Here is a 72,089-nt window from a genome sequence, read left to right as displayed (position 1 = left end):
GAACATCATTTTCAGGTTCAGGTGATAAGCTACCTCCAAGGATTTAGCTTGGAAGGACTTGGATTTGAAGACTATTTTTAGTTATTTGTTTTTCATTGTTGGTACATGTAAACACGCAAGCCTAGGGCTTTATTTATATTTGAGTTAGAACTCATACTTTTGTGTCCAAGTGTTGGCTTGGAAAGATGTAAGCCGGTAGGGCATTTAATTTAATGTTACATGTAATGCTTTTGTTTAGTAAGACTCTGATGAATATTATAATGAATTATTAAAGTGTTTTCTTTAAATAATGCATGCCAATGATATATGTACTGGGTTAATTTTGAGGGCGTTACATATACCCAGGCGTGTACACCTGATCATAGCACTGCTGAGATTTTCTTAAGAGAGCCCCTAATTTTCCTTTACTTTTCCAGAATCTACCTTGAGGACCAACATTGATAGCCATCTCCTTCTCTGATCTTGGCCTACTAATTTCCTTCCCTTTGGTCTTAACATTATTGGCCCAAGCAGCTACAACAGGTTAGGCCACTACACCTTCATCTTCACTGCTGCTAATCTCATCATCAGAATTGCTGACTTCCTCAACTGGACAGACATTCTCAGAAAAAGCTGCCTTTCCCAAATCAGTCAGCCCACACAACCCATGGTTTAAAATATTATGGCCCAAGTCCTCTTGGTTTAAATTTTTTTGGCCCAACTCCACTTCGAAGTTCAACCCATGTACATTTAGACTAGAACCACTCAATCTTCTCATACACCCAGGCGAGAAGACATGCCCATCATTACCTTGTTCAGCTAGTTTTCAGGCATTAAATGCACTACTACCTGCCACCATTTCCTTGCATGCTTCAACCTCAAGCTCCTTGCCTACTATGCTACTAGACTCAGCCACTTCCGTATCACTCTTCCATTTTGCCTCTATTATACTGCCATCCCCACGTGTCAACACTCGAGTGGCCTCATTTTTGAATTGCTCAGAACCCTGAGCTGACCCACCTTCTCTGGATTGAGTTGACTCATCTCTGAGGTTCTGTAGTGGCTTACCAACCCGGTTGGAACCATGATCCTCACCTTCCTCCTCTGAACTGAGTTCCTTCATCTTATCTAGATGATTCAAACAGCTGCAGCACTGATTTATGGTTTTTGCTTCAAGGACCTGAACTTCCAAGACTCTCACTGGATAAGAGGAGTGTTTAGTCACCAGGTTGATAACACTGTTAACAGGTTCCATGCACTTGGTAAGGATCCTAAGCTTACCACATACGAAGGACTGAGGCAAGCCTTCGGCACCATCAATAACTTCACCCCATATGCTACCAATCTTAACAAGGCTGGACCTATTCCATAAATGTAAGGGAATGCCATAGTAGGTAAGCCATACAAGTCTCTCCTGTGCCAGAGCAAGCTCTGGCCTCCATTGGATGATGTCATCACACCATTCATGGATAATTTCTTTGATAGACTTCATCTTTGTTACCATTTCCTCCTTGGACTTGAAAGATAACACCACATCACGACCACCTCCTTGTCTGGCTTCAAACCCATCTATTCCTCTAGCATTAAGCTCAAACTTCAAACTAATGTTTACACATCTGACTTTTAGCCGGACTAAGACACTGTCGTAAAGCCACCCATTACCATACTCCTCGGCATGAACTGTAATAAAGTCTCTGTCCTGTATCTGAATACCTCTTACCACGTCTGCGAATGTTTTGTTGTTGGTGAAGTGATATGAGCCTCTCCGGAATTCCTCTCTGAAATGTAACTGCGGTGGTTTTTGAGCATGGTACTTCCTCTATTCTCTGCTTCGTTCGAAAGCTGCAAGTTTCACGAATAACTTCTTATCATCCACCCATAGACCATCCGCCTTCTGCACAGCAGCGTTTGCAGCTACCTCACAGCTATATCTTACAAAACCAAATCTAGTATTGGTATTCCTGCGACGCTTTTGCGGAATGAAAATATCTTTTACAACTCCAAACTTCCCAAACAGGTTAAACAAGCCTTTGGTATTCATTGAGTTAAGTAGATTATCCACAAACACCGTAAAGACTACTGCACTGCCCACTGATTTCCTTGCTTCTTGCTTCCCTCTTTGCTTCACCACCGGAATCCATCCTCCGCTGCTTTTGAGCATGGTGTTCTTGAAAGTTTTTTTTTTTTGGCTAACAAAGTTGAACTCAAAATTTAAATAATAAAAAAATGAAAAAAAATCAATTAGCATGGTTATTAAGAGATGTAACATCATTAGAAATGTTTATGTTTACGTTTATTAAGAAATGTAACATCATTAAAATAAAAAAATAAAAAATAAAAGTGATTCTGTTAAAAAATATTTATGTGAAAAATGTTTTTTTTTTTCAATTGGGTTCTGTTTAAAAAAAAAAAATGGTGATAAAAATAGTTTATGTTTTACTACTATGGAATCTTTTCACAAGGCAAGTGAGAAAGAGAGAAAAGAGAGCTAATAGGGGTGGTTTGATTTGTTTAAGGACTGAAAATAAGAGTTTTTTTTTTTTTTTTTAACAGAAGTTTGTTACCCACCTTAGTGACAAAGCTCACGAGACATAACTCAAGCACTAATATAAATGGAATGCTTAAATTCTTACAATAAATTACCTTTTTTTGTTTTTACTTTAATTTTATTGGGGTGCATTTATGCTCGGGTAATTTTATAAAATTTATTTGAAAGTCGAAACTAACCGGACCTGTGTTTATATTTTGACTTCAAATTTTTAACAACAAATTTAATAAATTACATTTCAACTCAATAATTTTATATTTAATTATATTTTGATCTCATCATTAATTGCACCATGCATTTAGGCAAGGTCATATACTAGTATTAAAATATTGTGTAAAGTTTACCATGCAATTGATATAAATTAAATACTAATATATTATCTGTGCTATGTATAGGTATAAATAAATAATCAAAAATTAGTTTTTAAATTACAATAATAATATAAAATTCATTTAAATTATGTAGTAAAAATGATTTATAATCAATTCAATTTTATTCATTTTTATTCTAATATCATTAATTGCGTGTTCTAAGTTCTTAATAAAAAATTGCATGTCATAATTTAATTGGTAAAAATTAAAGAATAAATTACAAAAATTATATTTATAATAAAATATAAATACATTTCGTTTTATAAGTTTCGTAATATATTAATTTTTTCTTATTTCACAAAGCCTAAAATTTTTTTACTCAAAATTGTAAATTGTCGTATGTTATAACTCTTACGTGAAAATAGATTATGATTGACTTGTGATGTTAGACTGAACATTAGGAGTGACATAGAAGCTACTCAACTCAATATTTATGCTAATGTGACCTTTACCTGATCATTAAAAATTGTTTTTATCGGTTCATGACTGGTATGAGCTAGTTTGGGAGTTCCAATATTGGATTAAATATTAAAAATTAGCCTAAAAAATCTAGTTCGAGTCGATTTTTTTTTTCTTTCAATAATTCTTGGTTTACGCTATAATACATTATATTGTAATAAGTCAATATCGTAAAAAACATCTTAATGTTTGCGGTACTTTTTATCAATCAATAAAAAAAATTATAAATGTTAAGAGAATTAAGTTCGAACAAATTCTAACATAAAGTTTTTACCTTAAAACTTTAAGACCTACACATTTTGTTTGACTCTATAACTAATTTTTGAGATAGCAACTAAAATAAATTTCAATTATTATTATATTGAGATACATGTGTGATAAGAGTTTGTAATATATAATTTTAAAAAGTAATATTAATTCAAAATTTTCAATATGAAAAATATGTACCCAACTTTATGTTATGTTTGATTCATGGATTTGGGTAGAAATTTGAAATGAGAAAGGAAAAAAAAATAGGTGAAATATGAATGAAATATAACTACATTTTACCTAATTTCATAAGCCTTTTCATTTTCCCTTTCAAAATTTCTACCAAAACCCATGAACCAAACATATCATCAATGTTTGAAAGGAGTTTTGGATCCTGTATTATATTGATATACACTATATGAAAAAAACTATATAATATTTATTGGGAGACGCAAGTTCTTGAAATGGATCATCAATCGCATTATAAGGGAATAAAAGGTAGCCAATATTTTTTTTAATATTTAAAAAATTAAACATCAAGAAAGATAAACTATGGAAGATGTAAATTGATTCATATATTTTAGTGATACAAAAATTTAAATTTTGAAACTAATCCTTTTCTAATTTCTAAATTTAAAATTTTAAATGGATTAATTAAATTTCTTTTTGAAATGTGTAAATCAAGACATAATAAGTTTTTTTTTTTTTTTTAAATGATTCAATAAAAGCTATAAGTTTTTTTAAAAAATTTAAAAATTGATTAATTAACTTTCCTTTTTCCAATTTTCTAAATTTAAATTACAAATAAATTAATTAACTTTCCTTTTGAAATGTGTAAAACAAGGTGTAATAAGATTTTTTTTTTAAATGATTCTACAAAAGTTAAAAGATAATTTTAATAATTTTAAAACTGTTTATTTAACTTTCTTTTTCAAATTTCTAAATTTAAATTTATAAATAGATTAATTAACTTTCCTTTTGAAATGTGTAAATCAAGATATAATAAGATTTTAAAAAAAAAATTAAAACTGATTACTTAACTTTCCTTCTCAAATTTCTAAATAGATTAATTAACTTTTCTTTTGAAATGTGTAAATCAAGGCATAATAAGATTTATTTTAATAATTCAATAAAACTTAGCTAATAGAAGATTTTTTAATTATTTAAAAAATAAGAATTCTAGAAAAATAGTATGAGGGTTTTGAATTTCACAAAACTTTTCTCATTAGAAACCTCATTTCCTTAATATATAGTATATATATTGATTGGAATGTTGATGCATATAAAACCAATAAACATCAAGAGAAAAAATCTATGCAAAATGTGAATTGATTCCTATATTTTAGTGGTACACAAATTGAAATTTTAAAATTGATTAGTTAACTTTTCTTTTCAAATTTCAAAATTTAAATTTTTATATAGATTAATTAACTTTCCTTTTGAAAGGTGTAAATGAAGCCATAATAATAAGATATTTCTAAGTGATTCAATAAAATCTAACTAGAACATTTTTTTACTTGTTTAAAAAATAAAAATTTTAGATAATAGAATTTTGAGTTTCACAAGCCTTTTCTTATTAAAAATTCATTTTTGCTTAATATATATAGATTGAGGTGTTAAAAGATAAAATAAGTAGAGCATATTTTAGGCATCATTGTGTAATTTAGGGTTGATTGGGACTTGAAGGTTTTATTGACTACATATTATTAGCTTATAAATTGCGTACCTTCATTGTGAGTCCAACCAAATCGTATCATCAACATAATATACATCTTTTATACTATCCAGAGAGAGCTCTGTCACGTGTCCTGTGGTGTGATCACACGTGACTCTCCCAATCACAGCAATCGCTGTGATGGTCTGCTTTCTCATCAACCCAGGTAGGGAGAAGATGGTCTGCATCAGCACCGTTGGATTTGAGGAAGTTCTTGAATTCCAATGGACCCCTCCTCTCTCCTTCCAAACAACCATCACTATGTCCACTGACAAGAATCAAAACTATTAGTACCCACATGATACCAAACTTGCCCAGAAAAACCCACCCCATTTATGCAAAAATAAAAATAAAAAGAACTATATGAATGTAACCAACATAGTTCTTTGTATATATATATATATATAACAATCTATGCTGTGTATATGCAAAGCTTGATCTAACATACTTGGATTGGGTTGTACAGATGGCAAGCATCCCGTGGATCTATGGCTGATAATTATGGTTGGGTTTAGTGAAAAATGCTATAAACCCTAAATAAATTACCAAATATTTTACTAAATGAATCATGCGTCATGTGAGAGATTTAATAAAATATTTGATAATTCATTTAGAATTTCTAGCATTAACTCTAGGTCTAGTCCCGCAGACTTGGACTATTCTTGCCTCCACAACACTACACAAAGACTAGACTTTGATAGTTAACCTCAAGTCAATATCTACAACAAGTGAACGCATAATGTTTTTACACTGCAAAGACTAGACTTGAAAAAATTATCATCCAGTAGTATTTTTACGAAGTTAATAAAACAATTTAAAATTTAATTATTAATATTTAAAAAAACTTCATCAATTAATAATTATTTTTTTAAATATATATTGAAACTTAAAAAAAGAAAAAGAAAAATCAATGCAAGAAGACTCCATGGAAGCCCACTCCACTCCAGAGTATCCAGACACAAATTTTTGAGGAATGTAGTAGAAAGCACATTTGTTTTATTTGTTCTTTTCAGAATTGATTTTTATTTAGAGTTATTTACATTAAGGAGCAAATTTCCTTACAGTTTGGAACTTGTGTCATTTTGATCCCTAATTTTTCAATTGTAATACATTTGATCCTAAATTTTGAATCTTATTTCAAATAAGAACAATTGAAGATATCATTGCTTAATTTCAAGGGCAAAATCATCAATTTGATAAAATATAAACTAATTTGACAAAAATAAATGTCAAAAAAATATTTTTGAATTTTTAAAAATTATTTCTACTTACTAAAGATAAAATTATTTAAAATTAATAAATCTCTTAGACATTTATTTTTTTTTTTTACTAAATTAATTTTTATTATGTGTTTGGATGATGATCATGTAATGCGTAGTTGTTTTTATTTTCATTAAATTAATTTCTATTTTTTCAAAAATCAAATATGACGACAACTTTAATATCATTATTAAATCAATTCATTAAATTCAAAACTAAAAATAATTCATATATTAAATATATTGATTACACATTAAAATCCTAACAACCACTTATTACACTACAAGAAAAAGCATTTTTGCCGACCACTTTTAGCTACCAAAACTAATTTAGTCGCCAAAAGTCACGGAATTGGCTACCAAAAATTATATTAGTCGGCAAAAGTCAACTTTTTAGCTACTAATTTTTTTTAGTAGGGGAATGTTGATTATTGGCTACTAAAAAAAATTTAGTAGCTAAAGATATTACAATTGGCGACTAAAACAATTTTTAGTAGCTAAACATATGACAATTGGCGACTAAATAAAAATTTAGTAGCCGTAGAGGTACCTTTAGCTACTAAATTGTTTGGTAGCCGAATGAAAACAAAAAAATTTATTTTTAATCTTTCTCGACCAAACTTTTGGTCGCCAAATGTAAAGTTTCGGCGACAAAATTTCTTTTAGTCGCTGTATACCTACTTTCGGCTACTAAATTGTTTGGTAGCCGAATGAAAATAAAAAAATTAATTTTTAATCTTTCCCGACCAAACTTTTGGTCGCCAAATGTCAAGTTTCCGCGACAAAATTTCTTTTAGTCGCTGTATACCTACTTTCGGCTACTAAATTGTTTGGTAGCCGAATGAAAATTAAAAAATTAATTTTTAATCTTTCCCGACCAAACTTTTGGTCGCCAAATGTCAAGTTTTGGCGACAAAATTTTTTTTAGTCGCTGTATACCTACTTTCGGCTACTAAATTGTTTGGTAGCCGAATGAAAATAAAAAAATTAATTTTTAATCTTTCCCGACCAAACTTTTGGTCGCCAAATGTCAAGTTTCCGCGACAAAATTTCTTTTAGTCGCTGTATATCTACTTTCGGCTACTAAATTGTTTGGTAGCCGAATGAAAATAAGAAAATTAATTATTTTTATTTTTATTTTTATTAAGAGGTTGTACACCCACCATCCAAAAATATTAATATCTTCTTTTTCTTTTATTATCTCAAAATATTAATTTTTTAAAAAAAATTAATTATTAAAATAATATGAATTTCTTATTTTGTCCTTTTTTTAAATCCATTAATGATACAAAAAGTACAATTATGACAATTGATATGTCTAAAAAAATATACTATCAAAAGGTAATTTTGAAAAATTAATATTTTTAAAATGTAATAATTGTATTATAAAAAGAAATTAAATTCTGAAAATAGATTATTATTTTTAGATGGAAGAAGTAGTCGGCTTTCATTTTATGGTTGAACACATCTTTTAATAATTGGGCCCTCACGCGAAAGGTATGCTAAAATGGGCAACTTGTTATTGGCTGTTTGTCGATAGTTTTACATTGCAAAAATTTAAAGGCATAGTTACAGGTCAGTCTGATAAATTTAATTTTTAATAATAAATTTATTCTTTTTAAAAAGTACAATTAAACTATTTATACTTTTACATCATCATATTTCAATAACACTAATAAATTAAGAATAAATCAAAATTCACAAATAAAAGACAAAATATCCCAATTATTTATCATTTTAATAAATTTTTCAATATTATTACCAGTACTAAGGAAATAATCATTTTACAGACACAAAACATATATTTAAAAAGTTTTAAAAAAATTTCATTATCAAAACGAGGGCTAAGTGTGTAAAAAAAATTCATTCATGACTTATGAGTAAATAAATCTGATTTGTAAGACTTATTTTAAAATTTATACTTTCTAAATATTTCTAAATTTTGTAATTTTTTTTTCATAAACTGAGTCATAAAACTCCAATAAAGTAAAAAGTATAAACAATAAATAAAATTAAAAAATATTAATTTAACAAGCCTGATCTATTTTTCATTGACTCGAAAAAAATTAGCAGCAAATATTCGCTCTATTTCTCTCTCTTTTTGTCTATCTCTCGCTCATCTTTTGTTTCTATCTCTTTTTCTATCTCTTCATCTCTCTCTCTCTCTCTCTTTCTCTCTCTATCTCTTTTTCTGTCTATCTCTCTCTCCTTGTCTCTCTCTCACTCATCACTCTTCTCTATCTCTCTCTGTCTACTTGTCTATTTGTCTATTTCTCTCTTACTATGTTCGTCTTGCTCACTCTCTTACTCCCATCTTTTTCTATTTCTCTCTTACTATGTTCGTCTGTCTCTCTCTCTATATCTCTTTCTCTCTTTATCTCTCTCTCACTTATCACTCTTCTCTCTTTCTTTCTCTCTCTGTGTCTGTCTGTTTGTCTGTCTCTCACTCTTCTCTCTCTTTCTTTCTTTCTATGTGTCTATCTGTCTGTTTATCTCTCTCTCCCATTGTGTTCACATTACTCACTCTCTCCCTCATCTCTGTGTCTCTCTGTGTCTCTCACTCATCTATCTCTTCTTTCATCTCTTTTCTCATCTCTTTTCTCTCTCTGTCTCTTTCGCTCATCTCTCTTCTCTTTATCTCTCTCGCTCATCTTCTCTCTATCTTTGTGTCTCTCTGTCTATCACTCTCTCCCTCATCTCTGTGTCTCTCTGTCTATCACTCTCTCTCACCACCCATCTCTTCTATCACCTTCACCACTACTGCAAACACCATTCCACCACCACTATTACTTTTACTGTCGCTACTTCACCTCTACGACTACCATTACTACTATTATCGCCACCACTCTACTACCACCACTACTACTACTGCTACTACTACTACCATTACTACTACTACTACTATTACTGCTACTAAACAAAATAGTTGTTTTATTTTATTTTATTTTTATGAAGAGCTTCTTTTTTAAAAATAGAAATAAAAATGAAATATGCTTATTAATTAAATAAAAATGAATTCCATTAGTAGTAGGTATATGAATAAAACTTTGGTTTGAATCTCTACAGAAACTTTGTAACATTTACTTCTCTTTTCTTTTAAGATAATAAATTAATATTTTAAATTTTATTTTTGTATCACATGAACCATTGGGCAACATCTAAATTAATATGATTCACTTTGTTTGATTTCAGTTTTCAGAATTCACTTTTTAGAAATTTGGTTTTGTCAATTTCCAAATTTATATATATATTTTTTGTTTTCACAGATTTTTTTTAAAATATTTTAAGCTATTTTTAAAATTTTAGACACATTTAATATAAATACACTTAAAAAGTATAATATTTGTGTTTTTTTAAAAAAAATACGCTAAATTCTAAAAATACAAAAAAATGAAAATTCAATATATTTTTCATATTTTTGTGTATTTATTAATTTTTAAAATATTTTTTTATTTAAATACATCTGAGTAAGATGCATTTTAAAAAGTAAAAAATTACTTAAAATTTTTAAAAAATTTCACCAAAAATAAAAAAATATGAAAAATAAAATATTCAATTTTCAAAAAAAATAAATTCAAAAAATTAAAACCAAATACACCGATTAATTTTTTGAATTACCAAATTAAAAAAGAGAAACGAAATTTGGTTTTTAAGGAAAATGAAATTTTGATTATTCTAAAAATTCCCGCCCAAATGGCAAGCGGCACACATCACTGCCCTAACCCAACCATTCCACGCACTATAATCTCTCTCTCTCTCTCTCTCTCTCTCTCTCTCTCTCTCTCTCTCAAGAAGAAGAATCAATGGAGGACTCAGTCAATGATCAATCTTCTGCAGCTGGTACCAAAATCTATGCCCTAATCGCCCTCTGTAATGTGTTTGTATCTACTTGTGTGTGTGTGTGTTAATTGTCATGTATAATTTGAATCCCGATTTTGCAGGGAACGCACGGAGATCTTCATCGATACGGTATCCGCTGCGATCCGCCACCAAATCGAAGGAGGAGAAGCCACCAGCGGCTGAATTGTCAACTTCTGCGCCTAAGAGGTAAAAACCTCTCGATTTTCCCTTTTGATCCATGTGTACTTACTTGTAAGAGAATCCTGCTTTTCTAGCCTCTACAGTATTTAATTTAAGGGTAAATTATAACTGTAGTCCTGTACTTTGGTCATTCTATCATGAACTTCATGTAATTTCCTTTAGTTCAATTTTGATTCTGAATTTGTGATTTTATTTCTTAGAGAGATATTCATCATATGCTTTGGGTTTTGTCATGATATTGGGTACTAAAACACAAACAAAATACAAAAGACAAAAATAGAAACAAGAAAAAATATCCAAAATTCAAAGAACTTCATGATTCCCCATCTCCAAATAAAGTTGTTTCCAAGAAACACATGAAACAATTCTAAACCCCAAAGGAAGTGGAAGGGGAAAGAGTGTGGGAGTGAGTCAAATCTATAAGAAAAGAAAAGAAATAGAAAAAAGCTTTTGATTAGTGCTTTACATGGAACCTTTACTAACATTTTATCACAACGGTATTCTGTTTCACATTTCAGTCTTTTAGTAATGTGGCTTGTGATTTGATTGTGGTAATTTGTGGTAATTGATGGGGAAGTATTTAAAGGAGAAAAAAAAAATGATTAGATGGTTAAGAAATTATCATGATTTGAGAAGTATATAAATTACCCGTGATAAATTATGGATGTATTGTTTACCTGCTTGCACGTGGTTGTTATTTTCATTGAGACAAGTTGCATGATATTGGGTATGCACTTGATATGAACTGTAACAAAAATCAATTAAAAGGTTTAGAAGAGAGATTGTACTGATGGTATGGTATTGGTGATTTTTTGTTAGTTTTACAAGTTATTGTTGTCATTTCTGGGTGAAAATACTATGATTTGGCAAAATAAAATGGAGAGTTACTTGTTTGGTTTTGTACATTTGTTTGATTAGTACAGAATATGCGAAGTTAGCATTCAGATACTTATAAGCTAAAAAAGCATTCAGTCTTCTATAAGTTGGCATTAATAAAGGCTTTTTTGAGTTGCCTTTTGCTCAGTCTTACTGCCATTCAAATTTAGAAAAAAAATAAATCTCAATATGACTTCTCTTCCTGAAATGAAAATTTTGCAATTCTTAAAACATGGTCGGTGCAAATTTTGTTGCTTGTGCTGGTGTACAACACCATGCAAGGTTTTGTGGGTGTTTAGGGGGCTGCTAAACACTATTATTTCATAATCCCCTTAGGGGCTAGCCACACGAAGTTTATGGAATGTTAAGTTTTTTTTTCCCCATATGGAAACTTTTCTAACTAAAGTTGCAGTCTATTGATTTGTTCCTGGGATGCATCATTTCAGAGGAAGACCTGCACCAAGTATAAGTAAGAGTGTGGGTGTCCTTGATCTCTCAACTCATTAAATGCGTACTCTATAAGTTGATTTTTGTTTTTTGTTTTTTGATTTCTTCTTCTGATGAATCTGTAAAATTTCCTGGAAGTGGCAACTGATGAATCTGATGAATCTGTTGATTTTTATCTTTTGCTGTCTCAGATATACAATGAACAGATCAGAGATCTTGTATTAATTAAGGTAGCAAATAACAAGGCATTCAAGTTTTGTTCTTTTTTGCATGAGCATGTTTCTTGTTGTTTATTGAATTAGTGCTACAGATTGCTACTTGTTGATACTTCATGGATTTTCTTTTATGCTTGTTAACTTTTATTTCTGGCTCAGGGGCTTTCAAGTAGGAAGGTCGGAGCAACAAGCATACATTCAGAAAGTTCACAATCCCATATTGTGTTTACATGCGTCATTGAGTCCTGGTGCAAGGTATAATTGAAAATTGGAGTTTGCAATTGCTATCAATTACTATTTGAAATTATCTAACATTTAATATTTTTAGGTTGCGTTTGACTCTATGTATAATAATATATACTGCTGGGATATGTAACCTTCAATTTTTTTGTTAAACAAAATCTTCTTAGTTGCATCATTTTACCCACCATCCATCATCTTTTACCCATCATCCACATAATGGCTAGATTTAATTTAGTTGGTACTGAACATGTGTATTTGTTTTCAGTTAACTATGCCAGGAAATTGAAACTAATTTCATCAGCAGGGAGATTTGTTATCATCAATTTAATTATCATTCTATTTAAGTTGTTTAATTATGTATACTTATTTGCTATTTCATAAGTATACCTTTCATTATAATTTCTGGGGGACTACATATCATGGAAACTCCTATTGAATGGCCTAAACTTCTACACTTCACTGAATTTAGGGCAAGGGCCAAGAAACAACTTAATTGAAAATGTTAAGTTTGGATAGTTCATCCACTTGCCCTGTTATGATGTTTTGAAAATGTTAAACTTAGGCACTTTTGGGTTATAAAACCATGTTTTCATTTTTTTTTTCCCTAATGGAAAATGGTATGCAAACAAAATTGAAAATTTTAAAATGTAGGCACTTTTGGATTTTGAAAGCATGTTATTGACGTATCCAGTTCACTTTGGAAGATAGAATATGGATTTTGGTGAACTAAATAAGGAAACTATTTGTAGGGTAGAAACATAATTAGTGTTGTTCCAAAAGTGTTGGAGGACATGGGCATTTTGGTCTTTCCAAAGCAAAACCTGGATACCATGATAACGGTTTTAATCCACACCTGAGTGTCCTATTTTTTTTTTTTTTTGCGTAGACCACCGTGTATGTGTCCTCTTTATGTCAAGTAGTAAACATAAGGTGTTGAAACATGTCCTTGAAATTTCATCATGTAATAAAACTGTGCAATATATATGTTCTTTGTGGTACAAGAATCGATAGCCTTCTTAAGTTGATAAATTTCACTTTGCTAAGTCCATTTTGCTGTTGCAGCAAGGTAACTGTCAGTCTCAGATATGCAGATCTCATCTCTGTGTTTCCAACTCGAATTAGTGTCCTAGTATGGTCCATGCACCAATCTCATCTATGTGCGTCAGGAAGCCACTCCATTCTAGGACGTCTATCTTATGTTTTATGTTTTAATTATGGCCAGTCTGTGTAATGCCTGGTGCTTGGTATTGATAATGGTGGATATTCTTCATAGGTGCTTCTCCTTCTTACCAACTGAAGCAAGAATAGCAAGATCATGAGATGAAGTACATAATGGTCCTATATGTGTATTGCCTTTCTGTGTCTCCCAGTACATATCATTTTTCCTATGTTAGTACAAAGAGCCAAAAAGGTGTGAGCATACATTTTTATGAAAATCATTGCGGCCCACAGGTTTTGCTGGCCTAATCAACTTCTATTGTTGAATGGTTGCCTCGTGCCTGACTTTTTCAAACTATTTTTGGAAGTATTACAGTTTAAAGGCATTTGAAAATCTTACTGGCGGAGTTATTTGGTCTGATACATACTGAACTCTCAAATGGAGTGATCATTTCTTAGACCATGATTCTTTAAACAAATTTAACATTTAGCATGGCTGTATGTGATGGTCTGTTACGTATACTTGCTGGCAGTAAGGATAAGATACTCATTATTAACGTAGTTTTTAGTGCATTCCCTAACGTAAGAATTTTTCCTGTGGTCTTCTAGTTTTATTAGACGTTGTTTGGTTACTTGGAGGCATATTGGTGATTAAGATGGAGGCTTGGTTGCAAGTAACACTCAACCAAAGACATGCTATAGAGCCTTGTTCTTCCCCATTATGTGGAATTTTTTAACCAGCATGAGGTGCCTCAAATTCCATAGCTTGTGTGTTTTGTTCTTTTTCTTTAGGAAAATGTGTAACTGAAATGTAATAGCGGTCAGATACAGCCCTTTTTATCGCACACAAGATTTTGAGTATGAGATGATAATGGCTGACCAACCATTTTGCCAATGCAATTTCGGCTTGTCTCTTGAGCATGCCAGTGCCCTAGAACAATACCTGAATGTTTAGAAACATCAATTTTTATCATTCACTTTTTTGTTTCCCATACCATTTTCTTGACTTAATCTTGAATTCACATGTAAATATGCTAATCTTTTTCACTCATCAATGTTCCTTTCAGGGCATCCATGGATCTTGCTCTGCACTGACCGCACATTAAGGATGCTATCTATAAAGTCGAAATGAAAGAGCCGGTCACCACCACCACCTTCCCAGCTACCAGCCATAACTAGACTAGATGAGCAGAATGACCGTAGGACAGCCTATGATTCTTTTGGTGAGACTACCGATCCAGCATCATTGCCTGGAAGTTTGAGTCTCAAGACTGAAGAGCAAGACGACTCTGGTGCCAGGACGACATCTTGTACTTATGGAAGGACTGAAGAGCAACCTTCCCTCCATATTGTCCTCACTAAAAGTAAGAGAACAATATCGAAGGGTTTTATGGAAGGACTTGAGCAATGGCAGCTTATAGTGATGCCAGGACGACATCTTGTACTTATTAGTACTTATTTTTTGATGGTTGGAACTAAAATGTGTAATGGGAGTAGTTGGTTTTTCCTGTATCATGTATGAAATTAAATTATTGACGTTGGATTAGACTTGGTTCTTATGGAATTTGTAATATATATATAATTGGAATTTGTAACATGTGCACGTTGTTGAATGCTTGATAATATATTTAGCGTTGATGGTTATATTGAATCTTGGGTTATGTACGTACAGGTTGTATTAAACATGGATGTAGGTTGTTTAGAATTTTTTTGGAAAATAAAATTAAAAAAAAAACAGAAAATTTTTGGCCACCAAATATTTTGGTAGCCAAATACATAGTTGGAATTTTTTGGCTACTAATAATTTAGTAGCAAAAACATTTGGCGACTAAAACATTTTGTAGCAAAAAGTAAGGAATAGTTGGTTAAAATTTTCATGTAGAACTTTTAGTGACTAAAAAATTAGTAGCCGAAATGTCACTATTGCCGACTAAGTATGGATTTGTAGCCAAATGTTAACTTTCAGTGGCTAATTCTTTCGTAGCAAAAAGTAACACATTCGCCGACCAAACGAATGTTAGTAGCCAAAAGTCACATTCGGCGACTAATACTTTAGTGGCGGAAACATACCTTTTGCCGACTAAACTAAGATTAGTAGCCAAATGTGTACACTTTCGGCGACCAAACCAATTTTAGTCGCCAATACTATTGCCGACAGGGTAAAGGCGACGAGCTTAGCGACAAAAAATTTTGGTCGCTAAATGGTTTCGGCGACCAAATTTTAGACTTTTGGCGACCAATATTTTGGTAGCCAAAAGCGACATTTCTTGTAGTGTTACATGATCATCATCTAAATACCAAATAAAAATTAATTTAATAAACAAATAAATATCTAAAAGATTTATCAATTTTACATAATTTTATCTTTGGCTAGTAGAAATAATTTTTTAAAATTTGAAAATATTTTTTTGACATTTATTTTTGTCAAATTAGTTTATATTTTATCAAATTGACAATTTTACCCTTGAAATTAAGCAATGATATCATCAATTGTCCTTATTTGAAACAATATTCAAAATTCAGGATCAAATGTGTCACAATTGAAAAGTCAAGGACCAAAGTGACACGAGCTCCAAACTATAGGGACTGCTATTGTAATTTGCCCTACATTAAGATATATCACTTTAGCTTCTTAAATTTTAACAGTCCTACAAGTATACAATCTACTATTTATTCCAAAATTTACTCTTTATTTCAAAATTTTAAGGTATTTGTATTATATACAGTGACAACTCCAGAAATTTATAAGGATGTGATCACTCCAAAAACTCAAGTTTCACAAATTTTATGAGAAAAAAAATAAATTAAACTAATTAAAATTTAAACTTCTCAAACTTTAAGTAAAATAAACTTTTAATAAAATATTATTGTCTTTTTTTTGGGGGGTGAATAATATTATTTTCTTAACAAAATAAAAAAATACATAAACTTCTACAATTATATTCAACGAGGTGCCATTTTTTGGATAACCTCATTTTCAATAGTGTCAAACATACCATTTTCTATATATATATATATATATGTGTGTGTGTGTGTGTGTGTGTGTGTAAATAGGTACATTGTATACATAAAGAGTGTTCAATGGAACATTAAAGTTGATGAAAGCTACATGGAAACCAGTGGTGGAGAAAGTCAAAAGCAAGCTGGCTGGCTGGAAGAGAAAGATGTTGTCATTTGCAGGGCGGTTAACACTTGTCAAATCGGTTACTTCAGCGTTGCCAGTGTACTACTTATCCTTGTTCAAGTTGCCTGAAGGGGTAGCTAGAGAGTTGGAGAAGATTCAAGCTGCATTCTTATGGGGTGGGTATGCCTCGGATAGAAAAATCCATATGGTAAAGTGGGAAGACTTGTCAAAAACAGTGGAGAAAGGTGGTTTGGGTATTAGGAAACTTAGGGATGTGAATAACTGTCTATTAATTAAATGGTGGTGGAGGTTTGGCTGCGAAAAGGACACGTTGTGGAAAAGAGTTATTTGTAGCAGGTATAGGTTGGAGCTTGATGGATGGATCCCAACTTTCTTCCCATCTAACAGGCACTCAGAAGTTTGGAAAGGGATTATTGTAGTAGCTGAGCAGTGTAGTAGCCTCAAGGAATTCTACTTGAATAATATTAAGTTGAAGGTGGGGGATGGGAGGAGAATCAGACTCTGGTCTGATATGTGGTGGCAGACTATGTGTTTGAAGGATGAATTTCCAATCTTGTTTCGGTTGGCTGTGGATAAAAATGAATCCTTAAGAAGTGTGGTTGATAAGAGAAGTGAAGTGGGTGGATGGTTCTTTGAGTTTAGAAGGGGGCTATATGAGTGGGAAGAACAAGAGTTGATAAGGCTTTTTGAATATCTGAGGGGGGCCCCTGTTCAGTGTGCAGAGGGTGTTGATAGGCCTACATGGTTAGCTTCATCTATTGGGTTATTCACAGTGGCAGATTTGTACAAGAGGGGCGTGGATAATATGGGTGCCACGATGAGCATTACCAAATTGATTTGGCTTAATTATATACCTCCTAAGGTACAGGTTTTTGGTTGGTTTGCATGGAAGACAAGACTTAAGTCTAAGGAATTTTTTCAAAAACTGGGGGTGATTAACTCTAGTGATTCTATTGCTTGTGTGTTTTGTGGCAGTGCCACTGAATCTGTGGCTCATGTTTTAATCTGGTGCCCCTTTGTGTGGAGGGTTTGGTCTGAAATGTTGGTTTGGTGGGGTATCCAAGCGGCCATTCCAGGCTCGGTTGAGTGTTTATTGCGCTGGTGGGCAAGGGAGAAATTAAAGAAGAAGGTAAGGAAAATCTGGAGGGTGATTCCATTGTCAGTGATGTGGTCTGTGTGGAAGTGTAGGAATGAGTGTGTATTCAGAAAATCTACCCCAAATCTGGAGGACCTCTGTGATTTAATAAAATATAGGGTTGCATTTTGGTTGAAACATGTCTTCTGTGAGTTCAATTTTTCAGTCCAGGATTTCGTGTTTAATCTGAGGCAAGTGAGGGAGTGCTTAGGGGGGTGTGGAGGTACACGGTACTGAGCTGTGGTGTTCTGATCTGTTAGGCTCTGCTGCTTGGTGGCTGGATTGGTGTTTTGTTATGTTGTTGAGTTGCTAATAGGTCTTGGATTGGGGTATTGTTTTGGTTTGTGGGAAAATTTCTATTGTCTGTCTTGCAGGAGTGCTGCTGATCTGATAGGTTCCACTGTGTTGCTGTTTTGCTGTGTAATGTTTCGCTGGATTGGTGTGTTGCTGAACTATGAGTCAATAAAATGATGTTTTGAAGTGTTGCTGATCTGTTCTATTTTTGCTGTGTTGCTGGTTGGATGCAATATTCAGATTTTGTGCCTTTACGGCATGCTGAATCCCTGAACCAGTGGGCATGTGTACAGTGGGAGCTCATTGGCCTGATGTGGGAAGTCTGTAGTTTGTGGGAAGTCTGTACTGATGTGGGAAGTCCGTATTTGTTTCTTTCTCTTGTTATTGTTCTTGTTCTGTGTTGGTTGGTTTCTTACCAGCTGGCGCTTGGAGCTTTGCTTTAGCTCTAAGCTCCTCTTTATTGATGTACTCTTCCATACCTTGTATGTTATTGATGTACTATTCCATACCTTGTATGTTGTCATCAATAAGGATTTTTTTCGCCGATCAAAAAAAAAAAAAAATGGAACATTAAAGTTAATTAAAAATACATGTTCTTGTTATTCAACAAATTTTTCATAGTGAAACTCGCACAAATATTATCGGGCAATTATCAAGTTTTTGCAATAATATCAATGTTCCAATTAACAACCATGACAAAATTTTCATAAAGAGCATAAAAAGTATTTATAATCACAAAAATAATCTCAAATTATATTTTGCCCAAATTAAATATCATAAACCCTAAATTTACAAAAACAAAGCTAATCTTAAATAGAAATAATACCTATTGAAACCCACCCCATTTATGCAAAAACTATATGAATGTAACCAACATAGTTCTCTTGTGTATATATAGGCCCATTTTGGCAACTTGGACTTTTTTGGTTTTGTTTTTAATTTTTAATTTTTTTAAGTTATATCATTTTTTATATTTATATATATATATATATATATTTTTTAAATCAAAAAAATCAAAAAATCATTTTTTTAAATTACTTCTCAAACAACCTTAAATAACAATCTATGCAGTGTATATGCAAAAGCTTGATCCTAACGGATTTGAGGTGGCTGATGTGCGTGGTACACAGTAGCCACTATTATGCAATTAAATAAGTCAATTTTGGGGCTCATTTTAATAATCTGAACTATTCATATTTTAGAATACATCAAGTAGAATATGTCTGTAAAAAATCAAATTAATCGGATATCATTTACCCATGCATCCACTCACATTTGTATTTACAAAAATAAATAACAATTGTGATTTAAAGTATTAAAATGAATATAAATGTGAGTGGATGAAAGAGTAAATAATATCTCATTAACTTAATTTTTTACAGATATGTTCTACTTGATATATTCTAAAATGTGAACGATTTGAATTATCAAAATGGACCATGAAATGAGTCTATTTAACTATATAACAGTGATTGTTGTGCACCCCACATAACAACCCACCCAAATCCTAATCTAACATACTTGGTTGAATTGGATTGGATTGGATTGTACAGATGGCAAGCATTCCGTGGATCTATGGCTGATAATTATGGTTGGCTCTCGTCCCCAGGACTTGGACTACTCTTGCCTCCACAACACAGCAAAGACTAGACTTTTGCTATGTATCCTGATCTAACATACTTGGTTGGATTGGATTGGATTATACAGATGGCAAGCATCCTGTGGATGTATGGCTGATAATTATGGTTGGGTCTCATCCCAGGATTTGGACTATTCTTGCCTCCACAACACTGCGAAGACTAGACTTTTGCTATGTATCCTGATATAACGTACTTGGATTGGATTGGATTGGATTGGATTGTACAGATGGCAAGCATCCCGTGGATCTATGGCTGATAGTTATGGTTGGGTCTCGTCCCAGTATTTGGACTATTCTTGCCTCCACAACACTGCAAAGACTAGACTTTTGCTATGTATCCTAACCTAACGCACTTGGATTGGATTGGATTGGGTTGTACAGATGGCAAGCATCCGATGGATCTATGGTTGATAATTATGGTTGGGTCTCGTCCCAGGATTTGGACTATTCTTGCCTCCATAACATTGCAAAGACTAAACTTTTGCTATGTATCCTAATATAACGTACATGGATTGGATTGGATTGAATTGGATTGGATTGTACATATGGCAAGCACCCTATGGATCTATGGCTGATAAGTATGGTTGGGTCCTGTCCCAGGATTTGGACTATTCTTGCCTCCACAACACTGCAAAGACTAGACTTTTGCTATGTTTGGGATACTAGTTTGGATTAAAATAGGTATATAAAATAAATTTGATTATTTTAGTTTAATAAAATAAAATGTTACATTTAATTTATAATCATTTTATTTTTTCTTTTACCAAAAGTTAAAAAAATAAAAAAAAATCTATACCAAGCTTTTTAACCTCAAATTAAAATAGTAAAAAAGTCAACTCACATCCAAACCAACACTTTGGTAGTTGACCTCAAGTAAACATCTACACCAATGTTGAACGCTAATAAAAAAATGAGAAATTTACACATAAGTTCTAATTTATGAACTTATATTCCATTAAATTCTAATTAAGATTTTTTAGATTTTCAAATCCCATTAAATTTTTAATAGTTGGAATTATTCTTCAAACAATGATTGTTTATCATTTATGATTATCTACAAAAGAACATGATGATTTGACATTTATTTTGATCTTCAAAACTTTAAAATATCAACTTTCAAATTGAAAAAAAAAGAAAAAATTTATGTGCAAAAAAAAAAAAAAAAACTAATTGTTTTTTGTAAAATTAAAAATTTTGTGTCTATAAAGGAACATGATGAAATATTGATGTGCAAAACTTTAAAAAATAAAAATAAAAATGAAAAAATTGATAATTTTCTCAGTTTTAAAATTGAAAAAAACTGTTAATGTTCTCGATTTTATTAGATAGTTGAATCAAACCAATAAGTAGAACGGCAAAAACCTTTAATCTCATGTTCTGTTTTTTTATCAGTTAGTGAAACAATTATTTGGAACATTAGTATGCAAAATTGATAATGTTCATAGTTTTAAAAATTGGAAACAACCGATAATATTCTCAGTTTTACTAAATAGGACTCATTGGTTTAAAAAATCTTAAATAGAACCTAAGCTACCATAACATTTGTAAATAGGACTTTAGGAAATTAACTTTAAATTAATTTTGAAATTTGACATAAACTAACTCTACAAGAATTAACACTTTTGCCGACCAAAAAATTGGTCGCTAAAAGCCCATTTTTAGTCGGCAAAAGTCATCCGCGACCAATTTTTTTGGTCGCTACTTTGGTCGCCAATTGAGGGTTGGGAAAAGTAATTCGCGACCAAAATTTTGGTTGGTCGGGAAAAGTTGGAATTGCCGACTAAATTGTTTGTCGCTAAATATATCATTACTGTGACTAATCCATTTTGTCGCTAAAACATTTTGGTTGCGAAAAGTGATATTTTGCCGACCATATATCTTAGTCGCCAATTGTCACATTCCACGACCAAACAGATTAGTCTCCAAAAGTCAAGGAATCGCCAACTAACAATTTAGTCGCCAAAAAATAAGAAATTACCGACCAATGATTTTAGTCGCAAAAGTGTAGAATTTGCCAACTAATTTTTTAGTCGCCAAATCTCTTTTTTTTTCGTTTTTTTTTTTTTTTGGAGAACAATCAGTTTTTGTTTATAAAACTTTAATCCAATATTAAGCAGAAAAGGAAGCAAGGGTATTCCATGGTATTCCATTCTATCCAATAAACATGTCATGAAATATAAACATGGTATTCCATGGTATTCCAATAAACATATCCAGTCGACTAATTTTTCAATAAACATATATTCCAATAAACATATAAAACGTATTCCAATAAAAATATTCCAATAAAAATGGTATTCCATGGTATTCCAGTCGACTAATTTTTTGTATGCCTCAATAGAAAATGTCATGAAATATATATATATATATATATATTTGAGGTACTTTTGAGCATGAGAACCCAAATTAGTACCAAACTCAAGACCTGACCTACAATATTTAAACACAATATGTATGCAGAAAGTCAGACTTACAAGCAAATTAGAAGAAACGTAGATCTAACAGTCAGATTACTATTACTACATTCCATATTCCTACTACATATGTATAACTTGAAATCACCATTAAACATCATCGTCATCAAGCCCTAACCTTGACCGACTTGGATGAGTTCCTCTTCGCAGGGGTCGAAACTTTCTTCTTCTTCTTCTTCAAAGCCTTTGGAGTTTTGACTTGGCTCAGCCTCTTCGTCTTCTCTCCGTTTTTCACAACAGCTTTGTCTGTTTTCTCGGATTCTTTGATAGAAGCAGCAGCAGCAGCAACCAATTTCACGTTCTCAGATGTAGACACCTCGTACGAGTTTTTGATTTTGACAAGTTTCTCCGATTTCACAAACTTCTTCAATTGAATCAACAACATTTTCTTGAAATTTGGAGGAAGCAGAGAGCTGTACTTTTCTTCCATGAATTTCGCGATCGCTGGTTGGCTCGAACCTGTGCGATCCTTCAATGACGATATTGCTTCGCTTATCATCTGCATCAAACAACAACAACAAAAATTTTAAAAATGTTTTCACTATAGATCCACAAGAACTAAAAGTAGAGAGAGAGAGAGAGAGAGAGAATGAGAGGACCTGTAAGTAAGGAGGATGGAGAGTTGAAGATGGATTGGTGGTGGTGGTGGTTTTGCCTGAGACAGCCATAGATTAGTAGCTTAGTTTTGCCATTTCTTTGGAAGAAGTCTTTTGTTTTGGGATTGATAGAGGAAGTGGAGCCCCGCGCTCTGTTTATGAAGACTTTTAAGTTTGAAATTTCAATTTCAAAATTTATGTTTTGGCGGAAATTGTTTTCATGTTTCCAATAATCCAACTGCCTAAATGATTTCAAGCCTAAATCATTTGATTGGATTAGTCTTTGTCTAGTTGAAAAGCACAAATACAGATTTTATTTTATTTTTAAACAATAAAAATATTTTTTATTTGGTTGCTGAAAATAAGTTTTTGGCGACCAAAATTTTGGTCGCCAAAGATAAAAAATAATTTTTTATTTTTCATTCGGCGACTAAATAGTTTTAGTAGCCGAAACTCAATATACGGCGACTAAAATATTTTTTGTCGCTAAAAATAAATTTTTGACAACCAAACTTTTGGTCGCCAATTTCACAGCCAACTTATTTTTGATCTTCCGCGACCAACTTATTTTTTGGTCTCCAAAATGTGACCTTCCGCGACCAAATTTGCAGTTGGTCGCCAAAACCATAACACTTTCTGCGACCAACTCATTTTTTAGTCGCCAAAATATGACCTTCTGTGACCAACTCATATTTGGTCGCCAAAAATAATAATCATTCGCGACTAATTAATATTTGGTCGCCAAAAGGTAACTTTTACCTACCAACTTTATATTAGTCGCGGAAAGTGGTCACTAAAAGTACAGATTTGTGTAGTGTAAATAAGTACACTTATTTAGATAAATATAACAATGTAGGTCACATCACCTTTTTATATTTTTAATACATACTTTTATAAAAATTTAAAAAAATATATTTATTTAAATAATCCCAAATAATTATTATATTTATAAAATTTCTCATTGATTAATAATTATTTATTTAAATATATATTGAATTTTTTTAACAAAAAAATGAATGCGAGAAGACTCTCCATGGTAGCCCACTCCACTCAAGGCCGGCCCTGGCCTAAGGCCAGTAAGGCCTGTGCCTTTGGCTCCAAAATTTTGGCCTAAAAATAGGGCCCCAAATTTAATAAAATGTTAAAGATTCAATATGTGTTTTTTTTTTTAAGGATCAATTTAAAGGGCCCCAAAATATTTTATTGGGTCCATGTATGGTTTAGGCCATATTTATTTATAAGTGTAGTTTGGCCCATATTTATTGAAATGAAAATATATATTAAAAAAAAAAAAGTGTTTGGACCCAAGAAGAACAATTCATACAATATATGGGCCATAATTATTTTTTTTTTAACCTTCTTTATCTATTAGATTTTAGTGGAATAAATAATTTTGCCCCAATTTTTTTACCTAAATCTTTATCAATTTTAATTGAATAATTTTTTCCTAATTTTTTTGCCCTAATTTTGTTTCATTAATTTGTTTTGTTTATAATTTTAATGATTATATGTGCAAGTAAATTTTTTTGTGGCTATAAACAAATAAAAAAGTTGCAACTTATCGTTTTATCCATGAACTTTTTTTTTTTTTTTAATGTAAGAGGGCCCCCATTTCCGAAATTCCCCTTAGGCCTCCTAAATCTCAAGCCGGCCCTGACTCCACTCCAGAGGATCCAAACACGAGAAATTTTGAGGAATGTAGTAGAAAACACAATTGTTGTGTCTTTTTTTCTTTTACCTTTTTTTTCAGAATTGATTTTTATTTAGGGTTATTTATACAGAGATTTCTTAAATTATTAAGATATATCACTTTAACTTTCTAAATTTTAAAAGCGTACAAATGATCCTTCTAAATTATTGAGAAGTATTGCTTTATTTCCGTAAACTATAAAAACATACACATAAACCCTCTAGACTATTGATGTATTTTACTTTGACTTTTTTCATTAACGGTCACATTTGTACGTTTTTATAATTTAAAAATATTTATACACTTTTACAATTTAGCAGGCAAAGTGAGATACTTTTCAATTGTTTAGAGGATTTATTTGTACGATTTTATAGTTTACGAGATCAAAATAATATTTCTCAATAGTTTAGAAGATTTTACTATACCCAATCAACTAGTAATTATTTTTTTATTTATTTAAAAAATCAAAGGGAAATTTATATATCAGTGGTACATCTAAAATTATTACATATTTATAGAAGAATTTACAACTTTAATCAATAAAGTGTATAAAATTTATCATAAATTTATAATTATTTTTTTAAATTGATATTGATTTGTTATTTTTCCAAAACCAAACTACAACCCAAAATAGGTGGTTTCCATGTCGATTCGTAATTGCTATTAGGCAATCTCTGGCACTTGCTAAAAAATTTATTCAAATTTAAGTAAAAGTTTTATTTAACATCAGATAAATTCATATTTAGGCGTAAATTTAAATTAGTGGCTAACTTGAGATTCGCAAATTAATTTTAAGAGAAAATTATTTAAAAAAATCCAACTTAGAGAGAGTATAAAGCATCAAATTCAGTGGTCATTTTTTTAATGGTGAGAGATCACTCTTTATAAAATAATTTGGTAAAAAATCATTTTGTTTGTTTTGAATGCCATTTTGTTATCAATTTTACCTCTTAATTTATCTGTTTAATTTTTTTTGACTATCTATTCAAATTTATATATATCTCTTCAAATTATTTTATATTTGTTCAATTTTTTTTGACTATCTACTTAAATTTTTGACTATTTGTTCAATTTTTTCTCTTATCTGTTCAAATATCTATCCAAACTTATTATTTGTTCAATTTTTTTATTTTATTTATCTATTGAAAATGAGAGAAAATTTCATGAAAATTTTCGAAACATACAATTTTGACAACAAGCAAGATTTTCTAATACAATATTATGCTGTAATATATATATATATATATAGAGAGAGAGAGAGAGAGAAAGACAGAGTGAGAGAGACAGAGATAGAGACAGAGACAGAGACAGAGAGGAGAATATCGAGTCTTACTCTTCCATAACCGTCGGTTTGATTTGTCAGAAATGCTTGATCGACCTTGATCGTTGAATTAGTGTTCCGACATTTGATTTGACTGACTAAGTTCCTCTATCTATGGCTTTAGAGGAGAACCTTGTCAGAGATGATGATGTCGAGCCAGCGTTGGAGAAGTTCCAGATCTTTTAGATCTGAGGCATTACCATTCTACGTTCATCATCAGCATCATCTTTGATCAGAGAAGATTTGAAGAGAGAGAGAGAGAGAGAGAGAGAGAGAGAGAGAGAGAGAGAGATCTAAGATTTGAGATCTAAGGAATGAGAGAGAAAGAGGGCTACTTGAGAGAGCAATTTGAGGAGTGCAATGGGTGGTCGGTTATGATGTCCCGGGGTTTTGGGCTTAAGTTGTATGCTTTTCTTTTGGTGTTTTGTTTATCGTATGAGGTCGTTGAGACTCATTTTCTACTCCTACTTAACCTCTCTTAACGTTTCCCGGTTGAAAATTTTGAGTTTTAGGCATTGGAACTTGCCTTGGTTTGCAAAATCACTCTCTGAGTTCTGGGCAAAACCGCTTGTGCAGAATTAAAAACCACCCGAGCAGATCCTCACAGTGTTTTTCAAAATTTTCAGAGTTTTCTAGGCGGAAAATTACTCGAGCAAATTTTGGGTCCTGCTCGAGTGGATTTTGAGTAATTTTCTAGGTAGCTCTCTGGAGCAATCCACCCTTAAGGCAAAAATTTCCGCTCATGCGGATTGGGAATTCTGCTCGTGTGGAATTGAAACCGCTCGGGTGGATTTTGGTGCATCCGTCTCGAAATTCATGCTTTTTTCCTCAAAACTAATGCCAAAAGTGTTTTTTGCACAGATTTCTCTCTCTCTCTCTCCCCTATCTCTCTCTCTCTATATATATATCTATTCTCTCCATTCTCTCTAAAAACACACTAAAATCCAACTTTTCTCTAAGATTAAGCTCCAATCTTTAAGAGTTTGAGAGGGCTTTCCACACCAAATCGAAGAGGCCGACAAGACCTACGTTTATAATCGATTGAATCGTGTTTTCGCCAACGTTGATTTCTAGGATTTTCTTTCTCTTCACCTCTCAAGTTTAAGGTAGAGATAATCTTTGAATTATATATATATATATATATATATGTGTGTGTGTGTGTGTGTGCAAGTTTATACATGTTTTGAGTATTTCATCATGTTTTGAGATATGATTTTGGGTTGTTGAACCCTAGATGATGTTAGAGGTTGATTTCATCTACTTTTCTTAAAGCTTTTGAGAATATGAGCATGTTCTAAGGTGTGGGTGTTGTTTTTGGAAAAATCTTTTCAACAAAAAAAAAAAAGAAAAAAAAAAGAAAAAAGGAACAAAAACCTTGTTTTGATGAAAACCCTAAAATTTGGGAATTTTGAGAAAAGGTTGTGATATTATGAAATTGAAACTTGATAATTTACTATGTGAGTAAATGATGGAGGATATTCTATAGTTGTATCAAATGAAGAGATTTCATGAGAAATTGTAGAATTGGAAAGCTTGAGTAATAGCTTATTGGTGTTATTTTGGAAAGACCAAATGCTAAAAATGATATTTAACATGTGGAGAATACATGAATGTTGATATTGTTATATTGTCTCTTGGAAAAATATACTGTGATGTTATTTTGATAAGAAATGTGGGATTTGATTACAATAGATGATTGTGTAGATGAATTGAGAAATTTTAAGGCATTGATATATAAATATAAATATATTGCATTGGCACTTGATTTAATTATCATCACCTTTCGAATTGGTATTGTTGAGATGTTTAAGTGAAACTTTATTATTGCATTGGACATTTGTATCGCCATTCCATTTTGTCATTGGTGTAATGGATTTTGAATATTGCGTTGGAAAAAGGTATTGTTTTGAGAAAGGAAATGATTTTGTGAAACAAGATCATATTGATTTTTTTTTTCGGTAAATACGTTGGTAAGTCCGGATAGAGGGTGTAGTTGGTATTGGTTAAGTTGGCCTGAGTGTCCATGGTGAAAGATCAGAAACACGCGCGGAGGAGGTACTATGTGCCTTCCGGTTAGCTACTAGTAAACTGGGGATTGGTAGTGCTTGTTATGTCTACTTGCAAATACCAACCTAGGGATTACCTGAGTTATATTTACCGTTCCTTTGAACTACATTAAAATGATTGAATTGTTAAATTTTCATGATTACATTGTGCGCAAAGGTTTCAAAAGATGAAGATATATGCTTTTGAACATGGGATGACATATGTATTCATCCCATGAGATTGTATAAAATGTATATACTTTGTTAAGATTTTTTCTACTAAGCTTTGTGCTCACCCTATGGGATTTTGTGCAGGAAATGATGTGGTGATCCTGTCAAGTTAGAGGCGCGGAATATGTTTTCAGAGCATAATGCTATTTTCTTTGTTGTAATTATTTTTGACAAGCTAAGGGCTTTATATGTTTGGGTTCGAAGCCACCTTTGTGTAACTAGGTTTAAGCCTTGGAATTTGTAACCCTTGAGGGCATTTATTTGCACTTGACTTGTTATGCCACATGTTAGAGATTCATATACTAGGGATGTTGAATGTATAATTACATGTGGAACATTCTTTTGTAAATCTCTTGGTGATTATGAATACAAATGTTGGAGATTTGAGAATGATGTTAATATTGAGACTTACTTGTGTTTACATTAAACAATGGAAGTTGGTGAATCTTTGTTGTGTTAATTTTCGAGGCGTGACACCTGTGGTGGCGGTAGGGGACAATAGAATGAAGAGAAAAAAAGACTCGTAGACTGATCGCGCCACTACCTTCATTTCTCTCAACAGATTGGCGGAGATCAAAGTTTCAATTCCAGCGACCAGATCGCTGCCACCTCACGGCGGACCTTAGCAAGGACTTCTGAGTGAGTATTGAGGAATGCTTCGATGGTTATTTGAAACCTCGGATCTACTCGATGGTAATTAGCATTTTGAAAACCCTAGAGATGGAAGAGAAATGAGAGAGAGTTTGAGAAATAAAAACCTGAGAGAGACGGAGGTGGTGAATTAGTATTGTAGTCATTTTGCGATAGCTTATCGTTATGGACATAATAAACTAGCGCTTGGACCTTTTGGCAATGAAAATTTAATATTGGATTTTTCATCCGAGTGCCTTAATTTTAAAAATTATAAGTAAACGTTTGAATCTTTCTTAATTTTGATTAAAAAATTAAGTAAAATGTTTGATTTTTAATTTAAAATGCAATTTTAAAGTTTTTTAAAAATATTTTTTTTGTATTTTTTATTTTTAATAAAAATTTTCATATTATAGTCAAAAAATTTAAATTTTTAGATGCACACCTAAAATTTGACTCCGTTTGGTTTACTTTTCAAATCACAATTTGACAGCTCAAAACCCAAATATTTATTTTTGGGTTTTCAAACCTATATTTAACTCAACCATTTGAAAACTCTTATCAAAACTCATAACCAAACAACTTTTAAATTTTCAAACATTTTTCAAAATTCATAACCAAACAAATTTTAAATTTGACCTTGTTTGGTTTGTGTTTTGAGATATTATTTCAAAAATAATTTTTTTGGAGAGAGTTTAAAAAAATTAAAAATTTGTTTGATTGCATATTTTAAAAATAGTTTTGGAGTTTGAGATGATTTAATTTAATTTATTTTTTTTTGGTAGTTGAATAGATAATTGTGAGAGAACAAGTGATTGAGAAAGAGAAGAGAGAGAAAAAAAATAATTGATTGATGTATAATAGAAAGAAAAGTGATTTTAGAACTTTTTTTTCTAAAAGTTTTCCTAAGTATTGGCCAAATAATTTGTTATGTTTTGAATATATACGGGTGATTCAAAAATATACATAAACATTAAACAAAATGCAAGAAAATGAAAAACAAGTGTAATAAATATGAAACATTTTAAATGTATGTAAATTGAGTTGATACAAATTAGAAAAGCAATTTTAAAATTTTAAAAACGTTCTTACGAACTAATATATATATATATATATATATATATGAAATTATATCCTATAGATTATGTGCTCGTTTGGCATATGCATTTGGGTGAGATTGGGCTATTTTAGTTACAGTATATATATACTTTTTAGTTCCAGGCTAAAAGTTGTCACATCCAAACCATAATCATTATATTTTTTTCTCACAAAAGTCAAAAAAGCCAAAAAGCTCATCCAGGCTAAAATAGCCAAAAAACTAAAGCTAAAAAGCCAACCCACATCCCAACTGAAGTATATATTAGATCTATTTACAAAGTATATTTAGATTACGTTTGTAAAAGTAAACAAAATAAAAATAAAAATATACAATGATCAAAAATAAAAATAAAAATAAAATTGACTATAATATTGTAAAAAGTTTTGACTATGTATGTAAAAGAAGTAAACAAAATTGACTATAATATTGCCCAAAAAAAAAAATGACTACAAGACAAAAAAACACAATCCAAGCATTTAATAAAAAATAATCATCTGTTAAATTCAAATAATTAACCACATTAATCTTCTCTTTTTGATTTTTTTACATTCATTTTTCAAATAATTCACCAAATCATTCATCTATTAATTTTAAATCATCATCATTGAGTTTTATTGGTAACTTTTAAATTCAAGTGAAAGTTTTATTTTTTATTGTTTATGAACTAGTATAATAAATAAAAAAATTTTGAGACCCTTTTTTTTTTGGGACCAATTTTGGGGGCCCAAAGCAGCCTCTGTGAGCTTTGCATACACTCGACACTATGCAGTGACACTACAAGAAATGTCACTTTTGGCTACTAAAATATTGGTCGCCAAAAGTCCAATATTTGGTAGCTGAAACGATTTAGCGACTAAAATATTTTGTCGCCAAACTCGTCGCCTATATCCTGTCGGCAATAGTATTGGCGACTAAACTTTGTTTGGTGCCGAAAGTGACTACATTTCGCTACTAAATTTGTTTAGTCCGCAAATGTTATGTTTCCGCCACTAAAACCTTTAGTCGCCGAATGAGACTTTTGGCTACTAAAGTTCGTATGGTCGGGGAAGGTGTCACTTTTAGCTACTAAAGAATTGGTCACCAAAAGTACACATTTGGCTATGAAACATTATTTAGTCGACAAAACGTGATTTCGGCGACTAAATTGTTAGTCACTAAAAGTGCTACCATAAAATGAGAAGGACTATTATAGACCAAACATTTTGGTCACCAATAGAATACATATTTTTAGCGACAAAGTAATTTTTGTCGTTGTAACTTTTGCCCACTAAAAGTTTCATAGCGAAAAGCCTCTTAACATTCACTTCTTCACTTTTTGCCACCAAATGTTTTAGTCGCCAAATGATACCATTTTTTTTCCATGACTAAAAAATTTAGTGGCCAATAGTTTCTTTCTCTCATTCTCAATTGTTTTAGCCACTAATTATTTGGTCGCAAAAACTTTTTGGGTTATGTTTTTGTTACTAAATCATTAGTCACCAAAACATTTGATTACGTATTTGGCTACCAAAATATTTAGTGGCCAAATACTTTAACGTGTTTTTTTTTTTTTAAAAACAAAAAATTCTAAACAACCTGTATTCATTATTAATACAACCTGTAACCTGTATAAACAATATAATCCATCAACACTAAATATGTTATCAAGCATTCAACAACGTGGACACATTTCAGTTCCAACCATCCAAATAATTATTATTGAACGTCCAATTATATATATATATATATATATATATATTACAAATTCCATAAGAACCAAGTCTAATCCAACGTCAATAATTTAATTCCATACATAATACAGGAATAACCAAATTAATTGTACACCTAGAACTTTTGTACCACAACAAAAATTATATTCTGTACTGTCCCAAAACTATTTTGTACCACGTGCTATGTAAATTTCTACCATGCCCACTTAGCTGATATTTACCACACCAAAAAAGTAATTTGTACAAAACACTATATATACGGATACAGATATAAAAACAATGCCCTCCCGTACTTGTCAAAAAAAACATATCCACATTTGTATGTCCAAAAACATTTGCAAAAAAAACAAAAAAATCATTAGTTTGGTGCGTATAGAGGCACTTCTGGCCAACATATATATATATATATATATATATTGTAATAATTTCAAACATTAAAAGACAAGGAGAGTAATAGCTATTAACTAATGAAAGACATCCAAACATGGACCCATCATGAGTTCTTGTTTTAGCTTTTTAATCTCTAAATCTATCTAAGTAAATTTTAGTAGTTAAATGTGAAAGTAAACTGTGTAGGTATTACCAAATTACAGAAATTACAGGTGTACTTACCATTTCATCCAAAAATTATTTGTTATAAAAATGTAAGAGGACCCATCATTAGAGTTTTTCTGGTATCCATAAAACTCAATACTAGCCCTACAATAAAGAAACCTGAATTAAGCAATTTGTAAAGGCAAGGAGATTGTGTTGGCTATCATGAAGATGGTGTTTTCACTATGCTTATGCTTTTGTGACCTCCATGAAGCTTCCCGTTACGTTAAAATAGTGCTTTTGTGACCTCCATGGATGGAAATTGGTGTGTACTTTTTCTTCATAAAAGATTCTAATTTATTCGATATAATCATAGAAAGTTTGGAAACGCTTTCCTTAAAGAAGAAACTAAGTCAACAATGTAATGAAATCATAATCCTGTTCATTTCTATTTAACTAATTAGTGGGTTTATAGATGTTACATATACTTCTATTTGTGAATGAGTAATGCCTTGGGTTCTTTACAGGCTTATGGGGACAAGAGCTGAAAAAGATTATGCTTAACTATTCTTCCATAACACCATCTAATTTTGATAGGTATCTTCAATACTTAGCTTCTTTAGTCCTAAGTTCCCTGATCTGTTGCTGAGGAATTATCCTCCCATCAGCCAAATCTTGAGGCCATATTATATGAACTGTCTACTATTCAACTGTTGTTGCATATTTTGTAGTGGTTGTAGTTAAACTGATCAAATACACAATTACGCCTAAACCTTAGCTGAAATTTACAAATCCATTATTCGAATTTCCAACCGATTAGGTCAACATGATATATCCTTCGTCACATTTAGTTCTTGCAAAATGGTGCCCCCTGAACCCCTTTTTTCGACTAAGTTTATGACATTTTCAACTCGAACTCCCAACGTACTTGTCTGACTTACGTACCGTCAGTCCCTACATGTCACATTTATCACCGAGAAGCTTCCCGTTACAAAAAAACAGTGGCTCGGGGTCTGTTTTGCAGTTTCGGCCCCCGAACCCCTTTTTTCGACTAAGTTTATGACATTTTCAACACTAACTCCCAATGTACGTGTCCTACTTACGTATCGTCTGTCCCTACATGACACATTTGTCACCAGGAAGCTTCCCGTTACGAAAAAACAGTGGTTCAGGGGTTGTTTTGCATTTCCCTCCCTCCGAACCCCTTTTTTTGACTAAGTTTATGACATTTTCAACTCTAACTCCCAGCGTAGGTGTCCTATTTAAGTACCGTCTGTCCCTACATGACACATTTGTCATCGGGAAGCTTCCCGTTACGAAAAAATAGTGGTTCGGGGGCTGTTTTGCATTTTCGCCCCCCGAACCCCTTTTTTCGACTATGTTTATGACATTTTCAACTCTAACTCCCAACGTAGGTGTCCTATTTACGTACTGTCTGTCCCTACATGTCACATTTATCACCGGAAAGCTTTCCGTTAGGGGGTTGTTTTCCATTTTCGCCCCTGAACCCCTTTTTTTGACTAAGTTTATGACATTTTCAACCCTAACTCCCAACGTACGTGTCCTACTTACGTACCGTCTGTCCCTACATGACACATTTGTCATTGGGAAGCTTCCCGTTTTGTAAAAATAGTGGTTTGGAGGCTGTTTTGCATTTTTGCCCCCCGAACCCCTTTTTCCGACTAAATTTATGACATTTTCAACTCACACTCCCAACGTATGTGTCCTATTTATGTACCGTCTACCCCTACATGACACATTTTTCAACGGGAAGCTTACCATTACGTTAAAATAGTGGTTCGAGTTATTATTCAAAATACCACTATTGAAAACAACATGCTACTTTAAATCTTAATCAAGTAAATATGTTAAATACAAGTTCATTGTTAAGAAAACTCAATACCAAACTCTAGTAACTACACAAGAAATCAATTGCACAAATAACATTTTTGAAAAGAGATTTGAGTTTTTATTAATTTATAATAAAAACTCATAAATAAGCTTTAAACTTCTAGGTAGAAGACAGTTTAATGAAACTTTAAACTTGGTTAGTAGAGTGTTCAATGAATTGTCAAGGCATCTTAAATGTCTCCTAATTGTCACTTAGCAGTGCTCTTCCTTTACAACTTCTCATTTGAAGTATTCTTTTTGCTAGGTAAGAGTTCAGTGAATGAGGGTCTTGGGTGGTAATGATAAAATGTAAATTAAAGTTGAAAATGCAAAGGTTTTTGTTGATGGTTGGTGGGTATAAACAAAGGTTTCAGTGAATGACGGTCTCAGCTTGTAATCTAGGAATGAGTATAAAGAATCAGCTCAGAAACTTATAAACAAAAGTTAAAGCGAACATATTTAAACAACTCCCATTGAATTTGTTAGGCAGATTAACTCCCAAATTGATGACATTTTCAACTCTTAAAGCGAACATATTTAAACAAGGTAAGTGTGACATTAATGAAATTGTTCTTACCAAAAAGCAAACGTCGGATGCCCAACTTAGATTCCCAAGAGTTGTGACAGTTTGGTTACTACGTTATTAAGATGCTCGACCTTTGTATTTGTCTCCTCCCTTGCCTTTTGTCCCTCCTCCCGCTCTTTCAACATCTCATTGGCTAATTGAATGCTCTCCTCTCGCTCTTTCAACAGCTCATTGTAACATCTCTCACTCTCCTCTCGCTCTTTCATTAACTCGTCATGATCTTTTTGTCGCTTCTCACGAAGTGCCTCCACCTCAGCTCACATTGCCTCCATGTCCTTATCGTGTGCTCGTGATGCAGCTATGGTAGAGGGTTGTAGGCCACTCCCAAATCCAAGCAAGTACCTTTTCTTCTGTCCAAGCACTTGCCTTGAAAGCTCCTCACGTGTTAATGGCGTCCCCGACTCGATGGCAGCCGCTTGTACATTGACCATCTCTTGCTATCATTGCAAGTAAATAAGACAAAAAAAGCTAACTAACATATATGTATTATTGGGTACTAAGTACAGTCATATTGAATACATATATTTCCTTGTCACATACTTACATGCAGCTCACGGCATTTCGGATGGATCCAGTCATTCGTTTTCTTTGAAGTGTGGCTGTCCTCATAGAGCTTAGGAAAATCCAACTTTCCATTTTTTGCTACCTGTTAACACATCAACGTATAAATCAATGACACTTTAAGCAGATTTTTACAAACAGATTTGTTGTAGACAGATTTGTATGATCACAGAGTTTTTGTAGACAGATTTGTAGTTTAGACAGATTCTTTGCAAACAGATTTGTATAGACAAATTTTCATTAACAGATTTTTAAACAAATTTCTGGACAGATTTGGAGACAGATTTTTAGACAAATTTGCAGCTAGATTTTCAGACAGATTTGCAACCAGATTTGGAAATAGAGCTAGCAGTATTCTAGTTTACACAATTTTCACAAGTGGCAATGGACGCAGATCCCCTTAACGTAACTGCAATGGCATGCCCTGCTTTTCCATTTTGCCCTCTGGCAATAACTGAAGTTGAGCGTGGAATACCTGACTTCCTAAAGTGGGTTCATGCTGTATTTGAGAAGGTATATTAATGAAGCTACAAGTATTAACAAATCCAGCAAAGTAGCTGGAAATGGTTTTCGATTAAGGTCATATTGTTAGGTTGGGTAATGATGCTTGTTAACCAGATGGACTTTTATGATTTCAGGTTGGTCTTGAATATAATGAATCTATAGTGATAATGATAACTGGTTGTCCTAATGGTTGTGCTACACCCTACATGGCGGAACTTGGATTAGTTGGTGATAGTCCTAATTGTTATCAGGTATTTAACGTTTTTATGTACCTGAATTTCACTTTTTATTGGGTCTCAGAACCCCTCAGGTATTTAAAATTCTAACTGCATAAGAGATTGTTGGATTTGTCTCTATTGTCTTCACACCATTACAAATCTTGATGTGGGATTATAGACAATTTAGGCTAGGGGTTAATGTAGAATACAATTATTTGTGTCAGGGATTTGAGAAACTCCAGGAATTGGTTGACAAATGGGAAGGTCCACTGGATAAACTTGAAGCTCTTTAAAGAGACTAATGAGGCTTTGGTGAACTTGCAAGGCTCCAAAACAATAATGCTCATCAATTAGCTATGGAAGTCATTCACATTTTATCAGTTGCCAACTAAACAGTGAAGGTGACAAAAAGTTAACTCATGCTCACTTTCCCTACTAGTACTATTCAGTAACAGCTGAAACAAGTGGAGATTGGATTTTGGTATCCTTAACAGATTTTTTTTAGACAGTTTTTTTCCAGACAGTAGATGTTCAAAACAGAGTTTGTAGACAGAGTTTGTAGACAGATTTTTAGACAGAGTTTGTATACTTTTTTTTTGAAGACAGATTTGTATAGTTATTATGTGTACTTATTTTTTTCAGGCAGATTTGTAGACAGAGTTTTTGCAGACAGCAACAACCTGTGGTGTTGAAAACATACTTATTTTGGCCTTTATTTATTTATTTTTTATTTTTTGGTATATGAGCTCTATTATGTGTTTCATTTACAATTTCAATACAACTACTTACCTAGAGAGTAGAAAAAAACGCGAGAAATGGAAACATAGCTCTTCTTCTTTTGCTTTATAGTTTAGAAACAGTACCAATATAGCCATAATTGCCCCAAAAAATCACAACATATCATTTTCATATCCAAACAACATATAATGGATTTAATTTTAAATAAAATCAATCTTACCATAGCATCCATTGCGATAGGAAATGAGCGAGAGCCATCGGTATGATTGTACGGCAATTGACTTCTATTACTCTTGCGAGCTTTTGACCGTTTCTAAAAATAAGACAAGCAGATAAACAATTTTTGGTAAATATTAAGGCATATCACATTTTCGCATAGATGTATGTACTCTATCTAGTCTATTATTTTACCTGGTGAGATGCATCTTGCCATGCCACATCGATCAAATGCTTCCAATCATCTAAACTCACCCCTAGAGGCGGATGAGCATAGATCTCATCACGTGGAAGTCCATCTAACAATTTGAATTCTTGCTTCAAGGTGTACCTCCAATCTTTGTACAACCCATAGGCCTTCTTATTCACAATTTGTTGTGCTTATAAGTCATTGTGGAAATCGTTTCCAATTTCAAACTTGTCCTACAAGCATAACAAATGGAAATTGTAATAATTAAATAAAAGTCTTTCTTATAAGCATACATAATACAATTACATCTTGTGGACAAGTAATATCAGTTACAAGAACAGCTTGGATGACGGCAGATTTTGTAGTCTCATCCAGATCCAACCATGACTTGACATCTTGCACAGGGCACAAGGTCCTAATTTGAATTTGTCACGCCCCACTTTTTATTACTCGGAGTCATTACCAAATTCTCTAACTTAATCCACTTTCAGTGATAACATGCGAAATAAACTCATACATTCAATCCGTAGAAATGATTAACAATACTCTCATTCGTATGCAAAGTAAACATTACATGAACTAACTTAATAAATTGCCCTTGGGCTTACATCATTAAAAGTACAAGAAGAAGGGTGTAACCCTTTACAACAATGGCATTCCGCCAACATAACTAAGGCCCCGTGGCCAACATATACGAAGATCCAAATCTTGTAGCACACCCTGCTAAACACCTGAAAAAAAGATTCAACAACGTGGGATGAACATATAGTCCAGTAGGTAACTCAACATGCTCCTTAACAATAACAACATTACAGATAGCTATGATCATGAACACCCATTCTCATACTAGAATAATAATGTGACAGTTTATACAAAATATATATATAAATATATATATATATATGAACTTTTCTTGAAAACAATCATTTAATTCACCGCTATAAGCGATTTATCCTCCCTTTTTCCTTTCATTAACCCCCGTTCCCAATCTTTTATAACATTAACAACTACTTAGAAACATAGATTCACTAAGCCCATTACTCTTCCATTTGCCACCCATACAACAGATGTGCCTTTTCAAAACATATTTGGCATTTTAATGCAATTCCAATTATATCATAATTATCCATGCACACCTCTATAAAAAAAATAACAACTCAACTACATACATAAAATCAATCAATGAGTCAACTCGTCCCTCCAACACTGTAACAAATACAATCCACAATGTTTCCAGATACACTGAAACAATAACAAAACAACACTGCACTACTAGCTATATGCGTAGTAAGCCAAAGATGCACTTCTCACCACAATCTACCAGTTTACCAGGCGCTAGCTGGAAGGGTATGGTACCTTAGATTATCAGCGCGTCAGTTCTGCAGGCGCTAGCTGGAAGGGTATGATACCTTTGATTATAAGCGCTGAACACATAAGTGTGTGGAGTCCATCCCCTATCTTCTCACACACACTGGAGTACAACCCCTCTCTTCTCCCAAACCAGTATACAAATATAATGTAATTCAGTATTTCATTACATATAATGTTCAATCAACAATGGTGTATTACATACACAGCAATTCAACACAACCACGTCATCCTCCACCGATGACCAAGGATAAAACCTCTAGATGCAAATATTTAGTACACCTATTAAAGACTCAATTACTATGAGACCACAAACCCGACAACAACATTAACATGGTAGTTCAAGATACAATTCCACACATGTGTGTGTTCAACACTCATGAAACAATAATCCAATTTTCATACGTATTTCAAAACACTTTTCCCATTTCACAAAACAAGTTCCACTTCCCTCTTTGTTTTAACAAAACCAACTCCGTCTCTTTAGTTGTCACAAAACCAAACCCATCCCTTTTATTTTACAAAAACCGATTTCTACCAATAAGGAAGCCATAACTCACATTAGTACACTACATACATTTCAAACCCATTTCAAAGCCAAAGTTAACCCCTTAGGCATTAACACCTTCACCCACTCACATCAACAATAGAGAGTTACAATTTAGGTTCATTATTCTCCATTTTAATTTATCAATCAAAATATGATTTAGGCCTTTTTCCTTTATCAACTACAACATGCTAATTTACACTCCAATTAGCCCAAAACAACTCTCAATGATAACATAACCATTTTCAAATACCCAACCCTAGGTTCCTTCCCATGATTTCAAACAAATCCAACATGGATATGATTTTTATGCAATACAAAATTACCACATGTCTATCTATAGACGAAGTATTGAAAAAGAACAAGGAGAATCCCTACCTCAAATAGAGAAGACGGAGATGAAGACCAAAGACCCACGTGCTCCAAATCCCAAGTTTCTCAGATTAAAACAAAGCTCTCGCGAAGCTCTACCTTTCTTCCAAAGGAACTAGGGTAGAAGACCACCGGGAATAGATCAAAACTTAGAGAGAAGGTAAGAGTAGAGAGAGAAACTCTCAAGGGGCGGTTTTTAAAAGTTAAGAGAGGAAAAGTAGGTCAAAAAGTGATCCAAAAAGTGAAATCACGGACTGATGTAGTCGACTCTCCGCTCGAGCGTAGAAAACCCCGCTCGAGCGTAAGACACAGACTCACTCTCGAGCGTGAAAAGAGCCGCTCGAGCACTGGTTGCACACTTCCAGAAGTTTTGCAGTCTACTCTCCGCTCGAGCGTAAAACTCCCCGCTCGAGCGTATGGACAAAAATCAAAGGATCACGCTCGAGCGTAAAAACTACCGCTCGAGCGGACTAACTGCAGAGTAAAGTACTGGAAGATGGAAAATCACGCTCGAGCGTCCAAACTGCCGCTCGAGCGGAAAGGCAGCAACAAAAGCCCGCTCGAGCGTAAAACCGCCGCTCGAGCGGAGAGACCAAAACCTGGGCAAAATTTTCAAAGCTTTAAAACACAACCAACTAATTCCCAACTTGCCCAACACAACCCAAAACTCTAAAACAAAGAGTAAGGGATAGAAATGAGGATAAGACAACAACGAATCTACGGAACTGAGTCCAGATTATAGATATACAACAACAGGGAATACCGAGATCGCTATAGAATTCCTAACTCGTTAGTTGCTGGAGTGGCATACTTGCCAGTCATTGCATTCAACTCACGATTTGTTTATCTCATGCTCAAGCTTACAAAGTATGAGTACGATTTGTTCATCCAATTTCTGCAAATCTGAACGCCTCAATGTCTTTGAACATAATTGTTTGAAGAAATTTCCCAACTCAAACAGTGTCTTTCCGATTTCCATATTAAGGTAGCCACGCATCCCAATTGGAAGAAGTCGTTGTATAAGGACATGACTGTCATGACTTTTGAGGCCAGATAATTTTCCAGCTTGAGCAGTCACGCAATTGGAGATATTTGCTGCATAGCCATTAGGGTACTTCATTGATTTCAAGAAATCACAAAAGCCTTCTTTCTCTTTCATAGACAATGTGTACAATGCGGTAGGCTTCTCAAAGGACCCATTAGAACGCCTCTTCAAGTGTAACTCTTTACGTAGTTTCATGTCCTTCAAATCTAAGCGTGCTTTGTCTGTGTCCTTGTTCTTTCCATATATGCTCAAAAGTGTCCCAACGACATTGTCACATATATTCTTTTCAATATGCATGACATCAAGGTTGTGTCGAAGCTTCAACGTTTTCCAATAGGGCAAGTCAAACATAATGCTTCTCTTGCTCCAATTCAAATTTTAATGTTCATTCCTTTGTCATTTTCGATTTTGTGGGTGCTTTCCATACGGCTTGTAAGTCCTAGAATCAATTTTCTCTTGTATTTGGTCCCCCGATAAGTCCAAAGGTTTGGACCTATGCTCCGTTTGACCATTGAAGAGCTTACTTGTTCACCAAGTGTGGTTCTCAGGCAAGTGGCGACGAGCACCCATATACCCTATTTTACTTTGTAATCCCTAGGACGATGCATTATTGTTACAATTAAGGCAAGCCAAGTAACCCTTTGTACTCCACCCTGACATGTTACCGTACGTAGGGAAGTCATTTATGGTCCACATTATCGCCGCATGCATTCTAAAAATTTGCCCGTTCGATGCATCATATGTTTGCACACCATGTTCCCGCAAATTCTTCAATTCTTCTATTAATGGTTGCAAGTAAACATCAATGTCTCTTCCAGGTGTCGAACGTCCGGGAATAAGCAATGACATTATGCAGTATGGCTCTTTCATACACTTCCACGGTGGGAGATTGTAAGGCATTAAGATTACGGGCCACATGCTATATGATATGCTCATATTTCTAAATGGATTGAAACCATCTGTTGCCAGCCCTAACCTTACATTTCGAGAGTTATCAAAAAACGTCGGATGTTGCTTATCAAAGTCTTTCCATGCTTCACCATCGGCCGGATGCCTTAATATGTCATCATCCACACGCTTCTCATTATGCCATCTCATATCTGCGGCTATTTTTTTGGACATATACAGTCTTTTCAACCTCGGTGTCAAAGGAAAGTACCGCAATACCTTGTGTGGAATCTTTTTACCACCATCATCGTTGAACTTGTATCTACATGCGTCACATGTAGGGCATTTCTCCAAATTAGCACTCTCCTTCGAAAATAGTGCGCAATCATTCTTGCACAAATGAATTGTTTCATATCCCAAACCCAAGTCACGAAAGAACTTCTTACCATCATAGAGTGTCCATGGAAGTGTTTGATCACATTCTGGTAGAATGTCCTTGAATACCTGCATAACCATATCGAATGACTTGTTGCTCCATTTGTTGAACACCTTCACATGACGCATCTTAATGACGAATGATAACACAGAAAACTTTGCACATGTCGGGTAAACTTTGCGTTGTGCATCTTCGAATAACCTAGTGAACTTATGCAAATCCTCCCTCTCCAAACCAATAGGTTCCTCATCGGTATGATCATCCATAAGACCACTCACGTAAATTTCTTCCAACATAATAGGCAATTCATCCATGGGCAGATCATCGATATCTGTCATACATTCGCCACTACCTCCACAGTGGTCATTTGATACACTAGGACGAGACACGGGAACATGTTCCCCGTGGTGCACCGAAGTGATATACGAAGATGCCATTCCTCTTCGGATCAAGTGCATCCACACAACTTGTCTGCTATATTTTGTGCCATTAATGCAATTGACACACGGACACCTAATTTCATCATCTACGCCTACATTTGCCGTAGCAAAATCAAGTAATGACTTCACTCCTTGTTGATACTCTTTACTTGTCAACCTATTATTTATCGTCATCCAACTCTTGTCCATTTTGTCACCTACAACTCACACAAAGATTAACCAAGGAACAAATGAGAACACGCATTTCAAGTTGAGAAAGATTATGTTGTTTTTCATTCACTGTTTGGCTTGTCACATAAATCTCTTTTAGGGTGGGACCAAATGACACAATTTGTAACCATGCAATGCATAATTATGGAAGTTAACTTCAGAAATGACCCGTAATTTTGGACCACTAGATAGCATAACTAGTAGAGCACTAGTACTAGTGAAACCATATGGTCAATAATAGAATGATATATCAAAAGAATCAAAACCATTTTTATGCTCTCAACAGTGTGTGTGCATGACATGATAAGCATTTTATAGTCACTGTCTCAACTATTTTGAGTTGCATAGTTAGAAGGCCAAGGAGAAGAGGTATTAAGGGATTCTTCATTCTTGCTAAGTTAAATAACTGGTCCGAGTCTTATTTGTAGTTTGCAAACAATATAATATTTTTATCTATAAATGTAAGTAATGGAAACTTTGGGAACTTAACTCATATTTGTGAACCTATTGAGATGCATCAATTTGCTCAAGATAACCAAGGGAAACACTTCATACATGACGGTGACATACCCTAGTTTTTGCAAACACAATTTAAAATATTAAGGATGGTATTTGTTAAAATTAACACACAAAACAATGCGCCAAATGCAAACTCCAAAAAAAGTACTAAAATAATGGTTGATTATTGCACTCCCAAGCCAGAAGAATAAGGAATGGATCACATCATTTATCTAATTCTTATGTGAATACGGGACAGAAGGAATAAGTTAACCGACCTTGAACCTTCAATTAATCCAAAACAAAGTTAGGATAAATTACATTGAGGTCTCTAAAAATTTAAAGTACTACTCCATAGTTGCATGTTTTGTGCAACCATGCTTGATGCTATTGTTCTTCTTCTTCTGTTATGAAAAACAAAGAACCTACTTTGATGAAATGTTTCAGGATATACTCAATTTATGGACAATTGATACCTATAACCATAAATAAATTCAAGAACAGAGAGAGAGAGAGAGACAGAGAGAGATCCATTGATGCATTGCATCATAATCTTTGTTGAAAGAGAAAACACGGGAAGGGAAGGGAGGGTGGCAGTGGGTTCACATGGATTCACATACTGACACTATTGCCCATTGTGTCAATAGGTGTAGGACATTGAGTTAGTGAGTTTACAGCAATTTACAAATGTCCCTTTCAAAGAAAATGACCCATTTCCAAGGAGAACACACTCAACAACACCACCACCCACCCTACCCCATCATTTTGTTCTCTTCTCTCTTCCAATAATCCCTTCTCTTTGGCTTCTTCCCTCTCTTCATGTTTTTGCTTCTATTCTTATCTCTCTCTCTCTCTCTCTCTTTCTCTCTCTTTTCTATTCATTTAGACTCTGTTTAGATCATGAATTAGATAAATGAATTTGATTTTTGAGAAATTCTCTCTGCAATCTAAAAGATCAATGGCTATTTACTATGAAAATTTATCTAAATTTCTTCTTCAAACTTACAAATATTAAAAAGAAAACAGAATATTTTCACAAACATAATCAAGTTAAGAATATTTTGGCAACCATAATCAATTCTCTCTGCAATCTAAAAGATCAATGACACTTCATACATACTACTACTACAAGACATTGCCATAGTTTTTGTGGCAAATTGCTTGATTCATCCCAAGCATTGCCCTATGTTTTAATTTCAATCACATTTCAATAACAATGCCCTAATTTTCAGCATTTCCTATATGATTTCTGTGTGTTTTCACATATATATATATATATATGTATGTATGTGTGTGTGTGTGTGTGTGTGTAAACAGAGACAGAAAGAAAGAGAGGGAAATCGAGAGGAAGATACAGAGAGAGGGAGAGATAGACGCGAAATGGAGGACATACCTGGAAGGGAGTTTGGGGGATGATCCAGCAAGCCTTGCGATGATGGCGATGGAGACAAAGCTATAGAGAAGAGGGAAGAGGTGTGAGTGAGACCCAGTGACAGAGGCGTGAGTGTACCAGTGTATAATCGAGTACATATGGAATAAAGGTTGTGTATATATGATTTGTGTGTGTGCATATATGTGTGTGTGTGTAAACAGCGAGAGCAAGAAAGAGGGAAACCGAGAGGCCTCTATGAGAAGGAGGCAGAATTCGAGAGGGAGATACAGAGAGATAAAGAGAGAGAGAGAGAGGCGACATGGAGGACATACCTGGGAGGGAGTTCGGGGGATGATCCAGCAAGCCTTGCAGTGATGGCGATGGAGACAAAGCAGAATCAGATGCAGGAGTGCGAGAGGGAGGGAAATGAACTACTTTTGCAATAAAAATAAAACAAACAAATATTTATTACCGACCAAAATTAATTTTCATCGCTAATAAATTTAAGAAAAATCTAATATTCCCTCCAAAATTGAAATAGTCGCCAAAACCCAATCATTTCCACGACTAACACACAATTAGTAGCCAAAAATTAAATAAATACGAATTAAAAAATTATAATAGCCAAAAGACTCTGCAATTCGCGACGAAAATCAAATTTAGTCGCCGAAAATTATATTTTCAACGACTAACACGTAGTTAGTCGCCAAAAGTGAAGACAATTTTGACTACGGATTATTTTAGTAGCGAAATAGCGGACTTTTACCGACCAAAAAAGCTTAGTAGCTAATAAGTGACCATTTGGCAACCAAATATTGTTTGGTAGCTAATGTGTGAACCATTGGCAACCAACAAATTTTTAGTAGCTAATGTGTACCCCTTTGGCGACTAAATTTAGTTTAGTCGGCAAAATTAGTCGCATAATCTGTTTTTTGTTGTAGTGACAGTTAACCCATAATGACATGACAAATAGGTTATCTCCTTCAAATCATAAATAATTAAAAATATATAAATTACTCTTCTGTGATTAAATTTGTGATAAATAAAAAATTAACACATAATTTATCATATTATTGTGAATTTTAATACATTAAGGCCTATTTTAAAAATTAATTTTTAATATTTTTTTTATAAAAGTACATTTTTTGACTTTTTAACTATTTTAATCAAAATAACCCAAATTGTGTTTGGTTTATGAATTTGAATAGAAATTTAGAAAATAAAAAAAATAAAAAAATAAGTAAAATATAATTACATTCATACAACTTTTCTTTTCCTATTTTTAAATCTTTACTTAAATTTATGAACCAAACATTTTTTTTTTTTTTTTGGTACAAGAAAATCCTCACATCCTCCTGCAGATCCAAGGCAACACTCGTGGCGAAAACACCAAGGTGTCCTGTTGTTCATTCCAAACCAAAACTTATAACATGGGAGCTTGCATCGACCCCTCAACACAAGTTCCGTTTAAGACTTGCATAGTGGGAGAAAATTGAACCCACACTAAATACTATGTTGATAGCAACTTGAGTGTTACTTAAATTTGTGATATCGACCAAAGTCCATATCCACTTTTGTTGACCTTATTCATAGTTTGGTATGCAAAAAACATAGGTTTCTCATTGTGGAAAAATTTAGGATAAATGATAAATTGAACCATTAGTCTATGTTGGATAAATTACATCATTAATTTAGGTAATTTAAGTGAAGAGTCACTTTAGTTATCGAAGTTTTAATTTAAATAACTTGAATGCTACAATTTCAATTTTGTTGAAGTGTAATTCCTCCATCACTTATTGTTAAAATTTTGAATGGAAAAAACTATGTACAAATTACAGAAACCAAAATGAAATTCTAAACAAACTATAGGGATCATCGATGTAATAAATAAGTTACACCAATGGTCGCTATAGTTTTATTTGAATTTCACTTTGATTCCTTTAGTTTTGTACATGATTTTTTTTCCATTCAAAACGTTAACAATCCATGACAAAGAGAGACTATATTTCAACAAAATTAAAAATGTAGATTAAAACTGCGAAGATTAAAATAAAATTTCGCTCAAACTAAAAGAACTAGTCGTATAATTTACCCAAAAATTTGCTGCCTTGTCTAGGAGATTAATGTTTTGGGACCAGTCGTATACTGAAAAAATTGTACAGTTACATACACAATAAATCTGCACATATAGATTACTAAACAACTACATAAGTTGTAAATGTAGAATGTAAGTTTTGAAGCGTTATTATTATTTTGTAATGTTGTGATAGCTCTATGTTGTACTGTATCTTTCCGTTAATATATTGTTGCAGTTATGTTTTCCTCAAAAAAGTTGTGAGTGTAATAAATAAATAAATTATTTGACAATCAAATATGATGATTTTTATTAGTATGCCTGGAGGGTAACTTACCGTCTCAGATTTGGGTTAAGAATGGAGTGTGACATCTAAATCACATATTAGTATTTCTAAGTAATTTTTGAGTAAATTTTTCTAAATTTGTGATATTGCTCTATTTTTATTAGATGTTGAAATAGAACGCTGTATATTTTACCACAAAATGTATAGTGAAGTACTAGACCATCCTATATAGAGTATATCCCGAAGTACTCCTATGGACAATCTTTTCCTTCTACCTTTTCAAATCCATGATCTAAACATACCTTAAATGGAATGCCATACTTACCATCCGTTACAAAATAACATGACACCTCCTAAAGCACCATGTAAAGTAAAGTACATAAATTTTCTTCTTGGTTCGCATAACACTCTGCAAAATTTCCAGATTCTACATATGTTTAGGACCCTACTGCATGTAACGCCCTCAAAATAATAACATTAAACCCAACAAATAAGACATGCATTGATATTCAAAAGTTCCACATTCTTTCATTTCTCAGAGTTTCATTGCAAAAAGTATTACATGTTAACAATAAAAGCAAATGCCCTACAGGCTTACAGCTTTCCAAGTTAACACTTGGTTACAACAAAAGAGTACTAACTCATACACATTAAGCCCTTGGCTTGTATTTACATGTAATACATCAAAAAGTAAAACAACATCATTATGTCCGCCTCAAGCCTCCCAAGCTATGTCCTTGGAGGTGGCATGCTTCCTGCACCTGAAAATGATATTCCCATATAGGGTGAGCCACAGCCCAGTAGAAATACACTAAACCAACCATGAACAATGACTAAAATATTAGCAATTGATAGATGGTTAACACAGATACATCCACATAAATTACATATTTATGTCATACGACTTATGAGTCCAAGTCTCCTTTCATTTTCCCTTTTTTCAACAGATAAGCATGCTAGCTCTATCATCATTTCTACAGATATGTATAAAAACTATATCCCACATTCAGATAAGCATATAAGCTATATTCACATTCTACAACAGATATGTATAACAACAATATCCACAGATAAGCATATAAGCTATATCCACACATCACAAAGATAAGCATATAAGCTCTATCTTCACTTCTCTAGACAAGCATATGAGCTGTATCTACGGAGTTCATCCCCTATCTTCTCCCAACACTATCCGGTTTAGAGGTACATCCCCTATCTTCCCCTAAACCGCGGAGTACATCCCCTTTCTCCTCCTCTACACATAACGTATACAAACACAATGGTTCTATATACAATCACTCAATACATATAGTTAATGTATTCTATCAACCGTCAAGTTCCATGACACACTTCATTGATTAGTTTCAGTTTGCCTAATCATCATGCATTGTCTACAACAATCACGACTATCCTCCACCGATAGCCCAAAGCAGATATTTCTAAACAGAAAATAAATGCACAATGGATATTCAATCAACATTTCATTTCCTCATTCTTCTCAATTAATTATCCCAATTAATTAAACAATGTAATTAGGTCAATTCCCATAATTAACATTTCAACCCTTAGGTTCCATTTTCATCAATGATTTAACATTCATTCCATTTCTCTATGCCAAACATGCATATAGGTTTATTATGAATAAAACCCCAACTTTTGTAAAATTGCACAAAAGCCCCAAACTCTCACCAAATTACCAAACCAAGCCCAACATCTCAAAATACCAAAATTTAAAGACAAAATCCATAGAGAGGAGTAGGATATCCCTACCTCAAACCCGGAGCCCCAAAGGAGATGAAGACCAAAACCAAAATGCTCCAAACCTCGAAATTTTCAGATCAAAAGGAAGCTCTCGACGATCAACACAACCTTTGTGAAGACAAAAGGTGAGTAAACGATCCTTACTAGATCAAATCTAAGAGAGAAGGGCCGATTTAGAGTGAGAAGCTCTGAAAATGGCTTTTTGGAAAAGTAAGAGAGAGAAGAGAAAGCAAAAAGTGATTTGAAGAGTCACAAATTCGGGACTTTAACCCAGGTCTCCGCTCGAGCGTAAAACACCCCGCTCGAGCGGCCACTCACAGACTTCCGCTCGAGCGGCTAACCTCCCGCTCGAGCTCAGAATGCACTCGCTCAGCACTTTTGCAGAACCAGACCTCCGCTCGAGCTCCCAACCCTACGCTCGAGCGTACAACACTGCACAACAAATACTGGATGGGTGTATTCCCCGCTCGAGCGCCAACATCTCCGCTCGAGCGTACAGGCCAAAAATCTGGGCAACTAGTTTTGGTTTCTAAACTCAACCAACCTGAAACAAACCCACCCAACACATTCCATAACTCAAATATGAAGTAAAGAGGATGCAAACAAAATAATAAACCATAACTAACATCTACGGAAACATGTCCGGATCACTATTCAACAAGGGTAAAACCCGGAATCGCTATACTGCAATAGTCAGCAAGCTCTGCAAAATTTCGAGAAATAACAGAGGTGTCAGAGAATCAATTTGGGTTTACGCCTGGTAGGTCAGCAATGGAAGCGATCTATCTTTTAAGGAGAGTAATAGAAAAGTATAAAGAAAAGAAAAGAGACATTCATATGGTGTTTATCGACCTTGAGAAAGCATATGATAGAGTGCCCCGGGATATAATATGGTGGGTGTTAGATAAGAAATGGGTGACAAAAGGTTATATTGACATGATTAGGGACATGTATAAAGGGGTGGTGACCACTATTAGATCGCCAGCTGGAGAGACAAATGAATTTCCTATCACTGTAGGGTTACACCAAGGATCTACCTTAAATCCTTATCTTTTTGCTTTAGTTATGGACGAGTTGACGAGAAATATTTAGGATGACGTGCCATGGTGTATGCTTTTTGCAAACGATATTGTGCTAGTGGATGAGACTAGAGAAGCAGTTAATACAAAGTTGGAGATTTGGAGAACAGCTCTTGAATCTAAAGGATTCCGGATAAGCAGAACTAAGACAGAGTACATGGAGTGTAAATTTAGTAATAGTAATAATGAAAGCAGATGAGAAGTGAAGATTGAGAACCAAGAACTGCCTAAGAGTGAACATTTTCGTTATTTAGGGTCGATTATCACAACAATAGGAGAGATTGATGCAGATGTGGCCCATAGGATTAAGGCGGGATGGTGTAAGTGGAGAAGTGCGTCTGGGGTATTGTGCGATAAACGAATACCCACTAGACTAAAAGGTAAATTCTATAGAACGGCTATTAGACCAGCTATGTTGTATGGGACAGAGTGTTGGGCAACCAAGAAACAACATGTAGATAAGATGAATGTGGCTGAGATGAGGATGCTAAGGTGGATGTGTGGTAAAATTAGACAAGACAAAATTAGGAATGAGTGTATTCGGGAATGGGTAGGAGTAGTACCGATAGAAGATAAGTTGAAAGAAAATCGATTGAGATGGTTTGGTCATATTCAACGGAGACCAACAGAGGCAGTAGTGAAGAGATGCGATGCTGTAACGGTAGATGAAAGTGTTAGGGGACGAGGTAGGCCTAGATTAACATTGGCTAGCGTTATAAATAGAGATATGAATCTACTTAATTTGACTAATGAAATGGCCTTTGATAGGACCACGTGGAGAAGAAGAATTCATGTAGCCTACCCCATTTGATGGGACGTAAGGCTTTGCTTGGTTTGGTTTGGTTTGGTTTAGCAATATTTCCAATCAAAGCATGAAATGAAATAAAAAATAAGTAACCAATAATGGTTACTAATTCACTGTTCTTCATTCATAAGCAACACGAAGCTAGCACTGTTACAACATTTGCCATACTAGTCCATGCAAACAAACAATAGCTAATAATACAAAAGGCCTAATAGCTTGTAAAAAGTATCAGAAACAAAATAATAGCTATTACAGAACATTTGCCATACTTCTCCATGGAAACAAATCATTGCTAATTATATAGAAGTCTTAATAGCTTGTGAAGAGTATCAGAAACAAAATAATAACTACCTCCCTCAATTAGATAAAACCACCTTTCTCACTAGTATGGGTTGATGTAAAGGGGAGTAGCGAATCCAAACAAGAAAGTGATGCATGTTCCAACAAAACTTGCTTAAATACAATTGGATCGATATCATACCATTTCCCCTCAGTTTCATCTGAGGATGTTGTTGTTGGCGAATAAACAATGGTTGTTCAATTTTTCTCCGATGGCGGTCCACAAAGAAATAAATTTCTCTCATAACTTCTCGTTTTGAAAGTCCCAAACATGTGATTTCCCATCTGGTATTTTACCCAATAAATTATTGTGAGCCACAATGAATCTATCCTTCTATCTTTTGTTCCAGAAACTAATTAGTTTAGGCAACTATATATGTCGGATGTGTAGGGAAAGAGAGAGAAACATATGCGTTGACCAAGAAATTTCAGCAAAATCAACAGTTTGTTTAGCGGTAAGAGTGGAGGTAAAGGTGGACGATGATGGTGGTGGGGATGGAGAGAAAAGTGGAAGCTATTGCTGCTACTGTCATTGTGAAGCCTCTGTATTGACCATACCCTATTAAACCTCTCAAGAGATGGAACCCTTTGTCCACCAACATCCATAACTACTATAACCCAAATCACACACCGTTACCTAACACCGCTGACAATTGTTTCAACAACAATTACTGTGAAATCCTCTTCTTCCATCATGAACCGCAAAACCCTTTCTTCCATCGACAATTTTGAATCACATAAGAAATGGTTAATAGGGCTGCAAATGAACTAAACTATTCACGAACAGGCTCGGTTCGCCTCGAGATGAGCTCGAGCTCGAATATTAGGCTTATTTAGTAAATAAACCGAATTTGAGCTCAAAGAAATTTGGCTTGTTTACCTTTATTTAAATTACATAATAAATATATTATTTATATATTAAATAATATAAATAATATTAAAAAAAATCTTATCGAGCTGAGTTGAGCTTGAGCTCGATCTCAATAAACGAGTAGTCAAACTCGAACTTAGCAAAGTTTGACTCGGCTCATTTGCAACCCTAGTTACAGATAGGAGGCAGTGATGATTTGGCAATAGAGTCATGCTCCATTGTAGAGGGCGGGATGATGCTCTATAGGATATGTAAATCTTAGCCACCTATAATGGATGGGGAGTAGAAGGAAAATGATGGAAGATAAAGGTTGATTTAGGAGAAGAGAATGAAGAGAACAGAGTGGTGAGGAAAAGAAAAATGGGGGTTAAAAATGGTATTTTGTGAAGTTTAGTTGCTGACATAAAAATAAATAAATAAATAAATAAAAGGGTCTTAAATTGGCTTAACGGCTCACTAATGGGAGGGATATTTTGCAATGCAATTTTAAACCTTCAGAAAGGGAAATATAATTTTTTAAATTTCAAGAGGGAAACTGTATTAGATACAAACCTCAAGCAATATCAATGTAATTTATCCAAAAAAAAAAAAAAAAACCTCCAAACGAGGCTACACCTCTTGAAATTTGTTTAAAATACAAGTTGTCCCTATGGTTTTAGAAATTACATATACTCCCTTGTTAGAATTTTTTACTTAACATAATTAATTAGAAAAAATAAAATTTATAACTACTCTCCTAGATAATAATAAAATTACTTGACTTATTAATTAAAATATAGTTATGATATTATTAAAAATTATTAATTGAATTCATAATTTATTAATAAAATGAGTCATCTGTTATTTGATTAGATCATAAGAGACAATTTATATTTTAAGCAAATCTTATATGGTGTATTTGTAATTTATCTATTTTTGTTTTAAGTGAGTTTTTTATTTTTATTTTTTTATGAGATGGAAAAAAAAAACAGGTAAATATTTGTTTAATTCTGAATTTTTAAATACATTTTTTGAGTTTCCTATTTTTTTATATTTCATTGTCTTGATTTTTTTTTTCTATTTTAAATGCATCGTATAAAAATTTAATAAAAATATAAAAAAAATTACTAAAAATACAAAAATATTAAGAACAAAAAATTCAAAAACTCAAAAATTGTATTTGAAAACTCAAAATCCAAAAAGACTTGTTTTGGAAATGACATGTTTCTCCGTTTGTTTGGGTATAAAATATTTTTCGTATTTTCAGTCGTTTGGTATAACGGAAAACAAAACTTAATGGAAAACATTTTTTTATGATCAATGGAAGACAAGCTTATTTGGGCGGAAATTTTTTTTCACTTTTAAAAGACGAAAATTTTTATTAGTGCCATTACATTACCCCCACTACCATCGTCTCTTCCACCACCATGGCCACAACCACCGTCGCCACCGCCACTGCCACTGCCACTGCCACTGCCACTACCATCTCTACCTCATTATTACGATTACTACTATCACCACCATCATACCTCTATTACCACCACTGCCACCCCTATTGCCGCTCCATGGCCACCGCCGCCACCACTGCCGTCGCCACCACCACTACTTTCACTTCTAGCTTACTGCCGCCACAACCACCGCCAATAATGCAACCATTAGTACATTAATTTCAAGAATGCAACCAAACATAAGAAAACGTTTTCTGTGGATAATATTTTCTAAAAAAAAGTCTTTTTTATAGTAAATATTTTTCGTCGAAACAAACGGAGTGTAGTTTTATTAGAAAAATGTAAATAATTGAAATATATGATTATTTTTTAGTCAATCTTTAAAACTGTTTTTTAGTATTTTTTAATCTTTTAATTTTTGACCTTTTTTAATTCTAAAATCTGTTTGAGTTGGAATTTTCAAAAATAAATTTCTGAATTTTTATTCCATATATTTTTATTTTTAGTGAATTATTAAAAGTATTTTGCGTCATTTTTTTTTAAATTCACTTGATCTTCATATACTTAAAAACTAAAAATTTGTGTAAATTCTTTTTAAAAATTTATTTAATACAAAAAATAACTAAATAAAAAGTACAAAAATTCAGATATTTTCATAATTTGTTGTTTTGAATGCACAACAATGCAGGGAAGTACGGCATGGTAAAAAAAAAAAAAGGGAGGGGAGGGAATTCTTGCTTAGAATCGACGATTGTGCTTAGGGGCATTCGGTTTGGATTAGTTTGGGATGAAATTAGTTTGGATTAGTTTGTGATGAAATGAAAATCAATTCATTGCTTACGGTTCCATAAAAATTAGAACCATTAAATGTTAGGCTTAGGGACACCAAGGAATTAATCAACAAGCAATCACACATACAAATGAGACATAAATATTTACGTGATTCAGCCCAATGCCTAGGTCCACGGACAGAAATGAGAATTTTTCTAAAACAGAGCAAATACAAAGCAGAATAGGAGAAACAATCTCACTCAACTCACAACTCTTTGTCTCTCAAATTTCTGATGATACAATTCACCCTCTCCCTATTATACACAACGATGAGAGAGAGAGAGAAAGAGAGGGATAAACCCACCAAAATTTCTAGCATCTGTTAGTGAGAGTCAATAATGGCAACAATGTAACGAGAAGGGAGAGATGCTCAGCTCAGACTTCCTTTACTTGTGGTGGAAGTTGTCATACGCCATTCTTCGCTCTACATGCATGTGAGTTGGAACTAACAATTCTCCCCCTCTATACCCACATGTATAACTGAATTCTCACTTGAAGTCCATCCCGACAATGACTTTGCAAATTTTGAGTTTGTCTCTCGCGACCACCTTGGTAAGCATGTCAGCTAGATTCTTATTTGTACGGATTTTGATCAGTTCCAATAACTGCTTTGCCATCACTTCATGTATCCATTGATATCGAACATCAATGTGCTTCGTGCAAGAATGGTACATAGAATTCTTGCCAAGGTTTATGGCACTCTGGCTATCACAATGTACCGTGAACTTTTCTTGCTTTAGTCCCAACTCTTGGAGAAACCACTTTAACCACAACATTTCTTTCCCAACTTTTGCTGCGGAAATATACTTTGCGTCAATTGTGGATAAAGCAACACACTTTTGCAGCTTGGACTGCCAAGACACAGCTCCCCCTGCGAAAATGAACATAAATCCTAATGTAGATTTCCTACCATCAAAATCTCCCGCCATATCTGAATCCGTATAGCCTTCCAAGACTGGTTTAGCATCTCTAAAGCACAAACACATTTTTGTTGTACCCTTGAGGTACCTCAGAATCCACTTGACTGCTTCCCAATGCTCTTTCCCTGGATTGGAAAGGAATCTGCTTACTACTCTAATAGAATGAACAATATCTGGTCAGGTGGACACCATTGCATACATTAAACTTCCTACAGTGGATAAGTAGGGAATAGCCTTCATCTCTTCTCTTTCTTTTGTAGAGGAGGGACAAGAATTCTTGCTCAGTTTGAAATGATTAGCCAACAAAGTACTGACTGGCTTGGCATCTTTCATGTTGAACTTTTCAAGCACACGTTCAACATACTTCTCTTGTGACAACCACAACTTCTTGGCTTCCTTGTCACGCATAATTTTCATGCCCAAATTTGTTGTGTAGGGCCTTGATTCTTCATATCAAAGGATCGCGATAATTCCTTCTTCAGTGATCTAATTGCTGTGGCATCTTGTCCAACAATCAGCATGTCATCAACATAGAGCATGAGTATGATGAAGTTTCCACTGGAAATTTCCTGCTGTATACACACTGGTCTGCAACAGTTCTCTTGTACTCATGACCCACCATGAATGTGTCACGACCCCATTCTGCCCCTAGTAGAATGGTGCTGTGATGGCCAGTAATCCGAGATTAACGAAGGCCAACTTTCAAAATTCACACACAATCAGAGTATTACATATGGGGCTAACATGTGCGGAAGCAATATATACAAATCTAATTAGTCCATAAGAGCAGTGCATAAGTTAAATGGAATGGCATACATCTTTACATAGCTTTAATACAACAAAATGAAGTATAAAAATACATCTTGACCAGAAGGCTTCTTAGCCATCAAATACAAAATACAATGAATTACAACTAAGAAGCACAATCATCAAGATGCTGCAAAAGTGTAAAATTCAAAACAAGTGGCAAGTACATCTAGGCATCACCGCCGTCCTGCTCGTCACCTACATATATATAGAGAGGGGTGAGCTTGGATACTCAGTGAATAGTATAACTAATAAAGGGGTTTACATGAATGATTTTTGAAATCTTTATCAAATCAAGGCACATCACATCTTGTACAAAATCTAAGGGCAAATCAAGTTTATCTAACAAATCTTTCAAGTCTCAACAATTAAAGTCTTTCAAGGCTTTCAAGTTCCGAGGGATGACATTAACAAAGGTTGTGCCACAAATGCTTATAGTCCCCTAGCACATACGGACTTTCAAAGGTTGTGCTACAAATGCTTATAGTCCCCTAGCACGTACGGACTTTCAAAGGTTGTGCTACAAATGCTTAGAGTCCCCTAGCACATACGGACTTTCAAAGGTTGTGCTACAAATGCTTATAGTCCCCTAGCACGTACAGACTTTCAAAGATTGTGCTACAAATGCTTATAGTCCCCTAGCACGTACGGACTTTCAAAGATTGTGCTACAAATGCTTATAGTCCCCTAGCACGTACGGACTTTCAAAGATTGTCAAAACCAACGCTAATGCTTGATACACAAAATAGGGATAGTCATTCATGCTTAACAAATACTTTTCCAAAATAAGCAAGGCAAAACTTTATCCAAACTTAATAACATAACTTTATTAAAAATACCACTCACATAGTTCTTCAAACGTCGGGGTCAAGGCAAGTCTAAATCCTACAAACACATGGCAAAGTCTATTGAATGTACTTCTCAAAACAAGTCTTGCATGGATGTAAATGACCTCGGCATTCTTCAAAAACTAAGTCAAATCAAAACAAAACACAGTTTCTTATCTCAGAAAACATGCTGGGCAACTACCAAGCCTAGGCCAAGGTCCCACACCTCCTTGCCGAGGTGTGGCCTCGATGGCCACATTCAAGGAAATGAAGTCGGGAAAATCTGGGTTTCCCTCTCTTGAAGAACATGACGACCATGAAGAACATGAACATGAGGAAGATGAATGCAAATACCATAATTTGCTATTACAAAATCTGAGATTTCATGCTAGGAATTCAAAAATATGGACCTGGGTACCCATATTCAAGGATCTTGTGAGAACAAACACAAAAACATGAATCTTAATGCAAACTTTCAGATCACATAAGACTTTTTCTTCAAGAACACATGAACACTATTTTCTCTTTCTAAAACCAACTTTAAATCAATGCATGACGTGCATAACAGGTTCGATCATGCAATGCAGCTAGATAAACAATAAAAACAACAAGAGTAAATCGAGAATCTAACCTCAATACACGAATCTAACGGTTTGATCTCTAGAAATCAAGCTCGAAAGCCCACTCCCTCACTCTAAAACTTCTTCTTCTTCCTAGAGCTTCTCTCTCTACATGGCAAAGATATAATACAAAATGTATATTTTCTGGGTCTGTCGGCTGACTTAACCCTCTGCAGGGGTACGTGGCAACAACTGGTTGGCTCTACTCAAAAGGTGACTGAGTGAAAAGACAAGACTATGACAAAGTGTACTCAACAAGCTAGGCGGCAAGGGCACTCCGACAAGTAACGACATCGACTAACAACAAGACTTCGGCAAGCAAGGGGCAAGGACCTCGGCTAGAAAGGACAACACTTGGCCTAGTTGTGCCACACCTTGGCCTAGATGTGCCACACCTCGGTCTAGGTCGTACCAGTCCAGGAGCAAGGTCACTAGGGTTCAAGGGTAACATCTCGGCCTAGATAATACACATCTCGGCCTCGGCGATGAACACCTCGGTCTAGATAGTGACATCTCGGCCAACATGTCGGAGCGAAGGTGGAGTCAACCAAAGTAAATCCCAAGATGGTCTACGATGCAAGGGGTTCAAAATTGACCTAGGCTCAGGGTGACCTCGGCTAAGCCCACACCGGGCAAGGTACAAAGCATGCTGTAACACTTAAGCGAACAAGGACAAGACTTGAAATGCAAGCTTAACAAGATAGAATCATATGAATGCATATGAGTATGGTTAGGACAGTGTGAGGGTTATTACATCCTACCCCCCTTAAAGAAGTTTGGTCCCCAAACTTGAGTTACCTCGATTCAAGAATAACTCCGGATATCGGACTTTCATTTCTTCTTCCATTTCCCATGTAGCATCCCTGTCGTAATGCTCTTTCCATTCAATTTTCACCATCGGTATTGCCTTGTTTCTCAATTGTCTCACTTGTCTATCGATAATACGCATCGGCTTTTCTTCATAGCTGAAATCTTCGTCAACCACAATCCCAAAATGATCAATCACATGCAGTGGATCCCGAACATACTTCCTCAACATCGAGATATGGAACACATTATGGACCTGACTTAATCTCGGCGGCAAAGCAAGTCTGTAGGCAACCGGGTCAATTTTCTCAAGGATTTCAAACGGCCCAATGTAACAGGGTGCCAATTTACTCTTCTTCCCAAATATTGAAACTCCTTTCATCGGTGAGATCTTCAGGAATACATGATCCCCAATTTCAAACTCTAACTCCTTTCTTCTCTGGTCGGCGTAACTCTTTTGTCGACTCTGAGCGGTTCTGATTCTCTGTTGGATAAGCTTGATCTTTTCAGTTGTCCTTTGAACTAGATCGGGGCCGATCAAAGCTTTATCTCCTACCTCGGTCCAACATATCGGCGATCTGCACTTTCTTCCATACAAGGCTTCATACGGCGCCATGCCAACGCTAGTTTGATAACTGTTGTTGTAAGCGAATTCTACTAATGGCAAATGCACTTCCCAGCTTCCCCTGAAGTCTATTATACATAATCTAAGTATGTCTTCAAGTGTCTGAATTGTTCTCTCTGTTTGGCCATCGGTCTGGGGATGAAAAGTCGTACTAAACCTCAATTCAGTCCCCAAAGCCCTTTGTAAACTCTGCCAAAATCTAGAAACAAACTTTGGATCTTGGTCTGGCACAATGGACATCGGCACACCATGAAGTCTAACAATCTCATTCATATACAACACCGCAAGTCGATCAGCATTAAACGAAGTCTTAACAGGCAAGAAGTGTGCTGACTTAGTTAATCTGTCGATTATAACCCAGATCGAATCCATTCCTTTCTGTGTCTTCGGCAAACCAATCACAAAGTCCATGGAGATGTGTTCCCATTTCCACTCAGGAATCGGCAAAGGTTGGAGAAGTCCTGCTGGCCTCTGATGTTCTGCTTTCACTTGTTGACAATACAAACACTGGGACACGAACTCGGCTATCTCTCTCTTCATATTCGGCACCAAAAGGTCTGTTTTACATCTTGATACATCTTGGTGTTCCCTGGATGAACTGCAAATCAGGATCCATGAGAGTCTTGCAAAATCTTTCCTTTCAACTCTAGGACATCGGCCACGCATAATCTTCCCTCAAACTTAAGCACTCCATCCTCAAGGGTGTAACCTGACCTCGGCCTGGTGATAATCTCGTCGGCTACCTTCTTCAGGAATTCATCCTCCATTTGCCTTGCCTTTACTTCCCCAATAGTAGTCGGCTCCACTGAAATCATGGCTAGGCATGCCAAACTTCCCACTGACTTTCTACTCAATGCGTCGGCTACCGAGTTTGCTTTACCTGGGTGATACTGAATCTGCATGTCGTAATCCTTCAATAATTCAAGCCATCTTTTCTGCCTCAAATTTAGTTCCTTTTGAGTGAATAAGTACTTCAAACTCTTGTGATCTGTAAAAACTTGGCAAGAGGCTCCATACAAGTAGTGACGCCAAATCTTCAAAGCAAACACCACGGCTGCTAGCTCTAGATCATGGGTTGGATAGTTCTTTTCATGAGGTTTCAACTGACGAGATGCATATGCTATGACTTTGCCCCGTTGCATTAATACACAACCCAAACCCTTATGCGAAGCATCACTGAAAATCTGAAATTCCTTATTACTTGATGGAAGTACAAGAACTGGTGCCGTAACTAACCTCGTCTTCAACTCTTGGAAGGCTGATTCTCTATCATCGGTCCATTCATATGTTGTTCCCTTCTTAGTTAATTACGTCAATGGTACTGCAATCCTTGAGAAGTCCTTCACAAACTTTCTGTAATAACCTGCCAAGCCCAGAAAACTACGAACCTCGGACACGTTGGTCGGCGTCGGCCAATTCACAATGGCTTCAATCTTACTGGGATCAACTGATATACTCTCTTCATTAATCACATGCCCTAAAAATGAAATGCTGAAAAGCCAAAACTCGCACTTGCTCAACTTGGTGTACAACTTCTTGTCCCTCAAGATTTGCAGGGCAAGTCTCAGATGATTCTTGTGCTCAATTGTACTCTTGGAATAGATCAATATGTCGTCAATAAAAACAACTACGAACTCATCTAGATACGGCTTAAAGACTCTGTTCATCAAGTTTATGAATGCTGCAGGAGCATTGGTCACTCCGAAAGGCATTACCAAAAATTCGTAGTGGCCATACCTTGTCCGAAAAGCAGTCTTCTCAAAATCCTCAGCTTTAACTTTCAGCTGATGGTAGCCCGACCTAAGGTCAATCTTGGAAAAGACTCGTGCTCCTTGTAGTTGATCAAGCAAATCATCAATCCTAGGCAATAGGTACTTGTTCTTAATGGTTACCTTATTAAGTTCTCTGTAATCGACGCAAAGGCGAAGTGTGCCATCCTTTTTCTTAACAAATAGAACGGGTTCTCCCCATGGTGATATGCTCGGCCTAATGAATCCCTTATCCAACAATTCTTGTAATTGCAGTTTCAGTTCCTTAAGTTCAACTGGGGCCATCCTATAGGGTGTTTTGGAGATAGGTTGCATTCCCGACATGATGTCCACAGTAAACTCTATTTCTCTATCGACTAAGTGGCCAGGAAACTCATTTGGAAAGACGTCGGGGAATTCCTTAACAATTGGTATGTCGGCTAACTCAACACTTCCATTCAAATCACTTAGTATACTGCACAAATTACCCTGACACCCTTTTTGGATCAACTTATAGGCTTTCATGGATGGGATTAAGTAAGGTGGGGGTACTACTCCCTTACCCTGGAAAATGACCTCGGCTTGGTTTCGGGTCTTCAATGTGACGCTCTTAGTAACACAATTAATGGATGCATTCACTACTAACCAATCCATTCCCCATATGACATCGAAGTGAGTCATGCTTAATGGCATCAAATCAACTAATAATTCTACACCCTCAATTACCACAACACACGCCTATATATAGATGCAACAATTTTTGTTCCCCCAGATGGAGTAGATACAGATAGCACATAATCAAGGGGTTCTAGCAGTCTGTTCAACTTCTCGGCAAATTTAACAGATACAAACGAATGTATAGAGCCCGAATCAATCAAGATGTATGCAACTTGAGAGCAAATTGAGAGTGTACTTGACACTACCGTTTCAGCATTCTGGGTGTCTCCTGGCACTAGAGCAAAAACTCTGCCCTGTCTCATCTGTGTCCTTTCAACGTTGCTTCCATGTGCAGAGCCCGAGGTGCTCCCATTTTTCTTACCATCATCGACCCTTGCCGTCGGACAGTCTTTCACGCAGTGGCCTGTCACGCCACATTCAAAGCTGGCTCCGGTTGCCCAACGGCAAACCCCGAGATGTGACTTCCTACAACTCGCACACGTCGGCTTAGCATTACCATCCCGATTTGAGTTGCTGGAACTGCCCATGTTCGCCTTCTTCTTGGCATTAAATGGCATCCGACGACCTTCATAGTTCTATCTTTTCCTCTGACTCTCTCCTGAATTTTGATATCGGTTTAAGTTGGCTTCCGCTAGAATGGCCTTGTCTAACACCTCGGCGTAAGTCGGCATATTGAGCATGTTGACTCGATCCTAAATCGGTCCATGTAGTCCACTTTCAAACTTCCTAGCTTTCCTATATTCATCACTGACCATATAAGGCGCGTATCTCGCCAATTCGGTGAAAGCACGGTCGTATTCTGCCACTGTCCTGTTGCCTTGCGTCAGAGCTTGAAACTCGGTGGTCTTGCGATCTCGAATACTAAGGGAAAAATGCTTGTTGTAAAACAGTTCCAAAAATCTGGCCCAAGTTAAACCAGGATTAGCTTCCCGAATCATCATCCACCACCTTCGAGCATCGTCGTCTAATGTGAATGCTGCCAATGTCACCTTCTGAGTGTCGGTGCTGGGAAAGATCTCAAACAGCTTCTCCATTTCCAAAACCCACGCCTCGGCCTTCATCGGCTCTATACCCCCTGAGAATCTCGGCGGTTTCATCTTCTTAAACTCCCTAATCAAGGCGATCGTGCCGTCCCCATACAAGGCTGGCTGAGGAGGCACTTGAGGCACTGGAGGAGGTAGAGGCGGAACTGCATGTCGGCCATTCGTCTGCTTGGCCTGGGTAGATGTAGCACTAGCATTCTGTTGGCTCATTTGTCTCAGCTCACGGGTTAAACCTTCAACCAGTCTTTCTAGTCTACAAACCATGCATAGCTAATTATACAGAAGGCTAAAAACATAAAAGCTTGTAAACAGTATTACAAATAAAATAATAACTTGACCACATACCCTCTTCAATCAGATAGAACCACCTTTGTCTCCAGTACGGGTTGATGTAAAGAACAGCAGCAAATCCAAACAAGAAAGTAATGTATGTTCTGACAAAACTTGCAGAAAAAGCCACTTGATCGATATCATACCATTTCCCCTTAATTTCTTGTAACAACCCTCACCCCAACATAGTCGTACTTGCATACAGTTATGTATGATCTTGTCTTGTCATGTTGCATTTGCAAATCTTGCCTTGCTTTGCTTGAGTGTTGCTCGCATACTTTGTCCTTGCCTGGTGTGTTGCCGAGGTCATCCTTAGCCTAGTCACCTTTGAACCCCTTTTACACTTAGCAATACCATGGAATCACTTTGGTTGATCTCCATCTTCGCCCTGGCATATTGGCCGAGATGTCATTATCTAGGTCGAGGTGTGCAGCACCAAGGCCGAGATGTGTATTATCTAGGCCGAGATGTTGTCCTTACACCTAAGTGATCTTGTTCCTGGATTGGTATCACCTAGACCGAGGTGTGGCACATCTAGGCCAAGGTGTGGCACAGCTTAGTCAAGTGTTGTCCTCCCAAGCCGATGTCACTATTACCCTACTTGCCAAAGCTTTGTCCTTAGCCGAGATCATCATTTGACGGAGTGCTCTTACCGTCTAAGCTTGTTGAACACACTTTGTCATAGTCTTGTCTTGTCAAGTCAGTCACCTTTTGGTGAGGAACCAATCAGCTAATGCCACGTGTCCCGGCAGAGGGTTAAGTCTGTGACTGTTTAGAAAATATATCATTTTGTATCAAATCTTGCCTTTTAGAGAGAGAAGCTCTAGGGAGAAGAGGAAGAAGTTTTGAGTGAGAGAGTAGACTTCCAAGCTTGATCGTTGGAGTTTGAACTGTTAGATTCGAGTTTTGAGGTTAGAATCTTAATCTACTCTTGTTGTTCTTATTGATCATCTAGTTGCGTTGCACGATCGAATCTGTTCTGCATGCCAAGCATTGATTTAAAGTTAGTTTTAGAAAGAGAAGATAGTGTTCATGTGTTCATGAAGAAAAGTCTTGTTTTGATCCGAAAGTTTGTATCAAGAACCATGTTTTTGTGTTTGTCTTCTTAACATCTTCAAGTATGGGCACCCAGGTCCATGTTTTCGAACTCATAGCATGAAATCTCAGATTTTTGTAATAACAAGCCATGATTTGAGCATGCATATTCTTCATCTTCTTCACCTTCCTGTTCGTCATGTTCTTCAAAGGGAAACCCAGATTTTCCCGACTTCGCTTTTGAATGTGGCCGTCGGGACCACACCTCGGCGAGAAGGTGTGGGACCTCGGCCAAGACCTAGTTGGTGCCCAGCATGTTTTCCCATGATGAGAAACAGTGGTTGTGTGGTTCGATTTAGTTTTGAAGAATGCTGGGATCATTGCATTCATGTAAAGCTTGTTTTGAGAATGCATTTCATATCCATCTTTGAGCATCTCTTCTTGTCTACTTGAAGTTCCTTCAGTAGTATTTACCATGTGATTGTAGGTCTTTGATCTTTGCCTTGAGCCTACACCCGAAGAACTATGTGAGTGGTATTTTTAATAAAGCTATGTTATCATGTTTTGATAAGCCTTGCTTTGCTTTGTTTTGAAAAGTATTTGATCAAGCATGAATGATTATCCCTATTTTGTGTATCAAGTATTAGCTTTGTTTTGGATGACATTCTTGGAAAGTCCCTTGTGCTGGAGGACTCTAAACTTTTGCAGTACAAGTCCTTTTCGTGTTAGAGGACTTTAAGCCTTTGTAACACAGGTCCTTTGTGCTAGAGGACTCTAAACTTTTGTAGCACTCTTGTTCGAGATATCTCCCTTGCCACCGACGGCCTTGTGCGGGTGGGTTTGTTTAATCGATTCCGGGTCGATTATTCCCTTGTTTTGTCACTGACGGTTTACCGCGTGGGTTTGTTGTTCGGTATGTCATCATTTTGTAATATGTTGATGCTAGTAAGCATCTCTTGGAACTTTGAAAGATTTGATGGATGATCTTGGTGCATCCTTGATTTGTATAAGTTATGATATTTATTGTTTTGAAAAAACTTCGGCTATTAGTCATGCAAACCTTTATTACTTGTACCATTCACTGAGTATCCAAGCTCACCCTCTTTATATATATATGTAGGTGATGAGCAGGACGGCGGCGACGACTAGATGTGTTTTACAAGCTTGTTTTGGATTCATGTTATGTCGGCTCGATTAGTTTTTATGTCGACAATCTTGAAGATTATGCTTCTCGACTTGTAATACTTGTATTTTGCACACGTCGGCTTGAGAATCCTTTTGATCAAGATTTAACATGTTTTTGTTTATTAATCAACCGATTGTAAAATCATATTATGTATGTCATTTCATTTGATCTATGCACAGCTCTTTTGGACCACTTGGATTTTAATTTACTACTTCCGCATTTGTAAACCCCTTATTTATACTCTGTGTGTGTGAATCCTCGTAAGAGGCCTTGGTAATCTCGGATTACCGGCCATCATGACACAATACTACTAGGGGCGGTTTGGGGTCATGACAGAATGGTATGAAAGCACAAGTTCCTTAGTATACGTTATTCACACACTTTGAGTCCTAAGGAGCATAGGATTTCCCTTAGAAGGATGTTAGGATTGCATCATATTGCTTGCTATTTGAACAAGGTATGTATCGTCTCGGCATGCTTAATTGTTACTTGTCTACGTGTTCATTTGCTTATTTTGTTTTAAAGTCACACTTTGCATATTCATAGCATCATAAGGAGAGGTAGACCTCCAGTTGGCCGAGATCAGTCCGAGGACAGATTAGACAAACTGGAAAGGTTAGTTGAAGGTTTGGCCCACGAGTTGAGGCAAACAAGACAGCAGTACGCTAGTGCTACTTCGACTCTGGCCGAGCAGACAAACGGCCGAAATGCAGTTCCGCCTCCACCTCTCCCTCCTCCAGTACCACAAGTGCTCCTACAGCCAGCCTTATATGGGGACGGCACGATAGCTTTGATCAGAGAGTTCAAGAAAATGAAGCCACCGAGATTCCAAGGGGGTATAGAGCCGATGAAAGCCGAAGCGTGGGTTTTGGAAATGGAAAAGCTGCTCGAGATCTTCCCCAACACCGACGCTCAGAAGGTGTCACTGGCAGCATTCACGTTAGATGACGACGCTCGCAAATGGTGGATGATGGTTCGAGAAGGCAATCCAGACTTGACCTGGACCCGATTTTTGGAGTTGTTTTACAACAAGCATTTTCCCCTAAGTGTTCGAGATCGCAAGACTACTGAATTTCAGACTCTGACGCAAGGCAGCAAAACAGTAGCTAAATACGACCGTGCTTTTACTGAGTTGGCGAGGTATGCACCCCATATGGTCAACGATGAATATATGAAGGCTAGAAAGTTTGAGAGTGGGCTTCGTGGATCGATACAAGACCGAGTTAACATGCTTAACATGCCGACTTACGCCGGAGTGTTGGATAAAGCCATTCTGGCCAAAACTAACTTGAATAGCTACCAGAGTTCAGGAGACAGCCAGAGAAAGAGGCAGAATTACGACGATCGCTGAGCACAATTTGGTACCAAGAAGAAAGCGAATGTTGGCAGTTCGAGCAACCCAAGACAGGAAAGTGGTACTAAGCCGACATGATCAAGTTGTGGGAAGCCACATTTCGGGGTCTGTCGTCGGGCGTCTGGAGCTTGTTATGAATGTGGTGAAATAGGTCATTATGTGAGAGACTGTCCTAAGACAAAGACTGATGATAGCAAGAAAGGCGAGAATACCTCGGGTTCCGTACAAAAAGGTAACGTCGGGAAAAGACAGATGAGGCAGGGCAGAGTTTTTGTACTAGTACCAGGAGACACTTAGAATGCTGAGACAGTGGTGTCAGGTGTACTCCCAATTTGCTCTCAAGATGCATATATATTGGTTGATTCGGGTTCTACGCATTCATTCCTATCTGCTAAGTTTGCCGAGAAGATTAATAGGAAACTAGAACCCCTTGATTATGTGTTATTTGTGTCTACCCCATCTGGGAGATCTATGATTCTTGCATCAATTTATAGAGCATGTGTTATCATGATTAAGAATGTTGAGTTATTAGTTGATTTGATGCCATTGGACATAACCCATTTTGATGTTATATTGGGAATGGATTGGTTAGTAGCAAATCACGCATCCATAAATTGTGTTTCTAAAAGTGTCACGTTGAAACCCCCAAGCCTAGCTGAGGTTATGTTTCAGGGTAAAGGAGTAGTGTCCCCACCTTACTTAATCTCATCCATGAAAGCCTACAAGTTGATCCAAAAAGGGTGTCATGGTTATTTGTGTAGTGTACTAAGTAATCTGAATGGAAGTGTTGAGTTAGCCGATGTTCCGGTTGTTAATGAATTCCCTGACGTCTTTCCTAATGATTTGCCTAGTCACTTAGTTGATAGAGAGGTAGAATTTACTATTGACGTTATGTCGGGAACCCAGCCTATCTCTAAAACACCCTATACAATGGCCCCCGCCGAGCTTAAGGAATTGAAACTGCAACTACAAGAGTTGTTAGACAAGGGTTTTGTTAGGCCGAGCACTTCACCTTGGGGAGCACCCGTATTGTTTGGTAAGAAGAAGGACGGTACACTTCGTCTTTGTATTGATTACCGGGAACTAAATAAGGTAACCATTAAGAATAAGTATCCATTGCCGAGGATAGATGATTTGTTTGATCAGTTGCAAGGAGCACGAGTCTTTTCTAAAATTGACCTTAGGTCGGGTTACCATCAACTTAAGGTTAAAGCCGAGGATGTTGAGAAGACTGCTTTTCGGACAAGGTACGGCCACTATGAACAGAGTCTTTAAGCCATATCTAGACGAGTTTATGGTTGTCTTCATTGATGATATATTGATCTACTCAAAGAGTAAAGCTGAGCATGAGGATCATTTGAGACTTACCTTACGGACTTTGAGAGAACAGAAATTGTATGCTAAGTTTAACAAGTGTGAGTTTTGGCTTTCCACTATTTCATTTTTGGGCCATGTGATTGATGAAGAGGGTATTTCGGTCGATCCTAGTAAAATTGAAGCCGTTGTGAATTGGCTGAGACCAACTAATGTGCCCGAGGTTCATAGTTTTCTGGGATTGGCAGGTTATTATAGGAAGTTTGTGAAGGATTTCTCAAGGGTTGCAATTCCATTGACACAACTGACTAAGAAGGGAGCAGCTTACGAATGGATTGAGGATAGCGAATCAGCCTTCTAGGAGTTGAAAACGAGGTTAGTCACAGCACCAGTTCTTGTACTACCATCAGGTAATGAAGAGTTTCATGTTTATAGTGATGCTTCGCATAAGGGCTTGGGTTGTGTATTAATGCAAGGGGGTAAGGTCATAGCATATGCATCTCGTCAGTTGAAGCCACATGAAAAGAACTATCCTACCCATGATTTAGAACTAGCAGCCGTAGTGTTTGCTTTGAAGATTTGGCGTCACCATTTGTATGGAGCTTCTTGTCAGGTTTTTACAGATCATAAGAGTTTAAAGTACTTGTTCACTCAGAAAGAATTGAATAAGAGGTAGAGAAGATGGCTTGAGTTGTTGAAAGACTACGACATGCAAATTCAATATCACCCAAGTAAAGCTAATACCGTAGCCGACCCTTTGAGCAGAAAGATGATTGGAAATTTGGCCTGCCTAACCACGATTTCAGTGGAGCTGACTATTGTTGAGGAAGTAAAGACAAGACAGATGGAGGATGAATTCTTCAAGAAGGTAGCTGATGAGATTATCACAAAGTCGAGATCAGGGTACACCATTGAAAATCAAGTGCTCAAGTTTGAAGGAAGATTGTGTGTGGCCGACGTCCCAGAGTTGAAAAGGAAAATTTTGCAGGAAGCTCATGGTTCCAAATTTGCTGTTCATCTAGGGAACACCAGGATGTATCAGGATGTAAAGAAAATGTTTTGGTGGCCGAATATGGAAGGAGAAATAGCCGAGTTTGTGTCCCAGTGTTTGCATTGTCAACAAGTGAAAGCAGAACATCAAAGGCCAGCAGGGCTTCTCCAACCTTTGCCGATTCCTGAGTGGAAATGGGAACACATCTTCATGGACTTCGTGGTTGGTTTGCCGAAGACACAAAAGGGTATGGATTCGATTTGGGTTATTGTGGATAGACTAACTAAGTCAGCACACTTCTTGCCTGTTAAGACCACCTTCAACGCCGATCAACTTGCTTTATTGTATGTGAATGAGATTGTTAGACTTCATGGAGTGCCGATGTCCATTGTGTCAGACCGAGATCCAAAGTTTGTTTCCAGATTTTGGCAAAGTCTACAAGGAGCTTTCGGAGCCGAGTTGAGGTTTAGCACAGCTTTTCATCCCTAGACTGATAGGCAAACAGAAAGGACAATTCAGACACTTGAAGACATGCTTAGACTATGTGTATTGGACTTCCAAGGAAGTTGGGGCGTACATTTGCCATTGGTGGAATTTACCTACAACAACAGTTATCAAGCTAGCATTGGCATGGCGCCGTATGAAGCATTGTATGGAAGGAAATGCAGATCGTCGATATGCTGGACCGAGGTAGGAGACAAAGCTATACGTCTCAAGTTAATCCAAGTGACAACCGAGAAGATTAAGCTCATTCAGCAAAGAATCAAAGCCGCTCAGAGTCGATAGAAGAGTTATGCCGACCAAAGAAGAAGGGAGTTAGAATTTGAAGTCGGGGATCATGTATTCCTAAAGATTTCGCCGATAAAAGGAGTTACAAGATTCGGGAAGAAGGGTAAGTTAGCACCCCGTTACATCGGACCTTTTGAAGTTCTTGAGAAGGTTAACCTCGCTGCCTACAAACTTGCTTTGCCGCCAGAGTAGAGCCAAGTCCATAATGTGTTTCATATCTCGATGTTGAGAAAGTATATTCGGGATCCACTGCATGTGATTGACTATTTCGGGATTGTAGTTAATGAGGATTTAGGCTACGAAGAGAAGCCAATACGGATTATCGATAGGCAGGTGAAACAGTTGAGAAGTAAGGCGATACCAATAGTGAAAGTTGACTGGAAGGAACATTACGGTGAAGATGCTACTTGGGAAATGGAAGAGGACATGAAAGTCCGACATCCAGAATTGTTTTTGGAACAAGGTAACTCAAGTTTGGGGACCAAACTTCTTTAAGGGGGGTAGGATGTAACAACCCTCACCCAACTTAGTCGTACTTGCATACATTTATGTATGATCTTGTCTTGTCATGTTGCATTTGCAAATCTTGCCTTGCTTTGCTTGAGTGTTGCTCGCATACTTTGTCCTTGCCTGGTGTGTTGCCGAGGTCATCCTTAGCCTAGTCACCTTTAAACCCCTTTTACACTTAGCAGTACCTTGGAATCACTTTGGTTGACGTCCATCTTCACCCTGGCATATTGGCCGAGATGTCACTATCTAGGCCGAGGTGTGCAGCACCAAGGCCGAGGTGTGCAGCACCAAGGCCGAGATATGTATTATCTAGGCCGAGATGTTGTCCTTGCACCTAAGTGATCTTGTTCCTAGATTGGTATCACCTAGACCGAGGTGTGGCACATCTAGGCCAAGGTGTGGCACAGCTTAGTCAAATATTGTCCTCCCAAGCCGATGTCACTATTACCCTACTTGCCGAAGCTTTGTCCTTAGCCGAGATCATCACTTGCCGGCGTGCTCTTACCGTCTAAGCTTGTTGAACACACTTTGTCATAGTCTTGTCTTGTCAAGTCAATCACCTTTTGGTGAGGAACCAATCAGCTAATGCCACATGTCCCGACAGAGGGTTAAGTCTGTGACTATTGAGAAAACATATCATTTTGTGTCAAATCTTGCCTTTTAGAGAGAGAAGCTCTAGGGAGAAGAGGAAGAAGTTTTGAGTGAGAGAGTAGACTTCCAGGCTTGATCGTTGGAGTTTGAACCGTTAGATTCGAGTTTTGAGGTTAGAATCTTAATCTACTCTTGTTGTTCTTACTGATCATCTAGTTGCATTGCCCGATCGAATCTGTTCTGCATGCCAAGCATTGATTTAAAGTTAGTTTTAGAAAGAGAAGATAGTGTTCATGTGTTCATGAAGAAAAGTCTTGTTTTGATCTGAAAGTTTGTATCAAGAACCAGGTTTTTGTGTTTGTCTTCTTAAGATCTTCAAGTATGGGCACCCAGGTCCATGTTTTTGAACTCATAGCATGAAATCTCAGATTTTTGTAATAACAAGCCATGATTTAAGCATGCATGTTCTTCATCTTCTTCATCTTCTTCATCTTCCTATTCGTCATGTTCTTCAAAGGGAAACCCAGATTTTCCTGACTTCGCTTTTGAATGTGGCCGTCGGGACCACACCTCGGCGAGAAGGTGTGCGACCTCGGCCAAGACCTGGGTGGTGCCCAGCATGTTTTTCCCGTGATGAGAAACAGTGGTTGTGTGGTTCGATTTAGTTTTGAAGAATGCCGGGATCATTGCATTCATGTAAAGCTTGTTTTGAGAATGCATTTCATATCCATCTTTGAGCATCTCTTCTTGTCTACTTGAAGTTCCTTCAGTAGTATTTGCCATGTGATTGTAGGTCTTTGATCTTTGCCTTGAGCCTACACCCGAAGAACTATGTGAGTGGTATTTTTAATAAAGCTATGTTATCATGTTTTGATAAGCCTTGCTTTGCTTTGTTTTGAAAAGTATTTGGTCAAGTATGAATGATTATCCCTATTTTGTGTATCAAGTATTAGCTTTGTTTTGGATGACATTCTTGGAAAGTCCCTTGTGCGGAGGACTCTAAACTTTCGCAATACAAGTCCTTTTCGTGTTAGAGGACTTTAAGCCTTTGTAACACAGGTCCTTTGTGCTAGAGGACTCTAAACTTTTGTAGCACTCTTGTTCGAGATATCTCCCTTGCCACCGACGGCCTTGTGCGGATAGGTTTGTTTAATCGATTCCGGGTCGATTATTCCCTTGTTTTGCCACTGACGGTTTACGGCGTGGGTTTGTTGTTCGATATGTCATCATTTTGTAATATGTTGATGCTAGTAAGCATCTCTTGGAACTTTGAAAGATTTGATGGGTGATCTTGGTTCATCCTTTATTTGTATAAGTTATGATATTTATTGTTTTGAAAAGACTTCGGCTATTATTCATGCAAACCTTTATTACTTGTACCATTCACTGAGTATCCAAGCTCACCCTCTTTATATATATATGTAGGTAATGAGCAGGACGGCGGCGACGCCTAGATGTGTTTTACAAGCTTGTTTTGGATTCATGTTATGTCGGCTCGATTAGTTTTTATGTTGGCAATCTTGAAGATTATGCTTCTCGACTTGTAATACTTGTATTTTGCATACGTCGGCTTGAGAAGCCTTTTGATCAAGATGTACTGTGTTTTTGTTTATTAATCAACCGATTGTAAAATCATATTATGTATGTCATTTCATTTGATCTATGCACAGCTCTTTTGGACCACTTGGATTTTAATTTACTACTTCCGCATTTGTAAGCCCCTTATTTATACTCTGTGTGTGTGTGAATCCTCGTAAGAGGCCTTGGTAATCTCAGATTACCGGCCATCATGACACCATCCTACTAGGGGCAGTTTGGGGTCGTGACATTTCATCTAAGGATGCTGTTTTTGGGGAGTATGGCAAGTCAACAATGGCTGTGCAATTGTTCTCCAATGGTGGTCCACAAAGAAATGGATTTCCCTCATAACTGCTCGCTTCAAAGGTCCCAAACTGTGCCTTCCTGTCTAATATTTTACCTGATAAATTGTTGTGAGCCACAATGAACACTGCCAAAAAATTTAGATTGATTAGATCTGTTGGGATGTTTCCGCTCAAATTGTTGTAAGAAAGGTCCAAACTTTCTATTTGAGTAAGGTTTGAGAAGGTCTTCGAGATGGGTCCAATCAAGAGATTGTGAGACAAGTTCAGTGCACGAACACTACTTAACTTCCCTAGTTCAAAAGGTATTTCACCTGTTAGTTTGTTACATGACAAATCCAATCCAGACATGAAGTTAAGGATGCTGCCAGCCCGATAGGA

General features: G+C 35.6%; 2 protein-coding genes across 2 annotated transcripts; both read right to left on the bottom strand.

The window, feature by feature from the left end:
• Window positions 1–22,198: 22,198 nt before the first annotated feature.
• On the bottom strand, window positions 22,199–23,066 carry LOC114258769 (histone H1-like). Its single transcript, XM_082909393.1, has 2 exons — window positions 22,846–23,066; window positions 22,199–22,745 (listed from the first exon to the last, which is right to left on the bottom strand). The coding sequence occupies exons 1-2, from the start codon at window positions 22,912–22,914 to the stop codon at window positions 22,353–22,355; spliced, it is 462 nt and encodes a 153-aa protein (XP_082765519.1). The 5' UTR covers window positions 22,915–23,066; the 3' UTR covers window positions 22,199–22,352.
• A 17,864-nt stretch (window positions 23,067–40,930) lies between these two features.
• Window positions 40,931–51,244, bottom strand: LOC145812907 (uncharacterized). The gene is made up of 5 exons (XM_082908139.1): window positions 51,162–51,244; window positions 50,667–50,809; window positions 44,513–44,611; window positions 44,202–44,261; window positions 40,931–42,297 (listed from the first exon to the last, which is right to left on the bottom strand). Exons 1-5 carry the CDS (start codon window positions 51,242–51,244, stop codon window positions 40,931–40,933), a joined length of 1,752 nt encoding a protein of 583 aa, XP_082764265.1.
• Window positions 51,245–72,089: the final 20,845 nt, after the last annotated feature.

The sequence above is a fragment of the Camellia sinensis genome, chromosome 15 (genome assembly GCF_055761805.1).
Source record: "Camellia sinensis isolate YWXY chromosome 15, ASM5576180v1, whole genome shotgun sequence".
NCBI classification, from domain to species: Eukaryota; Viridiplantae; Streptophyta; class Magnoliopsida; order Ericales; family Theaceae; genus Camellia; species Camellia sinensis.
The sequence above is the reverse complement of the archived record's forward strand: the minus strand, read 5'-3'. Positions and strand labels throughout refer to the sequence as shown.

Coding starts and splice junctions, on each gene's coding strand:
- LOC114258769 (XM_082909393.1), bottom strand. CDS start 22,914: ATGGCTGTCTCAGGCAAAACCACCACCACCACCAATCCATCTTCAACT. Junction 22,746..22,845: donor TCCATCCTCCTTACTTACAG/GTCCTCTCATTC, acceptor TGTTTGATGCAG/ATGATAAGCGAAGCAATATC.
- LOC145812907 (XM_082908139.1), bottom strand. CDS start 51,244: ATGGAAGAAAGGGTTTTGCGGTTCATGATGGAAGAAGAGGATTTCACA. Junction 44,612..50,666: donor GATGAAACTGAGGGGAAATG/GTATGATATCGA, acceptor TTGCAAAAGTAG/TTCATTTCCCTCCCTCTCGC. Junction 42,298..44,201: donor TCCCCCAAACTCCCTTCCAG/GTATGTCCTCCA, acceptor TGTGAGTTGTAG/GTGACAAAATGGACAAGAGT.